Source organism: Mesocricetus auratus, unplaced genomic scaffold, assembly GCF_017639785.1.
Source record: "Mesocricetus auratus isolate SY011 unplaced genomic scaffold, BCM_Maur_2.0 Super-Scaffold_100010, whole genome shotgun sequence".
NCBI lineage: Eukaryota > Metazoa > Chordata > Mammalia > Rodentia > Cricetidae > Mesocricetus > Mesocricetus auratus.
This window is the reverse complement of record NW_024429194.1, coordinates 64,454,260-64,522,780: the sequence shown is the minus strand read 5'-3', so window position 1 is coordinate 64,522,780 and position 68,521 is coordinate 64,454,260. Positions and strand designations below refer to the sequence as shown.

Here is a 68,521-nt window from a genome sequence, read left to right as displayed (position 1 = left end):
GCAGAGGAACCGGATCTCAGAGGGAGGAAGGCATTCAGAGGGGGACCAGAGTCCCATGTGAATGAGAACGTTCCCACTAAGGTAGGGAAGAGGGGTGGGCTCTCAGAACATGGTTCGGGGGCACATGTAAGGGCCTTGGGTGTGGAAAAGGGCTTTGTTGGCACACATAAAAATGTCTGCTGAAGCCGGGCGGTGGTGGCGCACGCCTTTAATCCCAGCACTCGGGAGGCAGAGGCAGGTGGATCTCTGTGAGTTCGAGGCCAGGCTGGACTGACAGCCTCCAAAACAATACAGAGAAACCCTGTTTCGTAAAACCAAAAAAAAAAAAAAAAAAAAGTCTGTTGAAGCCGGGCGTTGGTGGCACATGTCTTTACTGCCAGCACTCAGGAGGCAGAGGTAGGTGGATCTCTGTGAGTTCGAGGCCAGCCTGGTCTACAGAGCGAGTTCCAGGACAGCCTCCAAAACAATACAGAGAAACCCTGTCTCAAAAAAAAAAAATCTGCTGAAGAAGCGACTTCACAATCCTTTAGGTTCCGCCAGAAAACCACACCAGAGAACTTAAGAGGGGTGACAGCAAGAGCAGAGGCGAGACCTAGGAGGTCCTTTCTGCTCACCAGACAAGGGGTGGAGCTGGAGAAATGAGGGACACACGGGATTCCCCAAGGTCAGCAGAGGCGGCAAGTTTTGTCTGGGGGACGGCTGCCTGGTTCTGCATCGATGGGCAGATGAAATGACTTTAAAGTGGAAATGATGTGCTGCTCGGGAGAGGCGACAGAGTTCTGGAACTGAGATGAGATGAGATGAGACACTTGCGAGTAGGACAGGGTGCAGCCCCCTGGTGGTGACCTTGGAACACTACACCTCTGGGCCCTGCTCACACAGCATCTCTCTCCTGTGGCCTCTCCAATATCAGGCGCCACACTCCAAGAATCTTGAGCCTTCCTTGTCCGCTAGTCTTTTATCGGAATCACTCTGATGTCCTCCTATCTGGTCCCCATTGCTTCTCCTTATGTCTCATAGCCTACAGGCTATCAAGGGAGGGACCCTCCTCCATTCACCTCTGCTTCCTGGGCCTGGCACTGAGCGGAGATCCAACAGTAGAGATCGGAGGCGGCCCTGTCCCTGTGGAGGGACAGAGAACAAACCCAGAACACTGAACACACTTGATTTTCACCAACATGGTTGGAGTCTGAGAGTTCCCACCCTTCACTGGGCAGGAGGAGCTACGCTTGCTGACCTGCCACTGAATTTCTACCCTAGGGAGACCTCGCCTTCGGCCAGTTTCCCTCCTGGAAGCCGGCGGTTCGAGAGAGAACATACACATTTATACAAAAAGTAAAAGTGAAACAAGTGTCGCCTTTGGTGAGCCCCTCTCCCAACAGCTCCTGGAGGGTCACATAGACTCACTCAAGATTCTTGGGTCCACATGGCAAGCCCATAGTGTGGCAGTCCCAGCTGTACAGCAAACACAGTACTGTCTGGAATTCTCCAGATTCCTCTTTTGTGGAAGGTCAGCTCGAACCCTGCTTTCTATGGTCAAACAAGCACCAGCTTGGTGGTTAGATTGCCACACATTTCACAGCACTTGTCAGCCCCTCCCCCACCGCCTCCCTTTACCCTTTTCTGGTCCAGGGGCTCTAGGTTGGACCAGTGCGTTTGCGTTTTTCAAATTACCCCAAAGCTGGGTAGCGCGGTGGGCACCTGTGGTTCCGGCTACTTGGGAGGCTGGCACAGGAGCGCCGAAGTCAGCTTGGACAACGTGGAAAGATCCCAGATAATGGGGGTGGGGAGGAGAAGGAGAAGGCAGCGCCGTTTATAGTCCCATCACTCCAGAGGCTGAGGCAGGAGGATCTCAAGTTTGGCCTGGGCTGCAGAATTGAGACCCTGTCTTAGAAAGCAACATAAAAACAAATAATACCAAGAAAAAAAAACATCAGCTATTATGTAAGGATGTATTGATAAGTGTTGAATGTAGATTACACTAGGCTTAAACCCATTCCCACCAACACCGTGAACTGCAAATTCTGACTGAGTAATGGGGTGCATCTGCTCTTGGGTGTGGGAGACCAGGGGACCTAAGGCTCCCACTGGCACAGAACCCCTCTATGCTGTTGGCCACCTCTCTCACAGACTGGATGCAGCTGTTGGAAGGCTAGGATGCCTTTGGAGACACTGGCATCTCCACCCAGTTGGATGCTTGGGGGTCACAACTAGCTGGATGCAGCCAGTGAGGAGGTGGACGCCAGGGCAGAAGCCCACAGCAGGTTGGGGCTCGTCTGTACATAAACAATTAAGCCTTGGGAGGAAGAACTCAGATTCGTCCTGGTGCCGGGAGTTTGTGCCCCAGCAGCTGCGAGCGAGACTTCAGGGCTGACATGCAAGTTCTGGACTTGGTTAAAATGGAGTGGAATAAGGAGGCGACACCCCAGTAGAGTCAGCTGAGCATCGCCCTCACCACCCTCGCCCATCCTTGGGCTGAGAGGCTGACGGCTGAATTGCAAAGGCAGGCTCTGTCCTGGAGGCGGAGCCGCCACGAGTATGGTGTGGGTGGACATGAGGACTCTGCCTTGTGTTTCACAGGGAGCTGGCAGGGAAGCAGGGGGCGAAGCCTAAGTGAGTAACCGCCGCCCGCCCTGCAGCAGCCGATCTCAATGCCTAAGAAGTCCAGAGATGTGACAACGGCCCTCTCCGCCTCTGCTGCGCCCTTCTTGTCCTTGCACAAGTCAGACCCTTCTTGCACAGCTGGGTCCTTCTTGCACACCCGGGCCCTCTTTGCCACGTCCACCCCACTCTATGCCTCCGTTGGCCTCCCGCCGCACACTCATCGCGTTCCCCCGAGGGGATAACCTCCCTCCCACTTCTAGCCCCAGCTTGGAGGCACCCATTTCTCACTGGCCCTGAGCGGTGGGCCGGGCGAGGGTTGTGGTCCCAGGCAGAGCGGCAGGGCGGCGTCGCCCTCTGCTGGCATACTTGGGCACTGCTCCCCCTCAACACCTGGCCCCCGGTTTCTGGGTTGGAGTTCCTTCTTTGACTTCTACTAGGTCTATTTTTTATTTTATTTTATTTTATTTTATTGAGATCTGGTTTCATCACCCCATCACAGAATATATCGACTTCAGTCTGTCTTCTTTTTAAATTGTATTATGTTTTATTTATTTATCTACCATGTGTGTCGAGGTCAGAGGATAACCTGTGGGAGTCGGTTCTCTCCTTTCACCATGTGAGTCTTGAGGATCAACCTGAGGTTGCCGCGCTTGCTGGCAAGTGCCCTTCCCACCCGAGTCATCTCGCCAGCCCTTGCAGCCCGTTTTCTAAGCGTAAAATAAGGTAAATGGGGTATTTGTATTAAATGCTGTGTCCTGCCTTTTTCTTTTACTCTCCAAAAGCCTGGGCTCTGAAGCCAGGCAAACAGACTGGAGTCCTTGTCCTGTGAAATCGCTTTCCCTGCCCACCCGTGAGTACCTTCTTCAGCGCAGGAGGGCACACCGCACAGGCTAAGGGCAAGTAACACAGCGCCATTCCAGGTCACCGTCCATGGTGGGATTGGTCTCCAGCAGGTTACCTGGCCCTGCAAGCCCACGTGGTGCTCTTCCTGGTGTGCCATCAAGGGAAGAAAGTGGGAGGTCACTGCCTCTTTGACCTGGCTGCCTTCCCAGCCCTGTGTCCTCATTGTTTTTCCAGCGCACCTGGCGTTTCCCCGACACAGCGCCTTCTGACTCTTCCTCTGTCCCCCTGGCCTTTCCCAGAGAGTGGCGTGTTTCTCATGTCACCTAGGCCCTGCTACTCCGTTGCCTCCCAGAAGCCAGGATATCCTCGGTCGTTGAACTCTCTGGCACTCTTTTGCTGTTCCCCAGACTCTTTTTTTTTTCTTCCCCTTCCTGTTTGGGTTGTTGCACTTTTTATTAAAAGGCATTCTGGCATATATATTTTTGTCTAGGTTCCTTTATTAGAATAGGACTGTATCTCTATGAAAGGCCCTGTTTTTTATTTATTTATTTTTAAGATTTATTTATTATGTATACAGTATTCCGTCTGCATGTATATCCACAGGCCAGAAGAGGGCACTAGACCTCATTACAGATGGCTGTGAGCCACCATGTGGTTGCTGGGAATTGAGCTGAGGACCCCTGGAAGAGCATGCAGTGCTCTTAACCTCTGAGCCATCTCTCCAGCCCCAAGGCCCTGGGGGTTTTTCTCCCCCTTTTTGAGACTGTCTGACTATGTAACTCTGATATGTAAACCATGTTGGTCTTGAACTCCCAAAGATCCTCCTGCATCTCGAGCTATAGATTATAGGCATATATCACCATGCTCAGTGCTTTGTCTGTGCACATGTTCCCGTGTGTACATGCCTGAGGGTGCACCTGCGTGTGTGTGTGTGTGTGTGTGTGTGTGTGTGTGTGTGTGTGTGTGTGTGTAGACCAGAGGTCAATGATGGGTCTCTTTCTCAATTACTTTCCCCATGCCCCATGCCCGGGATTTTTGAGAGCTTTGAGCTCTCTGGTCCCTAGGAGACGATCTGGCACCCAATAGGCCTTGGATAGTCTATGTCTATGAATAGACAGACCCACTTTCTCTCATCTAAGTCAACAGTGCCACTTATGGCCAGTAGAGGGCAGAATGACACAGCTCCTGAGAAGCCTCTAGCCTCTAGGAAGAGAGATAATTATAAAGCCTGTAGACTTCTCTCTCCCAACTCTGAATGCTCCCAGCACTGGAACCAGCAGGACCTCTCTTCCCTCCCCCTGCTAATCTGTCCTGGCAGCCTGGAGCTGGCATGCTCTGGCCATATTACCCAGAAGCAAGCTCTGGTGCCCGAGGTCAGAGTACTCTGCCCAGTGGCTTGGACACACCCCTTAGCAGCTGATTCCTCTAGACAGATCACACCCTGTCCCTGGCTCTGCAAACTGATAGCTCACAGGTTTTCTGTGAGGTTGGGACAGACATGTTTTGTAACTATAAACACTTGAGAAATGTAAGATACACACGCTTTCCCTGTTGCAAGGCTAATAAAGGTGGGTTTATGGAAGGGATTAAGGTAGTGCAGGAGAAAGAAGTTAAAAATAACAAGAGCCTTTCACCAAGCACTTATTAGGAGCCAAGGCTGAGGAAAGTGATCTGCAAATACTGTCTAATTATAGCCAACACTTACACAGTGCTGACCTCGGGCCAGGAGCTGTTTAAGTGCCTCGTGCATACAAACTGCTCAGATCCTCATGACTAAGGAGAATAGTGGTATCCCTGATCTGTTTCTACATAGGAAAGTAAGGCTTGCAATGCCTAAGTGACTGGTTGCAGACCACTCAGGCAAGCAGGGCTGAGGGGTGTCAAACCAGAGCAATTTGCTGGGATGTGCTCTTCTTTTTAAGATTTATTTGGTTTTTTTGTTTTGTTTTGGTTTGGTTTGGTTTGGTTTGGTTTTTCGAGACAGGGTTTCTCTGTATTGTTTTTGGAGGCTGTCCTGGAACTCCCTCTGTAGACCAGGCTGGCCTCGAACTCACAGAGATCCGCCTGCTTCTGCCTCCCGAGTGCTGGGATTAAAGGCGTGCGCCACCAACGCCCGGCTTTAAGATTTATTTGTTTATTATGTATATTGTTCTGCCTACTTGTGTGCTTGCACACCAGAAGAGGGCATCAGATCTCATTATAGATGGTTGTGAGCCATCATGTGGTTGCTGAGAATTGAACTCAGGACCTCTGGAAGAGCAGCCAGTGCTCTTAACCTCTGAGCCATCTCTCCAGCCCCGGACTGTGTTCTTAAGTGACAACCACACCTCAAAGAATATATCTTTCCACTTCAAGCAGTAAAGCGCATTGGAAACACACTGTGAAGAAGGAAGTCCAGAGTACCCATCTCCCACACCATACTCCAGAAGGTAACCCTCTCACACCCACAGAAGGAGCAGGGCTGTGGGAACTGGCACAGGGTTCTTCCAGAGGGCAAGGGCAGATTTGAGCAAGGCAGAGCTTGGGGGGTTTCGAGCTTCAATTCATGAAGAGGAGGATGGGCCATCTGAGCAGGCTGATTGGCTGTGTAGCTCTCCTCAGTGGTTCCTCTGGGTCCTCTGCTCCTCCCGCACCTTTAAGGTGCCACCCTGACTGGGGAAAATGAGGACGGTCCCAACCCTCACCTCATCTTCTAACTCCTAGCCTGTTATATAATCGGCTCTCTGTCCACACTTGGAAATAGTCATGGCTCAGCAGAATGGGCTGGAGGCATGAGGAATAGCCCCTCGCACCATCAGCTGACCATTAGCTGCTCCTGAAGTGACCTGAGTGCCTGTCATAGCTCAGGTTCCCCAGCACTCCCTGGGAGGTGGCCCTGCCTGGCCTACAGGAAACAGTCCTAAAGTGTCTCCACTGTGGGGACATTTATGGCATGAGTGCCTGGCAGATCGTCTTGCTTAGCCTGCACAGCTGTGGCTGTGGACAGCCACTCCTAGTCCACCTCAGCCTCCTGGAAGACTGACAGCCAGGTCTTCCCCACTTTGATGCCATCATCGGCACATCTGGGCACTCTGATTGATCTCCTGGGTCTTCTGCCAAGGCCTCTTGGGTAAAGAGGAAGGGGAGCCTGCGAATCTGGGTGAAGGGATCTCTATCCTAGTAGGGACAGAGGCTTTCGGCTGCAGAATCCCACAGCTGTTCCATCCCATTTACCATAGACCACTGTGTCACTGCTTAACTGACCGCCCCCTCCCTCCGACACGAGGAAGTACCCACACACTCTGATGCCCACTGGGAGAGGGCATAGCCAAACACACCCTCAGGGGATCAGCCACTAAGCTTTATCCTTTAGAGACCCATGGCTGGACTTTTAAAGACCACCCAGTCTTATTACGTTCAAGGTGAGTTGGATTTCATTCCCAACCAAAAAATCATGATTATGACCACCCATTTCCATATCGTTTAGTATATGCCCGTTATCCCAGTTACTCATGAAGCTAAGGCAGGGGGCATTGGAAATCTAAGGCTGGCCTGCAGAGAAAGTTCTATACCAGTTTCCAGAACCTGTATAGACTCCATTTCCAGATGGAAAATGAAGAGACTGCAGACAAAGCTTAGAGGTAGAGCACTTGCCTAGAATGTGCACAGTCCTGGATTTAATCCCCAAGGCCACAGAAAATAAATAAACAAATAAGGCTGGGGGTGTGGCTCCTCAGGGAGAGCGCAGGACTCTCTCCCAATCTCCTGCACCCACCCACTCCCAGACCTTGTCCCTGCTCAGTACTGTCCAGTGGTCTGTACCTTCCTTGAGAGTTTAGAGGTCCCTTGAGAGTTTCAGAGTACTGACACAGGCCCCACAGGTTCCCTAAGGGGAACCACCACCCTGCCTGCATGGGAAGGACGCGGAAGGACATGGTTCTCTGGCACTCTCCTGAGGGGCCTGTCAGCAGTAACCAGAGCTGGCTCCACGGCTGAGAGCAGTAGGAACACCATCTCTTGGCAACCCAGGACAGCACACAGATCCAGTTAATCACCTTTGCCAGCTGGTCAGTCTTCCCACAGCCTCCAGAGTGCCCCCTGCTGGTCAGTCTTCCCACAGCCTCCAGAGTGCCCCCTGCTGGTCAGTCTTCCCACAGCCTCCAGAGTGCCCCCTGCTGGTCAGAGTCATGAAGCATTTCCAACCCCTGCATACCTCTTCTGAAGGAGACACTCTTTCCCCCTTCTCTCTCTTTTTTCTGTTTCCTTAAAAAAACTCTGTGTGTGTGTGTTTACATGCATGTGTGCTGAACCTTGCATACCAATGTGCCACACTCATATCTCTCTTTTCTTTCAAATTATAACTTTTGTGTGTGTGTGGTGGGGGGGGTTGCCTGAGGTGGTGGCTAATTTTTCTATCAACTTGAAACAAGCAAGAGTCAGTTGGGAAGAAGGAACCTTAATTGAGAAAATACTCCCACCAGATTGCTTTATAGACAAGCCTGTGGCACATTTTCTTAATTAGTGACAAATGGGGGAGGGCATTGTTTTGTGGGAGATGTCACCCCTGTGGGGGAGGGGTAGTTCTGAGTGCCATAAGAAAGCAGGCTGAGTAAGCCATGAGGAGCAATCCAGTAAGCACCACTTTTCCGTGGCCTCCCCTTCAGCTCCTGCCTCTAGGTTCCGCCCCAAGCCTTTGGTCACAGTGTTTCCTCACAGCAACAGGAACCCTAACTAAGACAGCCTGGATGTGTGTGCATGCAACTCATAAGAGGCTGTCGAGCCGGGCGTTGGTGGCGCATGCCTTTAATCCCAGCACTCGGGAGGCAGAGGCAGGCGGATCTCTGTGAGTTCGAGACCAGCCTGGTCTACAAGAGCTAGTTCCAGGACAGCCTCCAAAGCCACAGAGAAACCCTGTCTCGAAAAAACCAAAAAAAAAAAAAAAAAAGGCTGTCGAATCCTTTGGGGTTGAATGTACACACGGTCATGAGCTGCCATGAAGGTGCTGGGAATTGAACCTGGGTCCTTTGGAAGAGCAGCCAGTGCTCTTAATGACTGAGCCTCCTCTCCACCCAGCCAGAGGTCTTGCTTTTATAACATGGTGACACTTATTGAGCAAGTATTACATTTTTTTCTTTTTGGCCCCAGCTCTGTAGTAAGACATGGAAGTTAGAAGTGACGGGCTCAGCTTCCTCTCTAGGAGGCAACAACAGCCACAGTTGCCTGTGAGGCCCCAGGGGCTGGTATGTGAACCCTGCCCTGTTACTTCCCAGGGTGTGGCCTCTTGGGGGCCACGGTTTCTTAAATACCAAAGCAGTGCTCACCTTACAGTGCCAGTGAAAGAGAGAAATCAAGGGAAGCTGTCAGCACAGCACCCAGCACAATCCCGCCCGGCCCAGCAGGATTTCCTCCCGGGGAGGTCTCTCACCACTCTCCTTTCTTGTCACCACGCTCCAGTCATTTGCTTATTCAGAGTCTTTAAGGAACAAGACTCTGTCCTACCTCTGGCTTTCCCATGTCCTGTTTCCTCTGGCTGGAACCAGACAAAGTCCCCTCTGTTTAAAAATTGCTTCAGGCTGTGACCTTAATCCCAGCACTTGGAAGGCAGAAGCAGGTGGCTCTCTGTGAGATCAAGGCCAACCAAGGCTACATAGAGAGATTCTGTCTCAGAAACAAACAAGCAACTGCTTCTGTAGAGAAACAGTTTTGTGTCCCTCTCTAAATAATAACTTCCAGTTAAATGTCTCCTTGACCTCCCATATTTTCTTTTTGTTATTATTGCCATAGCTAATTTTAATGTGCCAACCTGTGATGTGGGATGTCCTTCCGTATACTGCGAATATGTGTTGCTTTTGTTGGTTGATAAATAAAGCTGATTTGACCAATGGCCAGGCAAAATATAGCTAGGCGGGAAATCCAAACAGAGCTATGGAAAAAAAGAAGGAAGAGTCAGGGAGATGCAATGTAGCTACCGAAGGAATAATATGCCAGAACATTACCAGTAAATCACAGCCTCATGACCATACACAGATTAATAGAAATGGGTTCATTTATAAGAGAGAGCTAGCCAGTAATATGCTGAGCCATTGGCCAAACAATCATATTTAATATTAAGCCTCGGAGTATTTCTTCATAAGTGGATTTGGGGACCCAGAGGGCAGGAGAGAAACCAGTTCAGTGGGGTTGGGTGAAGCAGAAGAAAAAAGATCCAACTTCAAACCTGACCAGAGGCTAAGGCATGGCCAGATAACGAGTGAAACATTATTTCTGGGTGTGCAAGAGGATGTTTTTGGAAGTAACAGCATTTGAATGGTTAGACTGGGTCAAAATTGCCTTCAGGGGTCTGGTGAGATGACTCAGCCAGTGAGGGTACTTACCACACAAGTCTGGGACCTGAGTCCAATCCCTGGAATCAATGTAAAAAGATAGATGGGTAGCACACATCTGTAATCCCAGCACCCCACAGCTAGACGGCAGTTAGAAACAGGAGCAGTAGTATCCAGAAGCCTTCCGACCAGCTAGCCTGGAGTATGTTGCATAGTGGCCGTAGCAAGAGAGATCCTGTCTCAACATGTGATGGAGCGAGAACAGACTGATACTTAAAAGTTGTCCTCTGAGCTCCACACTTGTACTGTGACGTGCACACACCTGAACTCTCCCTCCTCGCCTCCCTCTTCCTCCCACACGCATCATATACATGTGCACGCTATAAACAATAAATAAAAGATTGAAAAAGATAGTATTCAGCAAACAGATATGAATTACTTGATCCACAGAGAGCCTGAACCGAACAGAAGTGTATAGGGGAACAGGAGTTCACTCACTCTCATCATGAGCTCAGGCATTCACGTTCCAGAGAGCCCCTGGTCCTCCACTCTCACTGGAATGGTCTCTGTTCTCCTGGCTTGCCTGGGCCTCCTGTGTGCAGACAGCAGATTTGGGCATTCTTGGTTCACCAATTTCCCAAGATATTTCTCTGTATCTCTGTAGTCAGAGATCCTTGCTATCCATTGGGGATATCCTAGGACTTCTCCAGGATGCCAGGATATGAGGAGTTCAAGTCCATATTCAAAACAGTGTTAACATTCGCATATATCACATACACATTCTTCCCTATAGTTATTAAGGTTTTAAGACAGTCTTACTGCATGGCCCAAGTTGGCCTCAAATTCAAGATCCTCTTTCCCTCGCCTCCTGAGTGCTGAGATTACAAAACACCACACCTTCTTTATACTTTAAATCTTTGTGTACTGATAATGTCTAGTGTAATAAGTGTTATGTGAATTATTGTAATACTCAATTATTTAGGGAATAGTGACGGGGGAGAACCTCTGTATAACAGGTGTAGTTTTAATCTTGTTTTCCCACCCCTGTGACTGTGAGGCTATGGATTATGTGCTGTGGCATCTGGTTTTCTGGAGAAGCCTGATGGATAAAATGACACTCATTGGTTACTTACAAAATTGTTGGACACCAGGCTCCTAAACTGAGCTCTGCCAACATCCTGGGTAGAAGAGTCTCTTTTGTTCTCTGTGGTGTCTTCTCACAGGGCTTTGACCTGAGCATTCCTGGAAGCCTGTTACACCTTTCTGTACCTCGTCATCTCTCATTTATTTCTTCTCCTTGCTCCCAAGTTGTGGTAATTTTTGCTGTTTTGCTTTAAAAAAAAAAACCTTAAAATCTACTTGTTTTATATGTGTAAGAGTTTTTTGCCTGCAAGCATGTGTGTGTGCCATGTGCATGCTTGGTGCCCGCTGAGGTTGAAAACAGCGTTGGATCTCGTGGACTGGATGGAATCCAGGAGAGTTGTGAGGACCCAAAACCCAGGTCCTCTTGAAGATCAGCCTGCGCTTTCGACGGCAGAGCCATTTCTCCAGCCCTTCTATTTGGCTTTTCTTCGAGGCAGGATTTCTTGTAAGCTCAGGCTGGCCAGCTTTCAAATGCTGATTATCACAGACGTGTGTGCTACTACGCCCAGCAATTAACTTCATTTTGCACCACGTTTTATATGGGCCTAACGGGAAAGGGCCTAAGAATTGAGGGCATTCACCTTTAATCACACTCCGCGCCTCTCGGGAGCGGCTGGAACAGATTTGGGATGCCAAGTCTCCAAACCAAACCCGCTGCAAATTTCCACACACCCATATCCACCCTCCTTATCCCCGGGCCAGGCCACCCCCACCCGGGCAATGACGTCTATTTGCATACACTGTAGCCAAAGGAAGCGTTGGCTCAACGACGATTTGCTATTGGCTAGGAAGGCGGCGCGGCAGCCAATGGCTGGCAGCGGTGTCTACTGCGCGGCTTGGGTGATGTAATGGAATCCTGGCTGGCCCGGCGGGCTCCCAGCGGACAGCGCGGTGACGTAGCGGCTTCCCCGGCCGCACCCGGCTCGCCCGGCCTGGTGCGGACAGCTGGGGCATGGCCTTACCCCGGCTCGGCGCTGCCACGGGGACTGCGGCGTTCTTTCCGGCGCGGTGTTCCGGTGGCGGATCCCGGGGAGGAGGGCCTCGGGCCAGTCCGGTCTCGGGCGAGGTGACAAATCTGGAACCTGACACCGGAGGATGACCGAGCTCTTGCTCCTCTGGTAGTGCAATTACAGACTTCACGCTGTCAGCTACGGAGCTCTGCAGCCTTTGTTTTTGTTGACAGGAGGGAGTTTGATTTTGAAACTCTAAGGTTACAGAGGATTTTGGTGTGTTTTTAATCAAGAGCCCGGGCTTTGATTTGTGGGAAATCTTGCGTTAACTTCCTCCATTTCCGGCCCGGTGACCTGGGCCACTTTCTCATGTTGGCCCAGATGATGCTCAGTGGAAACAACAACAAAGGGACAACAAATGTGGAAACACTTGATGAAGCGCTTGGAAGGAAGATGCTCTTTGGTCCTATCCCTATTCCAGCGCTGCTGCTGCTACTGCTGCTGCTTTTCTTATTATGGCTTTTTAATTTTTTTTTTTTCGAGACAGGGTTTCACTGTATAGCCCTGGCTGTCCTGTAACTGACTCTGTAGACCAGGCTGGCCTTTTACTCACAGAGATCTGCCTGCCAGTGGTCTTCTTGAACCCTGGGATAGCCCCTGGGAAACCCTCTCTAGGTGTCCCCATTTTTTATTTTATTTTATTTTGTCCTTGAGGGTATGCTTAAACCTAGGAAGAGGTTGGGGGCACCCCAGCCAAGTAGTTCTTGATCCTAAGGCTGAGGAAGGGCCCTGTAAAGGGAATTCCCCTTTTCAGTCCCGGGCAAATTCTGGGTGAGACCTAGGCAGGGGAATCCCTTTTGAGGCCAGCAGGTTAGTTAACCCCTCGCATCCTCTCCATCAGGCAGGGAGGAAGTGAGGTGCTGACTGCCCAGCTATGGGCAGCTAAATCCAGGCCACCAGATGTGGTAGATGGCCTTGTTCCTTGTGGCTGATCATGGCTTATTGTTTTTCTACCCTTGAGACCGTCATCCTGTCCCTGTCTCATACCTTGAAATTCGGGACAGCCTAACCTCCATGGGGTTGTTCTTTCTCCATTTCTAGGTCTGTCTTTTTCATGCCGTACCCCGCATTCTCTTCCTCCAGGGGTGGCCCTGGGATTGAAGCCTTACACACTCCTCCTCAGTGCCGTGTCATCTGGAGGTATCTTGATCTTCTCTGGCAGCTCCTGCCTATACTGTACAGTAGAATCAGCTCTTGGTTGCGGGCATTGCCTTCCTGTCTTAGGAACTCTCTAGAATGTAGGTCAGTACTGGTGAGGACTGTGCTCGTCCCTACCTGCTCCTGGAAGTCAAGCCATACAAACCAGTGAGGGGTCCACCTGCTCCTTGGCTCTCCGCCTGCAGCAGCAGCTGGGAAGTGGCAAAAAGATGATGACAAGATGAGGGACACCATGGTGACTAGACAGCACTCTCTGAGAACTAGAAAACCAGGCTGTGGCAGGCTGCGTGGCCACTGACTAGCTGAGGAGGGCAGGTAAGGGAACCACAGTGGGGCTGTTTGTGGGGTACCTGTTACAACACTAAGAGGTCACATTGCCCTATCTGTGCACCCCCTAGCCCTCAAATAAACACCAAATGTACAGAGCTAGGCCAGGTACTTTGCAAGGCTAGCTCCAAGGCAAGAATCCTAGACCTGGCTTTCCTTCAGTTCTCCCTGAATGGAAATGGTAGATCTGCCACTGTCTGCTACCCTCATGTCTGCTATCAAAGGCACTGTCTTCATGATGGTGCTATGGAGCAGGTATGTGACCATGCTTGTGCCTCCAAGGAGGAAACAGGAGTTCAGAGCAGGACAGTCACTCCTTCCAAGTCCCACATCTGGAGAAAGCTGGAAGCTGGTGGGCCAGAGAGTCCGACTCCTGGGGAAGAGCAAGGAGAGCTAAGTCTGAGTGCCTTTATGTTCAGAGGGTGCTCTCTGTGTCTAGGGGGATGCCCTCCGTGTCCAGGGGGAACCATTTGTGTCCAGAGGGTGCCCTCTGTGTCCAAGGTTCCTCCATAGCTGTTCTGATCTCTCAGTGACCTGTGTGTGGCCATCACGTGCCCCTTGGACCTCAACCTTCCTCTGCCATCTCAGCCAGTCTGTTCAAACTGTCCAAGAGTGTCAGCATTTCACATTTTGCTATCTGCTTTATTATAACAGAGTAGATAATTGAGGCAGGTTGGGGTAAGAGTATTTATAGTGAGACCTCTGTGGGCTGGAAGCCTCCATGGAAAAACTGCTAACAGCGTTTTTTTCCATTCCTGTCTAAATAAATGCATTTCTCCTACACTGGCAAATGTTTTAGAATGTATTTTCAAAAAGACTTGTGGAAAAACAAAAAGAGGGAGCAGGGGAGTGCCTTCTTTCCAAAGCCATTGGAAAGAAGCTGCTAGGGCAGGGGGAACCAGCCTGAGGCCCCCGGCTACTGTTGTGCCTTGGGTTCTTTGTCTACAAATGGATATACTGTTGAGTGTGGGGAAGAACAGAACTGATTTTGGGGTAAACCACAGATTCTAGGTTGGCTAGAAGTGGGAGAAAAGGGGGCTGTGGGGTTACCAGAGAGTAGGGCAGGTCCAGGAGGGAGTGATTGCTCTGGAGTTTGGGGGCCTCCCGAGGAAATCTCTGAGTGCAGAACGGACTCTTGACCGTGTGGTTCCTGGCTGGCAGCTAGTGGACCCGGCACAAAGCAGGACCCTTGAGGATGGATTCTCACTCCCAACGGGTTCCTCATCACCTCCCAGTCAAGCAGGGATGGGACAGAAACACAAAGCCATCCCTTAGCTACCCTTGGGCCGGCCTTTTTGGCCTGAGGCTTTGTTGTTAACAGTTTCCTCCAAGAGTAAAATATTTCACCTGATAGAGTCGGGGGAAACGACTAGAAATAGCTTCAGGTAGTCCCTGAAACTGACCAGTTTCAGTTGGCCCCCTCCCTGCCAGACTAAACAGTAAGAGCTGAGACTTTCTGTAGAGGAAGTGATGCTGAGTTCCCACGAAGAGTCTCAAACAAGCTGAGCTGCAAGCTAACTCTGCATTGAGGAAGATTAACCTATACAGGATAGGGATGTCATATGATATTTTATTAGGGAGAAATCACATGAGAAGCCGAGAACCTAAGGTCAGCGCTCCTCTGCTCTCCAAGACCCAACCGGAACCCCAAGAGAGTGAGTCCCCTTCCTTTCACTCTTTATCCCCCGCCCCGCCCCACAGCAACTTCTCAGTACCTGTGACCATGCCAAAATGGGCATGGTTAGCGCTACAGGTACCTAAGATCTCTCCCTACAACTCTGAAACCAGTCAGCTGTCTGGAAGAAACAGAAACCATCATTCAAGTCTGTTTGGAAAAGGTTTAGACCAACTGAGGCACCTGGAGAGAACAGTCTTCAGCCCCTTGAGCTGCCTGCAGGCTCTGCAGTGTCCACTCTCCAGATTCCCAGTTTTGTGAGCTGTCATCCATGCAGAGTAGGGTTTGGTGACACGGCTGTCTTATGCCCCTGTATGTAACCTCACATCCATATTCCTGTAAGTAACCACAATAAGACTCATTCATTCGCCAAGTTGGACTTTGGTGGTATCTGTTTTTGGTCTGCTTGGAATCTACCCGTGGTGCGTAGCCTTGTGTATTATGTCTCCCCAGGAAAAGTTTTGTCACACAATGTGATTGGCACCCAAACAGGGACATGACAGAAATGGAGATGAGTTGGATGCATGGTTCTGGCTATGGGTAGCAAGGCACATAGCTGAGGCTGAGAAGCCTGAGAGGGAGCGTTCACCAGGAAAATTCTAATAGAGTCCTGCTTTCCTCTGTGTTAGTGTGCCTTTGTGCTATGACAGAAGTTGCATGCTTCTCCCTCTGGATAGTGAGACATGCAACTAAGGCTGAGCCACAGGAGTGTCTGTGGGAGGAATTGCAGCGTGACAATCACCTGTGTGGAATGGGTGGTGTGCCTGCTTGATGAGCAGGGTCCACCATGTGAGGACGAGATAGAAGTGATTAAAGCAATAAAAGATGCCCGTCAAGTCCAACCTTTTACAGAAAACAAAGGAAAATCTGTGTGTAATCCAGCATGCAAGGCGTTACCCATGGCCCAATGCAAGAAACTAGTGTGATTAAGAAATACTCAACCCTTGGGCTGGAGAGGTGGCTCAGAGGTTAAGAGCACTGACTGCTCTTCCAGAAGTCCTGAGTTCAATTCCCAGCAACCACATGGTGGCTCACAGCCATCTACAATTCAATCTGGTGCCCTCTTCCGGCATGTATACATAACACTGTATATGTAATAAATAAATAAATCTTAAAAAAAAGAAATACTCAACCCTTGAGCTTCTGGAATTAGGCAAGACAAGCATGGAAGAGCCTGTCTCAAGCTGGCTTGAGAGGTTGTGGGGCATGGGAGTGGATGGGATCAGTGGAGGCAGGAAAACTGAGTGGTGTAACTTCCCATCCCTCCTTAAGGCCAAAGTTGTGTATGACCTGCCACAGTGTGAAGGAAAAGAGTCCCTGATGGACTGGCTTATCAGAGCCACTAGGAGTACTTGGTTATCTTGGTCTGAAGTCTCCACAAATATCAGGGGCTGGAGGACCATAGAGGAAGGGCAGACACTAGGAATAAGAGAAGTCATGTTGGAACCCCAGTTTCCTGGGCTAGATAGAACTGTGTTCACAGAGGAGGTAAAGAAAAGACTGACCCAGCAGGGACCTCGAGGCTAGTTTGGACCTTTAGTGGCTTTGCTGAGCCCTTTGGTGGGGCAAGATCTTTAGAAAGCAGAACAGGCTTTGGCAGACCGCAGTGACTTAGACTAACGTGTAAAGAGAGCTTGTAAAGTGAGAGAGGAGGTAGCAGAAGGGTAAAGTGGAGGGAAGGCCTGGCTGCACTACTCAGGAAGTGTGAGGTCTGTGTCAACCTGGAGTTCCTAAGGAGGAAGTTGGTGAAGCCAAATTGTGCGCTGAGGGACTTCTGGATGGCCGCAGAGCCTGAGAGCACCCTGTGATAGAACAATGCAGGTAAAGACGGTCAAGCCTGTCCCAGGGCTGAGTAGCGATCCCCCCACACTAAGGAGTGAACAAGCCTGTCCCAGGGCTAAGTAATGATCCCCCCACACTAAGGAGTGAACATTTCCCTCCAGCAAAACCTTATACTAGGGGTAGAGATTGTTTGCCCAGTCAGGAAGTTCCCCAACAGTCAGGTATGGTGGATGGAAAGTCACCAGCTACAGCTGCATCCACCATGCCAACCCAGGCAACTCTGTCCTAGGGAGCCAGCAGGCTCAGCTGGCAGAGCATGGGCTTGCTCCCCACTTGGCCCTGAGTAGGTATGAGAGAGTTAAGCCAGACCCAGTGAGTTTAGAGTTCAGGGAGGCTCCATGGAAGAGCTCCAGCATATGGACGTGTAAAGGCTTGGAGAGAATGATTAGGGATTACAGAGAGTTAATTAAGTTAGTGCCTCCTCTCCATGCTCCGTACCCAACCTTGATCTGTGGAGGAAGCAACCTATACAAATGGATGGAACCTTCCCGTGCTGTGTTAGACCTTGCTTCTGTTTGGCTTTTTTAGTCTCTTAGTTGTGAACCTCTGGGCTCACTTGACAGATGACAACAGACTTTCAGAGTGCATCGCCAAGGCTATCTTTGTAACTCCACACATAGGTAGTTTGGCAGGCATATCCCATCTATTTAGTTTGTTATGAGATGGGGGTGGGGTGGGGTGTTGCTTTGTCCCATCCATCCTCTGGCAGATGTTTTGTTATATAGATGATGAAATGCTAACCTCTGAGTGTTTTGCATATTTGGAAAAACATTGAAGAGACAATCCGGTATGATGGTACTTCTACCTACCTTACAACCCTGCTGGGGTTGGGTTAATTGAAATGAAAAAGAATCCAAAAAGACACTCCCAGAAGCCATGGGTTATTGAATGAAAACCCCAGTGCCAGGGGTGGGCTACCTTCATATGGGCTGTTGGCCAGGGAAACCCCTGAGGTCCCATGAACCATAAAGGCTAAAGTTGCTGCTTTTGGTTGTATGCCAGAACTAGATGGTAGAACCCTATTGATGAAGACACTGCATGTACATACCTTTGCTGTAGGACATGGAGAAATAAAGCCAGGACTGAACTGGGAACTCCCAGCATGTTGGCTGTCTTTCATAGTGCCAGAGGTGGCCATGCAGGCTGGCTGCTGGCGGGGAACTGTTACCAACATTACTGCTTGGCTATCCGTCCTGTATGACGAAATACTGACATCGCGGGCAGGACATGCCTGCTTGTGCCATAGTGGCTCAGCTATCATGAGCAAGACTAACCGCCTTCCAGCTGGATTTAAGGCCCTCTCCTGAAGACAGAGTTCACATCTGGTACAAAATTTAGGACAGAAACCTGTGGTTGGGGAGGTCTTGAGTCCCAGCAGGAAGCAACTTCCATGGTTTTACTAATAGATGGGATGTGCCTGTCAAACTGCCTGTGTGATCACTTGTTCTTAGCCTCACCTCATAACGATCGGAGAAGCTCTGACAAGTGACAGTTACTGTGGCATGGTGGCCTATTTTCTCAGCCATAGTAGACATCTGTAGTCACTCCCTCCAGACTCAGGAATCGTTGTAGAAGAGCCCCCCCCAAAGAACTGTAGGAAGGGATCGACTGTTGTGTAACAGCTTTCTCTGAGGCTGCAACATTCCATCCTACCGGAAATGACTCAAAACAGCTTCAGGAAGTCCCTGAAAAAGACCAGATTCACTAGGCGCCTCCCTGCCAGAGTAAACAATAAAAACTCAGAGGAAGTGAAGTTGAGCTCCCCCGAGGACTCTCAACTTAAGGCAAATTGTAACAAAGACAGAGACCAGAACAGCTGCTTGGAAGAGATTTAGACCAACTGAGGCACCTGGAAAAGGCACTCCAACCTGATAAGCTGCCTGCAGGCTGCCCAGTGTGCTCCAGGTTCCCAGCTTTGTGAGCTGCTATCCAGGCCAGGGTGGGCTTTGGTGATGCAGTTGTCTTTGGGTTACTTCTGTTGCTGTAATTTCCTCAAGTTAGTCTGTCTTGGGCCTCCTGTAAGCATTTCGGGCTGGATGGGGATGGAACAGGAGTGGGTCAGGTATTCTGGCACTCAGGAGTCACAGAATACTGAGTGTTACACAGCTCAGGTGGAAAGGTATCCTGGAGGAGCTCGGGAGCCAAGGACCACCACAGGTTGCAGTAAGCTTGGCAGCTTACAGCCTTGCCTCAGAGAAAGGCTTCTCTGGTGTATCAGCTCCGCTCCGGCAGGACAGGGTCTTCTAGCTGGGGATGGGTCTTCCAGCTGGGGATGTTCGCCTAGTGTAGCAGTTTTGCTAGGCAGGAGGTTTCTCGAGCAAAGTTGCTATAGTTCAGCTCTGCTCCTGGAGAGCGGAGAGCCGGGAGCAGAGTGTAACAACTCCGCTCTGCCAAGGAAGGTTTCCTGGGCAAGTGTTACAGCCATGCTCGCTCTGCTCTGCTCTGCCCAGGGTTGCCTCTGCTCTGCTCTGCTCTGCCCAGGGTTGCCTCTGCTTGCTCTGCTCTGCTCTGCCCAGGGTCGCCTCTGCTCTGTCGCCGCAAAAGAAGATCTTCACCCAAAACTCATCCAAAGGGGTTTATTGGAAGGCAGCTGGACCAGCCAAGCTGAACATACACAGGGTTTATATAGGGATTCTTGGGGGTTGGGGAAGTTTTTCCAGAGTAGGGATTGGTCCGATTTCAGTGCTGAGCTCAGATTGGCTAGAGCTCTGCTCCGGGATTGGTTACTTTTTTACACAGGATTAGGGTCAGATTTGGCTCTGGTTTCAGGGCCAAAGTGTGTTTCTTTCTCTCGTCCTTTTTAGCCTTTTGGCTCCAATTTTAGGGCCAGGATACATTTCTTTGGTTCTGGTTGCAGGGCCAAAGTGTGTTTCTTTGGCTCTGCTCAGGGTGTGTTTCTTTAACTGGTCCCTTTTCCCTACACCTCCCATCTGTGGTGAGTAGATCCGTGTGTTGCATCTTGTCAAACAACAGGCTTCCCGTGTAGCCTGTGGGAATGGGCAGCTGTTGTGGAGAGGGTCTTGCAAAGGACAGGTTGGTTCTCTCATTTTCAGAGGCCTAGGACCGCCCTGACCCCTCATCCCAGAGGTCTTGCTAAGATGACTGCTTAGCAGCGGCAGAGATAGAAGGCAGTCACACTGTGGATCACAAAGTCCACGGGCGAGCCTGGAAAACCAAAACCTGAGTGCCTACTGTGTGCAAGACTACTTACTCCACAGCTGCTTGTGTCTGGTGACTACAAAAGGTGTCCAAGGACTAGAGGCTCAGGTTAGGTGACTTGTCCTAGGCCACCCAGGCATATGGGAACAGCCAGATAAGTGAGTGTCCCTACCTCAGAAAGCAGTTTTTCGGGCTGGAGGGATGGCTCTGAGGTTAAGAGCCCTTGCTGTTTTTTCCGGAGGTCCTGAGTTCGATTCCCAGCAACCACATGGTGGCTCACAGCCATCTGTAATGATATCTGATGCCATCTTCTGACCTGCAGGAACATATGCTGCAGACAGAACACTGTATATATAATGAATAAGTAAATCTTTAAATTAAAGTAGTTTTTCAGGACACATTTCACCCATCAGAAGCCCTCTTTGTTAGCTGTTCTCTCCCTTGCGAGCCCTGTACCCTGCTACCTAGGTTCCTGGCCTCTGGGGTGTTTCACAGCCCCACGGGTTGAGAGACTCAAGTCACCTTGGGGTGCCCACAGGGTCAGAGGTAGGCTGGGGTCCTGACCTCCCAAGCAACCTAATTGCTGTGTGACTTTGGGTTGCAGCCAAGCCTTTCTGGGCCTCACTTTTTCCACCTGGTGCTCAGGGGAAGTCCCAGGCAGATGTATTCATGAGTTGGATGTCGGGGTGGTGTCCGGGAGGCCTGAGACGGCTCACCTGGAAACAGCAACCCCGCCCTGGCCCCAGGCGTGGAGCGTTATGTAACGGGGTGTGCGGCGGGAGAGCTTTGGGAGGCGGGGGACGCGGGGCGGGACGCTCGCGGCTATTCCGGGCGCCGCTATTTTTAGCCCATTGATGAGGCTGCGTCGGCCGCCGCCGCCGGGATTCCGGAGACGTCAATGGGCGCGCGTCACGGTCCCCGCCCGACCGCTCGCCGGGGGAGGAGTTGGGGGCGGGGGGCGCGGGCGCGGCCGGAACCGCGGGCGGGGGCTCCCGGCGCGGCGGGAGCAAGAGGCGGCGGCGGCCTGGCATGGGCGACCCTACGGGCCCGAGCGGGGTGCGAGCCCGGAAGGCGCGGGCGGAGACGCGAGCACAGCCCGCGGGGCCAGGTGAGGGCCCTGGGCGGCGGGGACCTGCGTCTGCCGAGCTGCGGGGTCAGCGCCGTCCTCTCCTGCCTGCCCCGGGTGCGTCTTGGGAGGGCGGCCCGCGCTGGACGCGGCCAGTCCCTAGGCATCCCTCCTCGTCCCGGTCTGCGGAAGCCAGAAGTCCAGGCAACCCGGCCGGAGAGGCCACGCCAAACTCCGGGAATCTATTCGGGCTTGGGGACAGCGGTGACTCCAGAGGGTGGTCTGCGTGGATACAAGGCTCAACCCCCTTACTTGGACACTGTCCCTCCTGCGTCCGGGGGACTAGAGGTGGTTTCAAGGAAATTTGTGACCTGGGTTTGGGGCTAGTGCAATGGCCACGCTTTGGTCGGCTGGTTCCCAAACGGTGCTGATGGACCCTGGACTCCAGAACTGGGGCATAACAACCAAGGGAAATGTTCTTATCAGTGACTTGGGTGAAGACTTGACAAGGAAGCCAGAATAACAGTGTACTGAATTTTGATGATGGTGTTTGCTGGGCAGAAAGATGGCTCACACCGATGAGGTGAATGTCTGTGAGAAGATGGTGAGCCCTTGGCTGTTGAGAGCTCAGGCCCTGGTGCTCACCTTAGCAGCCACAGAGCTTACCTGCTCCCTGGGAGTGGCTCAGACTGCTCCATGTAGTAGAGCCAGGTTTCAGATGCACAGGTCACAGTAGCCAGATAGAATGGATGGATGCCTGGCCATGACTCCCAGAGCTGAGGACCTGGGCTCTAACAACAACTTTGCCAGTTCCAAGCTGTATGAGCAGGAGCAAGTTTCTTAACCTCTTAAGGTCTGGTCTTTCTCAGTGCATAATAAAAACAGTCCCTTTCTTGTATTGCTGTGAGGCTGCATTGAGAAAATGCCAGTAAAGTTCTTAACTGTTGCTTTTATTCTGTGCCCATTGTCCAGTGTGGAGCTGTGTCCCAGCCCATAGGACTTCAGGTTGTGGAGCTGTGTCCAGGCCCGCAAGGGTTAAAACATCCATCAGTGCCTTGTTGGACGGGAAGATTTTAGTTAAGAAAACATTCAGATGCTTGGTAGGAAGGGCTAACAGCTTTCTGGTGGGTCCCTGGTGCTGGGGGAGGGCAGGCTAGCCCTAGAGGTAAGATCTTCCTATTGAAAATTGTGTTTCAAATAAATGGAAGGGACAGCTCTTTAGCTGGAATGTTCCCCTCACCCCTCTGGCCTTCCCCCCAGCTCAAGTGTAGACCTGTGTGGGTCATCCCTTGCTCCCCATCCCACGGCCCCAGCTCCTCTCCATCTCTGTTTCAAATCCAATGCTGTGGTGCTGGGCCTGCAGCATTGTTTTCTAGTAGGGAGACAGGTTAGCGTGGGGGTGTGGCGGCAGGTAGAGGTCTTTGAGAAGGTTAGGTGGAATGGAAACCTGATGTGTATGTGGAGGAAGCAGACAGACAGACAAATGTGGGGCAGTAACTTCCCACAGCCAACACCAAGGCTGTGGGTGGTGAAAGAAAACCCACGTGACTGGAGCTCGTGGGGGAGGGTAGCGTGAGGAGAGAGGGTAGCGTGAGGAGAGAGGGTAGCGATACTGAAGGTGGGGCTGATGTGCACCCCTTTTGGAGACCACCTTCCCCTCCTTTGAGCTGCCCCAGCCCTCGGTTGCCCTGTGCACAGGGCTTGTAACCGGTTCAATCCTGCATTTGTAGCCGGGCCCAGGGTGTTGGCTTGCCCCAGATCTAGAACTCAAGGGCTCCTGGGTCTTCCCCTGCTCTGGGCACACTGCCTCGCTCACAGCAGTCCAGGAACGCTCACTATGTGACCATTAGGAGGGAATTTTGATCTAGGGACAAGAGATGGGATAAGACATCTGTTCAACAGAGCTGTGAGTCAACTTCTAGGTACAAAGTGCCAGGCTCTGGTCCCTTTGCCAACAAGAGAGAGAAGAGCTCGGGGCTCAGTCACCTATGATGACAGGTGCTTTTGTTCTGTTTTTGGTGCTTGGGAGGGCAACAGCACAGCCCCTCTGGGAAGCAGGTTTGAAGCCTCTCAGACGTGTGAAGGATGCCAGTTGCTCATTGTTTTTCTTTGTTGGTGATTCTCTAGCTCTGTGCCTGCTAGGCAAGGGCTGTACCACAGCTGGCAGTTCTTTGAGAGAAAATCTGGTTGTCTCGGCCACAGGAGTGTCCCTTAGCTGGTGACCCCGGGCCAGAGGTCAGGAGCATGTGACCCACCCTTGGGCCTTCCCCATCTCGGTTCTTCCACCTACTGTTGTGGAAATATCTACTTCTCTTTTCCCAGCCTTCTGACCTGCAACAGTTGGGAGCTGTGAAAACTTTCTCTTGCTTTACCTTGCCCTCACCCTGGGCTCTAGAGGGGAGGATGAGGACCCAGAGTGGGAGAAGGGAGTGGGGAGGTGTGGCCAGGGGCAGTACCCAGTACTAGAAAGTCTAGGGTTGGATTGCACAGCTGCGTTCTACTCTGGAAGCAGAGACCAGGTGCCCAGAAGTGCCTAGGGTGGAGCCAGAGTCTGGAGTTAGCCATTTCCTTTCCTTTTATGCTTTTTCCTCTTCTCTCTTCTCCCAACGCCTTCTCTCCTTCCTCCTCCCCTGTTTCTACTTCTTGTTTCCTATACTGGGGGTTGAGCCTGGGACCTTGCCTTTGCCAAGCAATCCCTTTACCGTTATCTTAGTCCATTCTACTTTGAAACAGGGTCTCACCGAGTCCACCCAGAGTGGCCTTGAACTCCTCAAGTTGAGGCAGGCCCTGATGTTGTAATCCTCCTGTCTTAGCCTCATGACAAACTGGGGGTTACAGGCTCCATGAAGAGGCCCACCTCGGGGGACTGGCTTTTGTATGTGTTCATTTTAGACTTCCCAACGAGGATACATAGCAATATGTGTGCTTGGATCAGTTTTATGAGACAGGTTTCAACATGTAGGCTTGGCTGGCCTTGAACCAGAGATCTGTGGTGATACTTTGTTTGTAATCTAACAAATAAAGCTTGCCTGAAGATCAGATTGTAGAGCTAAGCTACAGGTTAGCCACACACCTAGTTAAGAGCTAAGCCACTAGTTAGAGGCCAGGCAGTGGTGGCCACTTCTTTAATCCCAGCACTTGGGAGACAGAGGCAGACGGATCTCTGTGAGTTCAAGCCATCCTCAGCTACATGAGAGTGAATTAGTCTAAAAGAGAGATGCTTTTGATCCCAGCACTTGGGATGACACGCCTTTAATCCCAGCACTAGAAAGAATATAAGACAGGAGCTCAGAGCAGTCTCAGGGCAGTCTGAGGACTCATGGAGACAGGATCGCCAAGTTCAGCCTGAGGCAGAGGAGAGGGCTAGTGCCTGGCCGCTTTGCTTCTTGTTACATTACAAAGTATCACCACAGAGCTCCCCTTCTGGTGCCTCCCAACTTGTCCTGCTATAAATCCTTTACACGTTAAGCCTAATTATAGCTGCCAGATAAGAAGTGGTCATTTTGTCACTGTGAAAGGAGAAGCAGGGAGAGACTGTGTCATTTGTTGAGGGTCTATGTGCTGGGGCCATGATTTGAACCTAGGTAGCCTGGTACCCCTCACCTCACTGCTAGAAGTTGACCTTCTTATTTAGGGACTGGGTTCCCATTAGGAATTTGTGAGAGTCTCCTTGCTTGGGTTAGGGTTCCTTGAGACCAGAGAGTCTTACCCTCTGTGGACCTCTGGGCTCTGGGGCCCGAGCTGGAGCCCTGTAAGGAGGAGAGTGGCTTTCCCTGTCCTTGCGGGGACCGTTTTCTCTCTGTCCCCCATCCCTGTGCTTCAGGGGCTTCAGGCAGGAGCATCGGGAAGCAGGGCTACAGGGCAGCAGAAGCAAGCCTTCTTAGCTCTGAAATACCCAGATGCAGCCCATCACTCCTGGCCACCTTCCCGCCCTTAAGGGCCCATTGCCCATTGTCTTGTCCCCCCGGGTGACCTGGGTCCTGCCCCCATCCTGACCCCTTGTTTCCCAGCCATGTTTTTCAGGAGCATGTCCCTAATGGCTATTTGCTCGTCACTCATGCGGATTCCCTCCATAGGCCACCATGGACAGAGGCCAGCCCCTGCCCCTCCCTGGTGACTTGGCTGCTCTGCTGGGCCCTGAAGGCTGAGGGGATGCTCTGAGTGTTGACAGAGTACTGTTGGCCCATCCAGAGTGGTAAGTACTGCTGCTGTCTTTGGTGCACCCCTGGGGCCCTTGAGCGGGTGGGGTAGGATGGGGGCAGGGCTGCCTGGAGAGGATGTGGTTTGGGGGGCTGGAGGGGGAAGCCCTGCCGAGGCGGCAGGCAAGCCAAGCCGAGGTTGCTAAGCATGGGAACATCTGATTTCTTCAGAGGTGGAGTATGCGGGGGTGGGGACGGGGAAGCCTTATGTTCTTAACAGCTTAGGCTGGGGGCTCTGGTCCTGGTCTCATGGGTGGGTGAGGGAGGGGGTAACAGCTGTTCTCAAGGCAGCCTGTGCATGGTTCCAGGAAGCTGACGGGTGGGGCGGGTAGCGTAGCAGGGAGCAAAGCAGGGGCATGTGGGTTTGGGGGTTGGCCTGTTTCCAGGGTGTAGGTACTGCATCAGGGAGGCACAAGTCCTGGACTGTGTCTGCCAAGCATGGGGACCACCTCTGTCACCATGGCATCAGTCATCCAGTATTCTAGAAAAGGAAAGTTCCAAACATGTGGCCATCCCCAAGGTGTCCTTTGCCATCTAATTTGCCCCTTCACTTTTGAGAGACTTACAGGGAAAGTGGCTTCTCATGGGCCTGTCAGGACGGAGACAGTGTGGAGTGAAACCGAGAATCCAAGTGTGTGGGGCTCCTGGTGGCATGGTGGGGACACCCTTCTTCAGATGGGTGATCTGTAGTGGAGGGGATGGGCTTTCCTGAGACCTGGGACGCTGGGGTGAGACTGAGGGAATCCAACATTTGATCACCATGCCTAGGGGAGCTGGGGTTCAATCTGGTGTCCTAGACATAGACCCTGGTACTCTCTCCATTCCTTGGGACATAGGGCCAACAATCCCTCCAGATTGGGAGACTCTAGAGCAGTGGTTCTCAACCTAGTGCTGTGACTCTTTAATACAGTTCATGTTATGGCGATCCCAACTATAAAGTTACTTTCATTGCTACTTCCTAACTATAATTTTACTACTGTTATGAATCATAATACAGACATCTGCATTTTTTTGATGGTCCTAAGTGACCCCGTGAAAGGCTGCCTGGCTCCAAAGGGGTTGAGAACTCCTGCTCTAGGTGATTGTGCTGCTCCTTGGCTCCCTCAGTATCCTCAGCCCTATTGCTTCATGCAGAGCTGGTGATTAGGGGGCGGGGTCTCATGGAGGTGCAGTAGAAAAGACAGGGTGTGCAGTCAGCCTGGGGGGAAGCAGCTTGGGAAAGGGCTCCCGGGAGCTGGGCTGAGTGCGCGCTTGGAAGCCAGCTTCTTGATGGTAGCACGCTCCATAACACCAGCTTGGGTTGGGGACAGGGAGAATTACTGTAAGTGGAAGGGGCAGGTGGCCCTGGTCAGCAGAGAGATCTGGGCTCGGGAAGCACGTGAGACAGGATGACAGCAGTGGCCAGGCGTCTCCATCCTTTTGGCCCATGTTTCTGCCTCCAGCCTGGACCTGACTTCCTGCACACCAGGTCTTCCCATTGGGGGCAGTATTCTTGTTTGCCCTGTTGTCTGGGTGATGTGACTGGATGGAACTCCCCTGTCAAATATATTGCCAATGGTACCCTGAGGGACTGCCAGCCAGAGCCCCGTGAGTGTTAGAGCTGCTAGTCTTGTGACGTGGGCACCTGTTTGCCAGGCCTGGGCACAGGCCCAGGGTCATGCTCACTCCGGGGCTCCCGTCAGCTGACTATTTTGGGCTCTTGCTGACCTGGGCCAAAGTCAGGCCCCAGCCAAGAGGCAGCTCTCCCAGTCCCCAGAGGCCAGCTCTGGTTTCTGCTATATAAACAGAAGAGGACACACTGGCTTGGGGACAGTTCCCATCCAGAGTCTGCTCTGCCAGTCTATGGCCTCAGCTGGGAAGTGCAGGCTGTCACAATTCCCCACTGGGTTTCTTGAGGTTGTGGAAAGAGCCCCACTAACCCTGGATTCTTCCTTCGTTGTCTGGGTTTGTGAGGACGAGAGCTGGTAAGTTTGGGGAGTAGGGACACTGAGGCACACACACACACATATACACTCCAACCAAAAACCTGGGCTGTTTGGATTTTTTTCCACTCTGCCCATCCTGCCAGATGTTTTCCATTGAGTCCTTTGGCTTTGAGGGGAGGGGAGAAGGGGAGAAGTGAGGATGTTACACAGTCCTGGAAATGGAGAATGAAACATGCCATGAATGACACTTGGTGATGGAAACCAGACTTGGGAACACTTCAAGGCTGACAGTAGGGTCATGGAGGACAGATTCGCCCTCTCCTTCCTCAGAGGCTGCCCACAGGTTGTCCATATGGCCTGGTGGAAGCATCCAGGTTACGGCTCAAACAGGAAGAATGGAGTGAGCGAGGTGTCTGTCGTGCTATCTCAAGGCTGCTCTCTGGGTAGGGACCCAGGCTCCCTGTCCTGTAGAAACTGGCAGCTGGGCTGAGGGGCAGATCTGCTAATCCCCTTCTTGCCTGTTCTCCTTGCTGTCTGTCCCAGATATTTTGAGTGCTGAGAGGCAGGCCTGTAGTGAAGCCAGCTCACCACAGACATGCTCCCTGGGACCTGGGCCAGAGGCAGCCTCTTACGTGGGAGCTCCCACACTCTCTCCTCCTCCTTGGTTCTTAAAAAAGTTTCCCCTTCTGGACGGGGTCTCTAACTGAATCCAGAGCCTGCCACTAAAAATACTTTTAACAATAGGAAAGTGTGGCGGCCTTCCGGCTGAGGCTCCTTATCAGGGAGGTTTTATTTTGAATTTGGCTTTGTGCTGGGGAGGTTGGGTGGGGAGGAGACCTTGGGTAGGGCTAAGGAAATTTGGTGGGTGTGGGATCCTGCACAGTGGTAGACCCTCCAGGTGGAGAACCGACCAGTAGAGGTGCACCCGAAGAGCTTGTGAGGAGGGAGAGATGAGGTAGCCTTTCCCCGAGGACTTTGACCTCTGTGCCTTCCTACACAGTCTGCCAGTTCATCTTGAGGTCTAACCTTATTCCTGTATACTGTGTATTAATTTCTTCAGCCTGGGAAGTAGATGGGGTAGAAAAATCACAGGACTGCAAGCATCTTCTGTGGCCATGCTGATTTCCTTCAGTAATCGGCTCCCCCACGCCCCCTCATACCCTGAGTCTTAATTGAGCCCTTGTTGCATTCCTCAGTGCTGGGTAGAGCTTCTTGCATCTCTCCTGTTTTCTCTCAGCCCCTCAGAGGGGAGGGGCTTACTGTCTAGTTCTGAGAGGGAGACCCAGGTCCCTGGCCTGTCCCTGTCTGTCCCCTGCTGCTCTCAGGTTTCGCCTGCAGGCTCCTGGCATCCAGGCCCAACTGCTCCGCTTGGGTGTTCAGCCTTTCCCTCCCCCAGTGAACTAAATGTCCCACCAGTGGAACTTACAGTGTCCACACAGGAAATGGTTTCGAAGGGGCCATGGGACCTGGCCAGGTTTCACTACGAGGAGATTTGCCGGCCTGGAGCTCCTTCCAGAGCTTGCCTGTATTGAGGGATGAGGTGTTTGCTTTATGGGCTAACCTGAGAACTCAACCTGGGAACGTGTGTGTGTGTGTGTGTGTGTGTGTGTGTGTGTGTGTGTGTGTCTGTCTGTCTGTCTGTCTGTCTGTCTGTCTGTCTGGCCACTGCAGGGCCTGGAGAAGGACCAGGAGATGAGAGTCAGAGACCTGGTCTAGATCCTTCACCTAGGTTCCAGAGCTGCCATGGGAACCCCCTGAGGCAGCAGGTAGCACCTCTCTGCCCACAACACAAATCCCCTGCCCACTTTGAGGGCAGGAAGCGGAAGTGGCCTGGTCAGGGCTGGCAGCATGGGGCTGAGCAGGGGAAGCTCCCGGGGCCACTTCTCAGTGGGAGGAAACAAGGCTTACTCCCTTGACCCACCCCATGGGAAGAGCATGGAGGTTGTGGGTGGGGACAGTCTTAGTAAAAGTGGGGGAGGTTCCTGCCCTCCACTCTACAGGGTGGGGCCCAGCCCAAGGGGCATCGTGGGAAAGGGCTGTGTGAGTCCACTTCCCCTATTCCCTGTTTACCCAACTCTGCTGGGGAATGATGGGGTGGACATTGCTAGCTCAGGCTACTCACTGTTGAAGAGTAAAGGCTGTAAAAGAAAAGGCCCTCTGCAGGGAGAATCCGTGCTCTCACCCTTGTGTGGCTCACACGTTGGTGGGGATGGGTCTGAGCTTGAGTCTATAATCCCTATCAGACCGGAGCGGACTTGGAAGCCAGCTTCTTTTCCCCCGATCTGGTATTTTTGAGACTGTTTGAATATGTGTACTAGGTTGCCCCTGGACTTTCAGTGATCCTCCTGCCTCAGTGCTAGGATTGCAGATGTGAGCCACCATGCTTTTCTAATGTCACGGTGCGACTCCTAACTCCTAGTGTTCTGAGTAGCCATTGATAGAACCAATATCTACTGAGAAACAGCTACTATGATTTCAGAAACATACACTTGAATGAACTTGAGCTCAGTCAAGTCCAGTCAAACCGTGCTTCTTAACCCTTCCTAACACAGTGGTCCTTTAATACAGTTCCTCATGTCATGGTGACTTCCCCAGCCATACAGTCATTTTTGTTGCTACTTCATATCTGTAATTTGGCCACTGTTGGGAATTATAATGTAAATATTTATGTTTTCCAATGGTCTTAGGCAATGCCTGGGAAAGCAACCCACAGGTTGAGAACCATTGTCATAGGGCAAAAGTTTGGGAATGGAGTCTGATGACCTCTCTTGAGCCAACACACTTGGGGCACAGTCATCTGCGTCAGGAACTGGCATGCTTCCAGCCCTACCACCGTCTCCCATGGAGTCACCTGTAACAGACCATGGTGGTAACTGCTTCTGTGGTGGATTTACAGGAATTGGGGTCAAGGCAGTATGGTCAGCGTGAACATGAAACAGGATTAGATCAGTTTCTGAAATGCAGGATGGGCAGGAAGAGGGCTGAATGGATGGATTCAGGTATGGTATCTTGGCCCAAAGGCTGGCCCTTGGTCAGCATCTTGTTTTGGGACTTACCTCTCTCCACCAGTGGGAAAAGGCTTATTGGGAGTTGGGTAGCCCAGGAGCTGATGTCAGAGAGGCCAGGCAAGCAGGATTCCAGGAGAGCGGAGAGGAAGAGTGTGCTGCTGGATGGACAGCACTTCAGAGATGGCAAGTACCAGGAATTAGCTGACGGACCCTGCCTAGGTTTGGATGGTGAGGTGCATTGGTAGCTTGGGCCCTGGTGTGGGCTTCCTGGACAGCACTGGCATTTGTCTGCAGGGTGTTACATCTTCTTCCTGCCCTCTGTGGGCTTCAGGCTCCCAGCACTACTCACTTCTCCAGTGAGCGGTTGACCCTGCTTTGAGCCCTGAAAGCAAGACTTGGTGCACTCCTGAGAGGTTTCTTTCTAGTCTGCCACTAGACTCCCAAAGCGTGCATCAGTTACGCACCTGCTTCCTCCCTGCAGAGCTCTAGGCTACTCTTCCTGATCCTCTCATCAGCTGGGATGCCTCCAAGTCCTTTTGGCCTTCCTTCTCTCTGTGCTAGACTGCATGTTCCACTCTGGTATCTGCATGGGTGGCCGCAGCTCTGTCCCCACGGAAGGACTCTTTCTCTTTATTGATGCTGCTTAGAACGCAGTGAGTTTAGACCTCCAGCATCACACTTCCACGTAGCAGCCGTGGTTCCTCATCCTCCTCTAGCGTTGAGGCAGCAAGAGGACAACTTCTACAATGTGGGGTGGCTCAAGGTTGGCCTGGGTGAGGGTGCAGTGTGGGGGTATCCATAGTGAGGTGGGGGTATCCATAGTGAGGTGGGGGTATCCATAGTGAGGTGGGGGTATCCATAGTGAGGTGGGGGTACCCATAGTGAGGTGGGGGTACCCATAGTGAGGTGGGGGTACCCATAGTGAGGTGGGGGTATCCATAGTGAGGTGGGGGTATCCATAGTGAGGTCCCTGGTGCTTACATGTCAGCTTCTCCAATAGGGTGGTGGTCTGTGCCACTTTGTGCAAAGGCAAAACGGTGGGGAGGGAGGAGGATGCTGGAACTCAAGATGGAGCTAGGCTGGGCCTCACCTCATCCTGGTGAAGGCAGTGAACCTGCTTTTGCTGGAGGAAAGAATCCTCCTGGCTTGTTATGCTGACATATTAGAAACCATTTTGGGAGTGGGGGAGGCCTCCAGGGCTGGGTGAAGAGTTAAGGTGGGGAGTCAGATGTGATACAACCGGGATAAGAGTGTATGTGCTTCTGAGCAGAAGTACCACTCCTCATGGAACCCCTGGGTCCTGTCTTCAAATGACAGGCTTCCACATTTAAACAAAAGACCCAAGGAGAGATGTGGAGGATGTGGAGGAACAGATGCAGGAGGGTTCCAGTCGACAGTATCCTATCCAGGTCATCTTCCCCTGGTGGCCTATAAGATCTTGGGAAGGTTCAGAGCTGTGGACTCAGTGACAGCAAGACTACATGTTGGCTTGGGGGTTCTGATAACTTCTGACTAGGTGGCTGAATGACACCAGAATTTTATGAAAGCTGCTCCATATGTAGGGGACAGTGAAGATTTAGAAAGAAGCGTTGGGGAGGTCTTTATTGGTGTGTGGGATGGACTCAAGGTTACAAATGCTTGGCAAAAACTCTACTGCAGATCTACACTCTGAGCTCTTTTTAAAAAGGGGCATGGTCAGTGTGGTCGTTGGGTATTCCCGGTGCTGCGTCAGTAGACTGGCTTTGGTTGTGACTGGCAGCAGAAATTGTGGGGCACGGGGCAGACAGATATTTCAAAGAGAATTACAGGTGGGGGAAGTGGTAGGATATACTCTAAACCCTTTGAGCTATTTTTCCAGATCACTTTCTCTCATCTTGCTAGCAAATGAAGGTTCCTCAAGCTTGAGCTGGGATGGGCACATGCGCAAGGAGACAGACAGCTGAACTAGATAGGCTCCAGGTGGCTGCAGCCTGGTCTACACTTGGGTAAGGCCCTGGATGACCCTTCACTGCAAGCAGTAACTCGTTAGAATTCTTTCGTCACTGCTGCTGGAGTGGGGAGGCAGGTGCTTCCTTATCAGGGACTGGGGCCAGGGACTTGGCAGGAGGGCATGAAAAGAGCCCCTTGGAGATGGCCCTGGGTTCTACCCCAGTGTGCCACCACCTAGCTGAGTGACCTTGAGCAAATGCCATTATGTCTCTGAGTCTATTTATAAAATGGGGAAGAGTTGGCATGAGTTTGGAGATTTCTCAGGCTCCACCCGGTTCTGAAATTCGGCAATTTCTCAACTAGGGTGCATCCATCCTGAGAGGGGTTAGGGAAGCCACTGGTGAGAAACCAATTCAGTCCAGAGCAGAGCCCGTTGGGCCTGCTTGAGCCTGGCAAAGCAATGCCCTTTGAGAAGAGACTCTGAAAGCCAGATCGTCCATCGCCAGGAGCAAGGCTAGGGTTCTAGCTGTCATCCTTGGGGCCAGAGTTCTTGGGCAAGAACTCTGTAAAGCGCACATTGCCATGGCTGAGGCAGGGGCACAGCCCACCTTCCCGTCTCCTGGGTGTGTCCCAGAGTTGCTTGCTTCAGCTCTGACCCACTCTGGCTGCCCAGAGTGGCGGAGAGTGAAACCCAGGTGGCCAGGGCAGGCTGGGAAAGGGGCAAAGGCGGAGCAGAAGCGTGGGCAGGAGGGAGCGGGCGCGGTAGGTATTGGGAGCAGCTGGAGGGGAGGAGATCCTGCTCCGGGGAAGCCCTGCGGGTGCAGCTCAACAACACCCCCTCCTCCCGGTCAGTTATTTCGGACCCCGGGACCCGATCCCGGGTCCAGCTTGGGGAGCCTAGCTGGTCTGGAAGCTGCTATATTTAGCCCGCGCGGCGGGCGAGAGGAAAACTATTTATAGATCAAACAATCCGCGCTCCCTGCGTCAATGGAACCCCGCGTGCGTCACGCGCGCAGACATTCCAGGCCCCCCTCTTCGCCCCGCCCCCTCGGGCTCCCCGTCTCTGCGCCTCCTCCTGGTCGCCTCCCGCCGGAACCGCGCCGCCCCCCGCGCCCTTGTATGGCCAAAGCTCGCCGGGCCGCGTGCGTCAGTGGCGCCCCCGCCCCTCCCCTTGCGTCACGGAGCGCTTAAGAGGAGGGTCGGGCTCGCCAGGGGAGCCCCAGTGCTGGAGGCTGTGAAAGTTGGGGAGTGTGCGAGAAGGACTGCGGAGCGCACGCGGGACCGGGCAGCCACTGGGTCGCTGGTCCCGGCCAAGGAGAACGACAGCCGGCCGGGTAGGTACCCCGCGGGAAGTGTGCATCTGTTTCTAGGGGTGGTGCATGAAAGAGATGGGTGTACGCGCGGGGGAAAGGATGTTTTCGGGTCCGCATGAGAGGAGGGGTGTGCAGAGTGCATCTGTGGTATTAAAGGGTAGCTCTTGGAGTGGAGTGAGCGCGGGGCTTGAGGTTTGGGGAGTGGATGAAGACTCTGCAAGGTGGTTGGTGCCAGTAGGTGGTGGAGGCTCGTCCAGCAGTTTTATTTTTTATTTATTTTTTAGTTTGGTTTTACGAGACAGGGTTTCTCTGTATTGTTTTGGAGGCTGTCGGTCCAGCCTAGCCTCGAACTCACAGAGATCCACCTGCGCGCCATCACCGCCCGGCTCAGCAGTTTTTTTTTGGTTTGTTTGTTTTGTGTTTTGTTTTTTGCTTGTTTGTTTTTTCCCCCAGGGCGCCCAAACAGGCACACTGTACTCTTGAGTTTGGGTGCTGATTGTGGGGTGGCGGGTGTCTGAGCATGTTGCAGGGAGAAAGTATACAGTAGAGCTTCCGAGCTGCTGAGATCCGTCCATTCCATGAAGGACTGAATTTCTACGGGTCTCCTTCTCAGGCTATATCAGCCTCTTTCCCAGTTGTTTACCTAACACTTTATAGGCTGCAGTTAAAATTTCAGATTCCCCTGCTGAACTTTCTGTCTGAACGGTGCAGGAAGACCCAGGGCTTGTTGAAGGAAATGGCTAGCTAGATTGGCGGGGTGATTGTGGTGTTGGACTAAGTTGGCACGGTCAGGGTATCTAGAAGCAAAGGATTGTTTTAGCTATACCCAGACACAGTCTCAGAGAGGGGCACGTGGGGACTGGGTTGCTGTAGTCTTAGTGTGGGACTCACTAGGGAATTACCCTCCTGTCAATCCAGACAGGCTTGCAGATCACCCCAGTGGTCCCTATTGAATCTGCTAAATAGGGTGCAGCCTGAGACGTGTTCACCTAACAACAGGTGCACACCACTGGGTTGCCAGGACCTGCCCCAAGCCGGATTCTCCAACTCCCTCCTTCTACCCCGCCTCTTCCTCCTCCCCCGCTCCTTGGGACTAACCCCCCCCCAACACCCCAGGAGACTAGATGCAGGTCTGTATCTTGTGTTGCTGACTATCTGCCTGAAGCAGGGTAGATTGGTGGGGGTTGATCCGGATGTAGGATGTCCAAGTGGAGAAACAGGATTTGAATGAGGCTGGAACAAATGCCCAGTTCTGACTGGCTGCCACCTTTCTTCCTCCACCCCCAACCCATCCCTGCCTAGGCAGAAGTGGCCATGTTGATTTCTCACAGGTGCTGTATGCCTGAGGGACCTGCCACTGTGCAGGCAGGGCTGGAACTTGGTGGTGGTGGGGCACTGTTGTTTGGGAGGCTGCATGTCAGGCCAGGGGTGGAGCTGTTCTGTCCAGGCACCTAGGGGTGGGGTGGGGTGGGGTGGGGAGAAATACTGGGACTAGAGGGTTTCAAGGGCCTTCTGGCAAGCAAGTGGTGACAGTCTTTGCCCCATTACTACCCCATCCTCTGCTCCAGTTTGAGTTTCTATGTGGCTTGCCTTCTCTCCTAGAAAGGCTATACTTTACAGACCCCAGACTTGGAGGTTGAGTTTCTATGTGGCTTGCCTTCTCTCCTAGAAAGGCTGTACTTTACAGACCCCAGACTTGGAGGTTGGAAGGGACACTAGGTCCTGAAGCTTCCTCTGCAGGATTTCTGACCAAATACAAACGTAGGGGTCTCACTGGAATGGCACTATCTCTGATGTTTCAGGTGCTCCAGTGTGTGTGTGTGTGTGTGTGTGTGTCTGACTGTCTGTCTGTCTGTGTAGCTTTGCCAAGTCCCTGGATGATACAAGAAACAGACATCTGCTTTAACAGAGGGGCATGGGCAGGGGCAGCTTGTCTTCATGCAGCTACCAGTAGGCTCCTTGTACTTTGTATCCTGCTGGACTGGGTTAGCTGAGAAAACCCTTTTGGGAACAGTCCTTTATTTTGTGTGTTCAGAGGCTCCTCTCTGGGTCTTCCCGCTCAATCCCTCACCTCCCTCCAATATACAGAATTTAAGACTTTATTCTTAGCTATTTTTAACTCTGTGTGTGTGTGTGTGTGTGTGTGTGTGTGTGTGTGTGTGTGTGTGCGTGCGCATGAGTTCTACAAGGCTACAGGCATCAGATGTCCTGGAGCTGGAGTTAGAGATGGTTGTGAGGCACCTGATGTGTATTGGGAACTGAATTTAGGACATCTGGAAGGTGGCACATGTTCTTAACCACTGAGCCATCTCTCCAGCCCCCGGTGTATGTGGTATTTAAACGTCTGTAGCCATACTACCCAATAATTCCCTAACTTCTGGAAACATTCCAGAACGTACAGAGTGGGTGCACAGTCCCAGACAGAAGGCCTGGGCGCCTGTGGGATCAGCACACGGCACTGAAGTGGGCTGGCATCTGAGGCTGCTTTGCTCCTAAGGCCACTGTGGTAGACAGTTGTACCGTGACCCTCAGCTTCTCCTCCATTTCCAGGATGTCTGTCTCCACTGACATTGCGGGGCGGGGGCGGGGGGGGGGGGAGTGAGAAAGGGGTATGCAGAGCCTGGCGTGTGCCTGGGAATGTATTCCCAGGAAGTGCCTGGGTGAAAAATCAGCAGATCTGCTCCTGGGGGCTGGGCCGAAGCTCTGTGGGTTGCCTCTCCCAGCTCCTACCCATGAACAGGAGGCTGGGGCTTGGAGGAACACAGCTTCCCCCTGTTCCTGCAGGGAAGTGCTGGCTAGATGCCTTCCCTAGGGTTCCCAGGCCCACTGGGGTGTGGCTGGCCTTCTGACTGAGCCCTCTTGGACTGGGTCTCTGCCCATGAGCTTTGTGCATGTAGACTGCGATAGTACTTGGGCTGGGGGAGCAGGACTCCTGGGTTCTGTGGTCCCACCACCTGCCTCATTTCTGGACCTGCCACCTGGCTGCCCTGGGTCTTACTGACTCCTCCCCTTCCTTCCCTTGGGTTTCCTCCCTTTCCAGAGATGCCCTGTATCCAAGCCCAATATGGAACACCAGCAGCAAGTCCAGGACCGCGTGACCACCTGACAAGTGACCTCCTGGCTCTTGAGTTCAGCAAGCCTACCATGGACCTGGCCAGCCCGGAGGCGGCCCCCACTGCGCCCACTACCCTGCCCAGCTTCAGCACCTTCATGGACGGGTACACCGGAGAGTTTGACACCTTCCTGTACCAGCTGCCGGGGACAACCCAGCCGTGCTCCTCAGCTTCTTCTTCAGCCTCCTCCACGTCGTCTTCCTCATCTTCCGCCACCTCTCCCGCCTCCGCTGCCTTCAAGTTTGAGGACTTCCAGGTGTACGGCTGTTACCCTGGCACCCTGAGTGGCCCATTAGACGAGACCCTGTCCTCCAGCGGCTCTGATTACTACGGCAGTCCCTGCTCAGCCCCCTCACCGTCTACACCCAGCTTCCAGCCACCCCAGCTCTCTCCCTGGGATGGCTCATTTGGTCACTTCTCCCCCAGTCAGACTTACGAAGGCCTTCGGGCATGGACAGAACAGTTGCCCAAGGCTTCTGGGCCTCCCCCACCTCCCACCTTCTTCTCCTTCAGTCCCCCAACCGGTCCTAGCCCCAGCCTGGCCCAGAGTTCCCTGAAGTTGTTCCCGCCACCAGTCACCCACCAGGTTGGGAAGGGAGAGAGCTATTCCATGCCAGCAGCTTTCCCTGGCCTGGCACCCACTTCTCCGAACCTTGACACTTCTGGGATTCTGGATGCACCTGTGGCCTCCACCAAGGCCCGGAGTGGGTCTTCAAGTGGCAGTGAGGGTCGCTGTGCCGTGTGTGGAGACAACGCTTCCTGTCAGCACTATGGGGTCCGCACCTGTGAGGGCTGCAAGGGTTTCTTCAAGGTACTTTGCCACCTTTGGAAGTGGGGATGGGGTGGGCGGTCACTTTGGGGTCTGCAGTGATCTCCACCGCTGACTCTGCCCTGCACGAAGGGGGGCAGTGTCACCATTCTCCCAGACATTCACCAGTGTCAGACCCGGGACCGTTCATTCACAAGGCACTCCCTAGGGCTGCAGAAGGCTGGGGAGGGGTGCAGGAGCAGACATTCTAGGGGGCAGCCTCTGGTCTCCCCTGCTCCCGTCCTCACCCTGGTGGCAAGGGGGCCGCAGGCACTTGTGTTCCTGGCACGGGATGAAAGGATTCGGGCAGAGGGTTTGGTTCTTGCAGGCTGGGGGTGGACTTGGGAACAGGCTGTGTGTTTGTCCCAGTGCTGGGTGCCTGCTTGGCTTCCCTTCCCCATCCCCCACCCCCACAGCTCTCTTTCTTGCCCCGGGAAAGGGCAGGTGGACACAGGCAGACACCTGTTCGGGACAGGTGTCTGGACACTTTGGGAGTCTCTAGCCCCTAGTCTTGGGTTCTGGGATCTTTCTTTGGGGGCAGAACCCTCCCCCAGTGTGTCCCAGACTTCTCTCCCCCCTCTGGCCCTCGATTTCTCCCTCCCCTGCACACAAATGTTAGGAAAACAACTATGGACAGAGGGTTCTTTTGTCTGCCTCGGCTGCCTGGGCTCCCCCCCCCATGCTCTGACAGCCTGTTCCGTGTTGCCCCCCCTCCAGCGCACAGTGCAGAAAAGTGCCAAGTACATCTGCCTGGCAAACAAGGACTGCCCTGTGGACAAGAGGCGGCGGAACCGCTGCCAGTTCTGTCGCTTCCAGAAGTGCCTGGCTGTGGGCATGGTGAAGGAAGGTGGGTGGTAGGATGGGGCCCTCGGCATAGGGGAACTGATAGGGTGCGGCAGCCGGGGTCATCGGGCATCTGCAGCTAATCATGGTTCCCACCTCTAGACTCCGGCCCCTAAAAGCAGATGCGGGTTCTGCCTGCCTTGCTGGCAAGGGTGGGGTGGGACGGGTCTGGGTTCCCCCTCTTTTACTTCTCAGCAGTGGTGTGTACAGTGTGGGCTGAAGACCCCTTCTCCAGGTTCCTTTATTTCCTTCCTCAATCCTGCCTGTTGCTCTGCAGTTGTCCGGACAGACAGCCTCAAGGGCCGGCGGGGCCGGCTGCCTTCAAAACCCAAGCAGCCCCCGGATGCCTCTCCTACCAGTCTCCTCACTTCTCTCATCCGGGCGCATTTGGATTCCGGGCCTAGCACTGCCAAGTTGGATTATTCCAAGGTGAGGTCCTGCCCACCTGCCCTGCCCCTGGGAACATATGCAATACCTTTGTACATGTTAGGGCAACATCAGAAAACGGGGAGCCCCGTCAGCACTGACTGGCTAGAGAAACGCACTGGGGTGGGTGTGGGATGGGGCAGCCAATGACAAACAGATGCCATGGCCTTGGGTTTTCCTGTGGGGATTGACAAGCACATGGGCCTAATCCAGGGCTTCTATGCATTCCTGAATTTGGCACGGTTGTGTGCTTGTGCATGGTGTAGTGGCATCTTGCAATGCTTACCTCTGTTGTGGTCCCTTTCAGTTCCAGGAGCTGGTGCTGCCCCGCTTTGGGAAGGAAGATGCCGGTGATGTGCAGCAATTTTATGACTTGCTCACGGGTTCCCTGGACGTTATCCGGAAGTGGGCAGAGAAGATCCCTGGCTTTGCTGAGCTTTCTCCAGGAGACCAAGACCTGCTGCTGGAGTCTTCTTTCCTGGAGCTCTTCATTCTCCGCCTGGCCTACCGGTGAGCTGTCACCCGCCTGACATCCTCGCCCCAGTCCTTCTGCCCCATCTTGTCCACACCCGAGTCCTGACTGTCATCTGCCTCCTCCAGATCTAAGCCGGGTGAAGGGAAGCTCGTCTTTTGCTCAGGCCTGGTGCTACACCGGCTACAGTGTGCCCGAGGCTTTGGTGACTGGATTGACAGCATACTAGCCTTCTCACGGTCCCTGCATAGCTTGGCTGTTGATGTCCCTGCCTTTGCCTGCCTGTCTGCTCTGGTCCTTATAACCGGTGAGTGGCAAGCACCAGACTGGGCCTGAGGGTTGCAGAGCCATTGCGCAGGTGGCATCCAGCACTTTGGGGCCCCTAGAGTGCCTGCAGCATTTGGGATGTCAGGACCAGGAAAGGACTCAGTTGTGTCTGCCTCGTCACATCAGCCCTTGAATGACCCGGACTCTGAAATATGTACATGCTGGGTATCTGGTGTAGGGTTTCAGTTGGTTTTGAAACTTCCCTGTGAATCTCACACTTCACAAGAAAGTGCACATGTGAATTTTTCACACAACACGCTTGGATAGCCAGGACTGTGGTTCAGAAGGTAGCCCCCCCCCTCTGTAAGAGGCAGCTACTCTTCCAGCCACAATGGGTGTTAGTATGTATGTCACAGGGGACAAACTTTGGTGATAACTGTAGAGGTTTCTGGTCTCTTTTGCTTCTACCCATTTTCCACTTAAATGTCTTAGGCAACCCATCTAAATAGAACAAAATTGAAGGGGTAGTGAGGTCTACACTCAGCTCTCCCTGGTGGCAGCCCTAAGTCACTCCTGTGAGACTCCAGGCTTTCTTAGAACTGTGTGGAACCTGTACCTCAGAAACCCTGAATTAGGGTTTTATTTCATTTGTCTGAACATAGGCTAAGTCATTCAAGCAGTCTGGGCCTCATCCTCTCCCTTGAGATGTTGAAAACAATGGTTTCAAATGCCAGCCAGTCTGGGAAATGGGTTCCTGTGGGTCATGCTAGAGGAATTGGGGGAGCTTATGGGGAGAGGGGGTTCACCGAGTGGCTTACTCTGTACTCTCTGCTACAGACCGACATGGGCTACAGGAGCCTCGGCGGGTGGAGGAGCTGCAGAATCGAATTGCCAGCTGCCTGAAGGAGCACATGGCTACTGTGGCGGGAGAGCCACAGCCAGCCAGCTGCCTGTCACGCCTGCTGGGCAAATTGCCTGAGCTTCGGACCCTCTGCACCCAAGGCCTGCAGCGTATCCTCTACCTCAAGCTGGAGGACTTGGTGACCCCTCCACCTGTTGTGGACAAGATCTTTATGGACACGTTGTCTTTCTGATCCCTACCCTGAACACGTGTACACACATGTGTGTGCTATTATGTCACCCATGTGCCTTTAAGCCCACAGCCCACGGACCCCCAGAGCACCCCAGCCTGGTTTTGAGCTAAGACTGACTGGCTTCTTCACTCCAGGAGATGGACAGGGAGCTCAGGACCTGGGGGGAGGGTGTGCATTCACGGGGGTGACCCCACTGTTTGTCTTATCCTTGTAGCTCAGTCCTGGCCTTCGTGTTTTTTTGTAAATAAAACATTTTTAACACATACCATCCTGCTGTAAATAAGCGGAAGTTGCTGTAAATACAGAAAGGAAGAGGTTGAAGTGGGGGTTGGGAGGAAGGGTTGGGGCCCCCACCAGCCTGGTCCAGCCTTTCAGCCTCCAATTTGAGATCTCCTCTATCTTCCTTCCACATGTACATAACTGTCACTCAATGTGAATGGCAGGTTCTGATTTATATTTGTGTGTTTTTCCTGGATTTATAGGATGTGACTTTTCTGATTAATATATTTAATATATTGAATAAAAAATAGACATGTAGCTGAAATTGAGTCTTTCTCTGACGTCACTGCACAATCTGCTATAGTTACATAAGCCATGGCAATAGTGTCGCTGGTACGCCTCAGTTACTCACTTGTAGGTGGCAGGTTATGATGAAGCCTGCTTTATGTCATTAAGCGAAGCATGGGGACTAGCCTTCCTCTCTTACGCAAACACTCAGCAGCACAGATGGTATAGACTTGCTGTGTAGCTCAGTTGGCTTCAAGCTGTCTAACCTCCTACTTCACTTCCTGAGTGTTGGGATTATAGATGTGCACTTTATACCTGCATCTGGAGCTAGTTCCTAACGTGGGAGGTCTCTGGTAACTGCTGCCTCATGGGCCCAGTGGATGGCGACTGTCCCAGGGATTAGAGTAGCAGGCATAGATCTAGCCTCAGGTTTCAGATCTGTCTCTTAGGGTTCTGACCCTGGGGTAAAGGATAATTGATGATTTGGGCTTGGGGGTAAGTGTTAAGACAGGTTCCCCTGTGTAGCCCTGGCCATCCTGGAACTCTCTGTAGACTAGGCTGACTTTGAACTCACAGAGATCTGCCTGCCTCTGCCTCCTGAGTGCTGGGATTAAAGGAATGTATTACTACTACCTAGCTAAAGTATTTTTAAAATATATATATTGGTTGAAAAGAGAAAAAAACAAAACAAAACATGCTTTTAGCCAGATGGTGGTGGGGCATGCCTTTAATCCCAGCACTCGAGAGGTAGAGGCAGGCAGATCTCTGTGAGTTCAAAGCCAGGCTGGTCTACAGAGTGAGTTCCAGGACAGCCTCCAAAACAATACAGAGAAACCCTGTCTTGAAAAAACAAAAAAAAGTCAGCCTGATTTATAGAATGAGTTCCAGGACAGCCAGGGCTACACAGAGAAACCCTATCTTGAAAAACAAAAACAAAAAATTGCTGTTTGTGTTAACACACATGAGCATGCATGTGAGTGTGTGTATGCATGTGCCATAGCATGTGTGTGGAGGTCAGGAAACAGCTTGTAGGAGTTGGGTCTCTTCTTCTACCACGTGAGTCCCAGCTTGGGGAAAGTGCTCTATTTTTTTTTTTAATATTCTTTTAAACTCATTTTATGAGCATTGGTGTTTTGCTTGCTTTATGTCCTTGTGAAGGTATCAGGTCCCCTGAAACTGAGGCTACAGCCAGCTGTGAGCTGCCACGTAGGTGCTGGGAATTGACCTCACATCCTCTGGAAGAGCAGCCAGTGCTCTTAACCACTGACCCATCTTCCCAGCCCCTGCAGTAGTACTTTTATCTCCTAAGCCATCTCACCAGACCTTGTTAATTTGGGGTGATGGAGTGGAAGGGGTGATGCTGGGGGCCTCACATACACTCAGCAAACACTCTTATCACTAAGCTGTACCCCCGGGCCTCTGATTTTTTTGATTTGTACCTTTGTAAAAACAGGAGGAACAGACCTCTCCTCATAGCATTTTCAGGGTTGGAGGAGTGTTTTGATGTGCGTTTGTGAGTCTAGGAACTGTGGCAGCTGGTGCTAATGTATATTCTGTTTAATCTCCATCCTTTGTGTTATCTCTGCCAATCCCAGAGGCAGGGTCCACGCAGCTGGCAGCGCTTGGATTCTTGGTAGGAAGATTGTTCTTAAGTAACTACCTGTGCCTGTGTCCTACAAAAATGTTCTCTGGTCTCTGCTCATCAGCGTCTTAATTAGCTGGCCAGAAGCAGGTTCCAGCCCTGGAGCTGTATCTCAGTGAAGGAATGTTTATCCCAGATGTGTAAGGTCCTGGGTTTGAAACCTAGAACTGGAGGAGAGGTGGAGAAGATGACTAGAGAACCATGAATCTAAACTGACAGCAACCTAAGGCTTGTGGCAGGCCAGCAAGAGTCAGGGCCTGGCCGCCTTCACTGTGCTTAGCATCGATTCATTTCCAGAATTTCACAGGAGCCCTGAAAGCAGGGGCCTCACAGCACAGCTGTTCCTAACCACCCTTGGCCCAAGTCACAGGGTAACATCTCCATGGCTTCTTGGTCTGCTCTACAGTCAGGAAGAAGTGAGAGCCCCTCCCAGGCTGTGACTCCACTCGACTCTCTAAGGATCTCTACCTGTGCACCATTAACTTGAAATCTGGGAATACATTTCAGCCTCATGCCTGAGAAAGGTCCATGGCAAGCCCATGCCTAGCATGTTGATTCTCCCTTGGTGCTGCAGACGCCCAAGCACGTACGTGGGACACTAGTCCCCAGCGAGCTCCAACAGCAGCCCTAGCACCTGTCTACTCCTCTTTGCTTTTAAGAAAGCCATTTCCTAGTCAGGTGGTGGCACACACGCCTTTAATCCCAGCACTCGGGAGGCAGAGAGGGGCAGGCCTCTGTGAGTTCGAGGCCGGGCTGGTCCGACAGCCTCCAAAACAATACAGAGAAACCCTGTCTCGTAAAACCAAAATATAAAAATAAAAATAAAAAGCCACTCATCCTCCATTTGCTCATTTTTCTCCATCTCTTCAATGATGCTGGTTGGGAGCGCAGTAGCTGATGGCCAGACTGGTTCTCTCCCATTGTCCTTGTTACCGACAAATGTAAAGACAGGGCAGCCCCTGAGAAAGGCAAAAGAATTGATACTTCCATGCTACGTGTGCTGGGGCAAAGGAGAATCTTGGTCCTTACAGGACTTTAAGCTAGCCTGTTGAGAGCTGCGGTCTATTTTGTCCTCAACCAGCCGGATCCTTCTCACTGGAAGGAGGTGGAGGCAGATGGGGAGGATTGAGACTTCTGCCTCCACTACCTTACAGTTAGGAGCCACCATGACCTGCTTTTCTGTCTGTCTGGTTGAGACAGTTTCACAGTATAGCTCAGGCTGACCTTGAACTCACAGCAATTCTCCTGCCTCATCGTCCTGAGTGCTGGGATTATAGGCCAGCACTCATTAACCACTGTATTTTACTGAAGAGGGTGATCTTCCAAGAAAGGAAATGATTTCCCCAGAGCTTGTAAGTGGCTGTGCTGGGTGTGTGCAGTTTCTTGACCACTAGGCTGCCCAGCCCAGGCTTTGCAAATAAGAGTTCTCCAGTGACAGCAATTCCTTTCCAGGACTCTGGCACTTGGGGCACAGGGTGGGGGCTGATCTGCTACTCCTGCCCTGCCCCACCCGAAGGCTGGAGCCTGGAGGCAGGCCCTTTCGTTCCACCAGCAACTGGAAGAACTGGCCTCCGAGTCTTGCTAGGGGCTGGGAGGGCGAACAAGGGGGCATTGAGCCCATTGGGGCCTCACAATGGCGGCTCTGTCCCTGCTGGTCGGGGGCTGGGCCCGTTTCCGATGGGGACAATAGTCAAAAGGCAGTGACGCTGGCAGGGCCTGGAATCCCGGGCGGGATTTTCCAAGGCCTCAAAGCCTGCTGTTTGTCCTCATGGGAGACCCAGGAAGCCTGCCTCCTTACTGCCCCCCACCCACGCTGGGCCTGGTGCCCAGAGGCCTGGGTCCCCACCCTAGCCCTGAGGTGACTGTGTCTTGGGAAGGGTGGGTTCTGAGGTGGGCACAACAGCACCTCATTTCTCTTTAAATCTGGGGTGGATGAGGGTCGCCTCACATCTGCTCTCTGGCCACCTGGTCTCCATTGTGGAGGGAGGTGGCGGAGGTCAGCCTCGAGGAGATGAGGAACTGCTGAAAGTCACTATGCCGCTGTTGGGCTGTACCGTGTACAGGGTCCACTCTTACCCAGCATACTGTGCTTCATGGCCCAGTGCTGGAGAGGGAAGCATGAAAGGGCCTGTGAGGTGGGAGGCCACTTTGTGGTCCTGGGCAGTGAGCAGGCAAATGAGGCATGTCAGTGCCGTTCCCTGGCCAAGGAATGGTTCTGGATGGCCTCATATGAGAGTCGAGCCAAGCAGGTCGTTAGCTTCAAGATCTGGGTGAGCCTGGTCCCCTCCCAGCAAGTTTCTGACTTTAGAGACACCAGGACCAATTGGTCTCCTCAAAGTGTAGCAACGATAGGTGAACTTCTCCCTACTTGGTTCTCAGTTATGTCCAGGCTTGTTCCTACCACCCCATAGCTCAGATAGCAGCTTTTTCCCTTCAGAGGAACCTGTGTTCAGCCTCAGACTGCCTCTAGCTCCACGCTAGACATAGGCTCTCGGACTTCTGCCAATGCCCTTCCATATCCCCAAGTTTGAGGTTCTGTCTGGTGAGGGCCTTGGAGGGCCAGCAGGAGATAGAAACTTCAGAGCCAGGTGAAGGAAAATGCCTCTTTGCTGCTCCTTCTGAGGGCGGGAGGCCCGTTCCAGGCTCCCCAGCTGGACTTGAGGCTGGTCCTGCATTCCAGGGGCTCCAGAGCCCTTGGCCTTGACCTCCGCCTTGTACTGCCTCCTCTAGGCTCTTGTGGCTCATCTTCCTCAGCACTCAGGCTCCCCTCTTGTCCCGCTGGGCCCTGAACCTGGCAGGCCGGGGGGGGGGCACTTGAGGTCTCTTCAAGGTCTGACCCAGACACTGGCAATTCTCTAGCCTCCACTCAGGACCATAAATCAGGCTCTCTGTGGCTGTGGGTGGCAGCTGGGGGGGCCTGTCTGGTTGGTACATGCTGTGTTAGCAAGGAGCGGTGCCCAGCCACTAGCCAGGCAGACTTGGTGCTGACTGGCCCTGCTTACCCAGCTTGGGGCCCCTACCCAGGAGACCAGCCTTGGGGTAACCAAGCAGGAGAGTGAATCCTTTCCCAGGGTGTCAGGGAAAGATAAATAGTCCCTATCTAGCTTGAAACCAGGACCAGAGAAACAGTCCCCAGGGAGAGATACAGACCGCGACCCTAGTCAGAGTGATGCCAGGGTGATCGAATAGACTCCTTCCCCAGGAATGACAGATACGCACAAACTCTCAAAGAGACAAACGCATAGCTTTTTATGGAGGACTCTCTCACCTGAGGGACAGACACACGGAAATAAAGCCCCACTCACAACCACAACCATACACAGGCCTTTGCCGGGAATGAACACACAGCCCTTGAAACACAAGAAGAGCAGACCCCTGAAAGTTCTGAGGTCCAGGCAGAGGACATGAGCATCCAGCCCGAGGAGGCTGGCAAGTTGGGGCCCGGAGTCTGATTTGTCACAATCTTTGCCAGTTTCTCTAGTGTCTCTTCTACTTTCTCCTCTGCTCAGCCACTTCCTCAGCCGCAGAGGCCGGAGGTGGAAGAATGCTTGCTTTTGATCCCAGGGGACCCCTGTCAGAAAGGGACATCTGGACTTCTTTGCTCCCTCATGGCCTGGATAGAGGGTCAGCAGACAGGGTTCTGGCTATCCAGCCAGGCTGGCCACCGTCAGGAGCCCCCAGCCTGACGTCAGTCCAACTCATTGTTGTTGCTGGGGCTTGAGTCACGCCCTGTGACGCCACTGGGGTCAGCTCTGCAGCAGCTGGAGTGGCCTTCGGGGCCAGCTTCAGGGCTTAGCTCTCCCCCTGGGTACACCCCAGGATGAGGTGGGGCCATCTGAGGCCACATTCATCAGGCAACGCCAGCTGCCTGCTTCCAAGGACTCGGGTTGGTCTTCAAGGTCCCTCCCTGGGCCTTTGCTGGATCCATGGCTGATAGCACCCTGGTCATGGCCTGCTGCCTGACTGCTGAGACACTGCACTCTCGCTGAGAAGTCTGCTGCCTCTGTCCCTGCCGGTGCTGCCCCAGAGCTCCACTCTCAACCTTCAGTGAGCCCTCCCCGCCAGCCTCTTCCCCTTCTCCCGAAAACCCCGAAGCTCCACAGCTTCCCGGCACCCTCCCCGTCCTGCCCATCTGCTCAAGTTGCTGTCCTATGTTCTCTGAAGTGGTCCGGCTTTTCTTACGGTCTCACGGTGTCTAGTCACTTCCCACCTTTCTGAGAATGGGACTTGCTACTTCTCTTAACACTGGGAGATTTCTTGTCCATTTTGTTTTGAGATGGTCTTTCTTGTGGGATCCAGGCTGGCCTCATACTAACTCTGTAGCCCAGGCTGGACTTGAATGTCTGATCCTTTTGCCTCAGGCTCCCAAGGGCTGGGATTACAGGCCTGTCTTACCAGGCCTGGTTCCCTCTCCTCTGAGGCCACCAGCTTCTTAGGATAACAGCAGTAGTCACCCTCCTCACTGTTTCTGGCCCCACAGAACCTGCCGTCATTTCTTACAGACTATTTCTTTTTCTTTTAATGTTTTGCTTTGTTTTGTTTTTTTTGAGACAGGGTTTCTCTGTGTAGCTTTGGAGCCTGTCCTGGAACTCACTCTGTAGACTAGGCTGGCCTGGAACTCACAAAGATCTGCCTGCCTCTGCCTTTTGAGTGCTGGGATTAAAGGCTTTTCTTTTAACTTTAAAGACTTATTTATTTCATTTTATGTGTATGAGTGTTTTGTTTACATGTATGTCTTGTACCATCTGCATGTCAGAAGAGAGTACCAGATCCCCCTGAACTGTATCTGTCATGTGGGTTCTGGGAATCAAATCCAAGTCCTCTGCAGGAACAAGTGTTTTTAGCCATTAAATCATCTCTCTAGGTCTCAGACCATTTCTTGAGGCTTCTTGGCCATGGTGTGTCTTCTTGCTCATCTTTGTTGTAAGCCTTGGAACTCCCAGGAGCTAGAATTTGTTAATTTGTATTACATGGGTCTGATGCTAGACAAATGCTCACTGAGCTATATTCCCAGAACTCTTTTTATTATATTTTTAAATATTTATTTTCAGCACATAATTGTTTTTGCCTGCATATATGTATGTATGTGTGTGTACCATGCGCATGCCTGGTACCTAGTGTCCTGGGAGGCCGGAAGAGGGCACTGGATCCTGTAGACTTGCAGTTGTAAACTTTCATGTGGATGCTGAGAATTGGACCCAGGTCCTCTGAAAGAGCCGCAGGTCAGCTAGGCGGTGGTGGCTCACGCCTTTAATCACAGCACTCGGTAGGCAGAGGCAGGCAGATCTCTGTGAGTTTGAAGTCAGCCTGGTCTACAGAGTGAGTTCTAGGACAGCCTCCAAAACAATACAGAGAAACTCTGTCTCGAAAAACCAAAACCAAACCAAACCAAACCAAACCAAAAAAAAAAAAAAAAAAAAAAAAAAAGAGCCACAAGTGCTCTTAACCATCAAGCCATCTCCCCAGCCTTTGAGACAAGTCTCTCTAGTTCACCAGGCTTGAACTCACTCTATATCCCAGGTGGATTTGACCAGCTGGAATTACAGTCATGAGCTACCAGGCCTGACTAAACCATTGTATCTTGATCATAGCGGTCAAGGTGTAGGACTGGAGAATTCATGCCACATATAACTATTCTTTTAGGCTAAGACTGGGATATTCAGACAAGGATGGAACTCAAGGTTTGGGTGCTCTGAAAGAAGTCAGGAAGGTCTGAGGAGGCAAGGCTTGGCCAGCATGGGAAACCAAGAGGTGAAAGGACCCAGCCTCAATGACAGGCGGCAGAGGTTCAGCAGGGAGGTGGCTCGTGGAGCAGGGAGAAGAGTGAGGAATACAGGCGGGCTACAGGCCTGTCATTTCAGGTCCGGGTGTCAAGGGCCACAAGCCAGCCTTGGAATGAGGCTCTCTCAAAATCACCAATGCACTGTGCGTTGGTGGCGCACGCCTTTAATCCCAGCACTTGGAAAGCAGAGTCAGGCGGATCTCTGTGAGTTCGAGGTCAGCCTGGTCTACAGAGCTAGTTCCAGGACAGCCTCCAAAACAATATAGAGAAAACCTGTCTTGAAAAACCCAAAAAAAAAAATCACCAATGCAACAGCAACAACAAAAACAACAACAGCAACAAAGTGATCAAAAACATCAGTTGAGAGAGGAAAAAGCAGCTATAGACTGCAAGAACACAGCCGCACACATGGCGGGGGGAGGTGATAGATGTGAGGGATGGATGCTTATTTTTTATTTTATTGTATTCTATTTTTTCAAGACATGGTTTCTCTGTAGCTTTGGAGTCTGCTCTGGAACTCGCTCTGTAGACCAGGTTTGCCTCAAACTCACAGAGATCCACCTGCCTCTGCCTCCCGAGTGCTGGGATTAAAGGCGTGCGCCACCACCCCTGGAGGGATGGATGTTTATTACAGGGAATAGTTTACACTATTACAGAGAGGGCTCAAAAGCGGATGGCAGCAATGGGAAAGCCGGGAGAGCAGACGGTTTGGTTTGAGTCTTAATGCTGCAGTCTGGGGACTCGGAGACTCAAGAAAGGGCTGATGTCCCAGTAAAGAATGCTCCTTGCAGGAGAGTGAGGCTTTGTTTTATACCTGATCAGATGATGCCCACCACCCTGGGAAGGTCCATCTACTTTATTTAGTCTATCACTCTCAAGCGTCACTCTCAACAGAAACACCTTCACTGCCCATCTGACAAATGTCTGATTGTGTTCCGGTCAGGTTGAAGTTGACATATACAATGAACCGTCACAGTAAACCACTGGACACCGCTGAGCCCCAGTTTCATGATCTGTAAACTGGGACTGGTGAGGGGAGCTTTTCCTCACTCCAAAGGTACAGTTGTAGATTAGTCAGCACTGCAGTCAGTGCCTTTGAAGTGCTGGCATGAGCGTTACCAAGGTTGAATGATGTCCTCAGGGAGGCGCTTGAGACAGAAGTTGGGATCAAGTTCTGGCTTAGTGATAGAGAATTCATCTTGGAAATACAAGGCCTTAGGTTCAATTCTCGACACACACACACACACACACACACACACACACACACACACCTGGTTCTAACCCTCAGGAGCCTATTGATCGATCCTGATTTATTAATAGAATAATCCTTGATGCATTTTAGATTCCAAATTCCGCAGTATCCTGTGGCTTAAAACTGACAATGTGGAAAGTTGACAAAGATACTATAAATCAAGGTGCCACTAGACAGGTGCTGTACACTGACACATTCCTCCCTAGTTGGTATTAGAGAATGGTAGTGTGTATGGAGGGTTCTGCTGAAGCTGGACAGGTGATCGTCTGTATGGTAAAAACACCAGTTTGAACCGGGTCTGCTATTTAGTCAATGATATAAGTAAGTGACTTAAATTCTCTTATAGTCAATTTCTCATCCACCTTGTAGGATAGCTAGATACAAGACATTCACTTGCGTTGGGAGATGAAATGTATTTGGAAACCCATCTTCAGCCTCACGTTAAACAACTCGGGAGTGCCCCCTGTTGGAAGTTGAGGACACGAACTCTCTCTAGGAGCCAACAGCAACTGACCAAACCCTGTAGGCTCTGGTTTACCAACCAACCACGAAGACAACTAAACACGCTCTGAGAAATTATACAGCAGGAAAACTTAATTTGCATTCACAGAACACCTTATAGATCACAAAGATCTCTCTTGTGATCCCACACGGAAGTTCCCCGTTTGTGAACAAATTCAGAAAGGATGGGTGATGTCGGAGAAGCAACCGCATAATTGTTAAAAGACAAGACTGTCATCTGGAGATTAAGTTCCTTTTTCGAAATCTTCCTATGGGTCAAAGCTCAGTGAGCCTGACGGTTACGCACTTTGGGGCAGCACAAATTCGGCCACCCATCGGCATCGTGCTGCAGCACACCGGCGTGCGCTTATCTCCAGGGAGCCCCTCAGATATTAAGGGATCTTGGGATCTCTGTTATCTTAGGGCTGTCACCGCCGCCGGGGACCACGCCTTGGTCGCAGGGGAGAGCTCTCCGCCGATGACTCAGTTCGGCCACTAGAGGCAGCGGAGAGTCACCCGTCCCTTCTTTCCCCCTTGTCTCGATGGCGGAAGTGGGTTTTCCCAGCCCAAACAACGTCGTCGCTGGTAGGAGTAAATGGACTCGTCCAAAGGAGGGGGTTATTCTTCTCGCCGAGTCATATGGCCCGAAGGGAAATCAAGAAAAAACCTAGCACTTAAGTTATGGAGCATCATGAGAGAGTTTACGGCTCTTGCCAGCTTCCCGACGCTGTGCCTGCAGCGGTGTAGGGCTGGGTCGAGCTGAGCCGGGCCAGCATCCACCATAGGCACGGATGGTTCCTTCCAGTTCCGCCCTCCGACTGAGGAAAACTTCCGGCCTGCGAGCCGCTCTGGAGGAGGAGGCGCCGGCTGGAGCGACCTGTGTTGGCTGTCCTGTTCGCTCGGGACAGGTGTCCGAACCCCAGTCTTCGTCGTCTGCGCTGCTGCCCCGAGACAGCGCGAGTTGGCGGGCGGCGACCCTGACGCTCGGTCCGAATTCTGGTACGGATCCAAGTAGCCTGTTTTTGCTTTTAGTCTGTCCCCGAACACACGGCGTTCGCGTGAGGGTTGGAGCGGCCCTGTGGGAGGAGCGTCGGAAGAAGGGGGACCCGAAGCTCAGTGACACCTGCTGTAGTCCGTACACGCAGGGTAGGGGATTGGCGTGTCCTTGGTCAGCAGGACTTCAGCGTCATCTTAAGGGGAACCAGAGGGAAATGTAGTTCCCTTGTAAGCTCACTGGAGTTAGGAGGGGTGGTTCCTGGAGTAATGCTGAAAACGAGGGAAGTTGCTGGTTGGAGGGAGGAATGGAAGAAAGGGCTGGACCAGAACTGGGAATCTGTAGGTGGAGAATTGCATGATGGAGGTAAACAAGAGAAACATAACGAGTAAGAGAGCCGTCGCATCCTTGAGCCAAGAGAAAAGAACCCTTGGAGGAACCGGGATTCTGGATCAGGATGCATTGAGCGGTTAATAGTGACGAATAGGATATAGTTCCTTTCTTATGGGAAGTATCTATCGGGACAGGCAGAAAACTCCCGATGGTACAGTTATGCCTGAGCTGAGCTGATGGCCAGGTGAGAGGGGGAGCCCGCCTGATGGCAGATCGGTCCACACACTATTGCCTTGTGTCCAGAGGACAGTTCTACTGTTTAAGAGCAGGAGACAAAGCCCAGCACTTGGGAAGTTGAGGCAGAAGATTGCCATGACTTGGAGGCAAGCCTGGATCAGACGAAGGCCTGTCTCAAAAATAAAAAAAAAGCCGGGTGGTGGTGGCGCACGCCTTTAATCCCAACACTCGGGGGGGGGGGCAGAGGCAGGCGGATCTCTGTGAGTTCGAGGCCGGGCTGGTCTGACAGCCTCCAAAACAATACAGAGAAACCCTGTCTCGTAAAACCAAAAAACAAAAAAACCAAAAAAAACAAAAAACAAAAACCCAACCAAACAAACAAAAGCAAAAAAAAAAAAAAAACCCACAAAAATACCTGATAAAACACACTAACAAAGCAGATAGCAAAACTAAAGCCAGTGGATTGAAACGTGAGGCATAGATTCCTTTGGTAGAAGGGATAATTTAACTATTGCCCTCCAGAAGAATCTAAAGATGAGATGGCCTGTGTGCAAGGTGGAGAAAAGTCACCAAGAAACTGGCAAGCAGAGTACACATCTTAGAAAGGTAACTGCTTGCATTCCCTGTGGGCTCAGTATGTTTGTTTCCCGAGTATTTTTTACACGTATGAGTTTTGCCTGTCTGGATAACTGCACGGTGTCTGTGCAGTGCGCACAGAGGTGGTTGTTGGAGCCTCTAGAACTGGAGAGGCCGATGGTTGTGAGCCACCCTGTGGGTGCTGGGAATTGAACCCAGGTCCTTTGGAAGGGCAGACAGTGCTCTTAACCCCTGAACCATCTTTCCAGCTTCTGCCTTCTAGGTTCTTTTCCCGACCCCAACCCCAGTGTCTCGTTGGGTGGTTGCCAGTTAATAACAGTATAATAATGAATGTCAGCAGCTAAATGCTTAGGGAATGTGTGCTACTCGCCAGGCCCAGTTTTAGGTGATATACACGTTTAATTCTTTCAGTCTAGGTGCTGTTGCTTTGTTATTACTAGCTCCCGTTCTTATGGGTACCGTTAGGGCACCTTTCACATGCCAGACAAGAGCTCTACACTGAACTAGATCCCCAGTCTTGCCTTTCTGTTGTCTTATACTTGGGGATAAGTGTTAAGCGGCTTGCGAGGCTGTTAGGGCACAGCTGTGGAATCTAATCCTGGAAGCCTGGCATTTGAGTCATTGTTTTCAGCCAGTAGGATTGTTTTACATGTGTTATCTTAAATCTTTGCTGAATCTGTTTATAGGTGGAAAACTGAGGTTCAGAGAGGCTGAATGATTTGATTAGGGTCTGAGAGTGTTAGCTTCTCTGTTTCTGTTACAGAATACTTAGAGATTGCCAGGTGGTGGTGGCGCACACCTTTAGTCCTAGCATCGTGAGGCAGAGGCAGGCAGATCTCTGAGTTCCAGAACAGCCTGGGACTACAGAGAGAAACCCTGTCTCAGGGGGAAAACAAAACTAAACAAAACCAAGCAAACAGATCCAAAACATCGCACACAGAAAGGTGTAGGAGAGCCAGGCTCACCCTGTAGTCCCACCCACCCAGGAGGTGGAGGCAGGAAGGCCATTGGGGTCCAGGAGTTACAGGCCAGTTTGGGAAACAGACCTTGTTTGTCTATCTGTGTGTGTGTGTGTGTGTGTGTGTGTGTGTGTGTGTGTGTGTGTGTGTGTGTGATGCTTTTAAAGACAGGGTCTCTCTGTTCTGACCCAGAACTCACTGTGTAGTCTAGGCTCTTAATTGAATTCACAGAGATCCACATACCTCTACCTCATAAGTGCTGGATTAAAGGTGTGTGCCCCCCTACTCCTAGCTCAGACCTTGTCTCTTAAAATATAAAAATGAAGTAGAAGTGTCACTCTTGGTATTGAACCCCAGGACTATTGGACATGAGCATTCTCATTCTCCATATTTCACCACCCCATTTCTAGTTCTACTTCTGACTCATCTTGCTGCCCAACCTTTCTTTATTAAATATATTTTACATTCGAGTCTTGATGGCTCTGGAGATATGTAGATTTGGAGGTGGACATTATTTGCAGTCCAAAGCCCAGACTTTAGAGCTTGTCAGAGTGATTTGTGACCCCAAAGGTGTAAAGAGCTGACTTTCTGATGTAGAGATACGATGTTGACACAAGGGTTCAGTGACTTTGTTGTCCTTGGGCCAGAGTCCAGATGTTTTAACCTGGCCTTTAAGGTCCCAGAAAATTGACTTGTGCTTTTTTCTCTGTGCCTGTTCTTGCCATCATACTGTTCCCCTTGCTGGCTTGCTGCACCTACAGCTTAGGGCAGAGCCCCTGTTCATGCCGGCTCTGCCTGCCTGAGAGCACAGTGGCTCAGGGCTGCGATGCTGAACTGAGTGCCACAAATGGAATGCACGTCTCACCTCACCTGGTAGTTGGACTGGGGACTTTGAGTCTGACCCTTGTTGATTCCGATGGTCTGTGGGTTTTTCATAAAGTGGGCCAGTAGAAGCAGGGTGAGCCAAGTTGAGCAGGAAGCGGACAGGACCTTCTAGATGATCTGCCCTGGTTCTTGCAGGCTGCGCCCTAGGTGGGGTGAAGCTTCCTGTCTTTCGCCTTTGCTCCCGTGCTGGCTGCAGGATGAACTGTCGGTCAGAAGTGCTGGAAGTGTCTGTGGAGGGGCGGCAGGTGGAGGAGGCCATGCTGGCTGTGCTGCACACAGTGCTCCTACACCGCAGCACGGGCAAGTTTCACTACAAGAAAGAGGGGACTTACTCCATCGGCACCGTGGGCATCCAGGATGTTGACTGTGACTTCATTGACTTCACATATGTGCGTGTCTCCTCTGAGGAGCTCGACCGGGCCTTGCGCAAGGTTGTTGGGGAATTCAAGGTAGGTGAGTGGCCCAGCCAATGGCAGGTGGACCTTGAATGTGTACCCTCCACCGTGACTGTGTGACAGACCAGCTTGCGCTTCCAGAGAGCCGGAGTCACTGTTCAATGCTCAAAAGAGCAGATGTGTTGAGAGGTCCTTTGGGGAGGTGAGATGTGTGTGTCTGGGAGGGTGCTGGGAAGGGCGAACTGAGCTACTTCAGCCCCTCAGCTTAAGCAGTGAAGTCCCTGGGAAGTGGTCACTGCTCCTGTGGTCTTGACCTCCCTGGCTCCACAGCTGATTGTGACGGTTCTCTCTTCTGTTTGGGCCTTTCCCCTCTGGTGTGAAACTCTTAAGAGGGAGAAAAGCTTTGCCAAGTGACTTCTCTCTGAGTGTGAAGTCCCTTTGGGCATTGTGACCTGTGCTTGTGTACACTTGTGTAGGCAGGGAGAAAGGGGTAAAGGACACACCAGGCTGTTCATGTTGGTTACCCCACTCCGGTGATGAAATGACACTGGATTTTTAATGTTTTTTTTTTTTTTTTTTTTTTTGGTTTTTCGAGACAGGGTTTCTCTGTATTGTTTTGGAGGCTGTCCTGAAACTCGCTTTGTAGACCAGGATGGCCTCAAACTCATAGAGATCCGCCTGCCTCTGCCTCCTGAGTGCTGGGATTAAAGGTGTGCGCCACCAATGCCTGGCGGCTTTTGCCTTTAATCCCAGGCAGATCTATTGAAATTTTGAGGCCAGCCTGGTCTACATAGTAAGTTCCAGTAAAGCTAGAGCTACCCAGTGAGACCCTGCCTAAAAAGGGGGGTGAGTGTGAGGGAATTAGGCACTAGAGCCAGCCTTCCTCTTCAAGGCTGACCTTGGGCAGATGACACCACAGAAAATGAACTTAGAGCGACAGTGGGACCTGCCTTGTGGGCTTCTGTACACGAGGATGTGATGATTAAGGTGTGCCTAGTGTTTGAATAGAGTCTGGTTCTGTTACAGAATTGCTAGCCATGTCACTACCAGTGACTGTATCCACCAGAGAGGCATCTGTGCTTTCCTTTGCTCAGGGGCCCAGCCCAGCCTGGAGCAGTAGCCCACAGGACAGCAGAGGTAGTTTCCCGGATGTTTGGTTCCATTACTTCTCAGAAGAGAACAAGTGAAGCTGCCAGATCCTAACTCCATCCCTTGACTTCCTCTTTTCTAAACTGGTCCCTAAGGATTTACTGTTTGTTCCTCCTGCTTTTTAAAAAGAGACTAAAAAAGCAAGTAGGGTTTATCTGGGGTGGAGATGTTGGAGGGTTTCAGAAGAGATTGTATTTTATATGTTTGTCTGTGTAAGCATGTGCCACATGTGTGTTGGTGTAAGTATGCACACATGTGCAGGTTCCTGTGGGAGCCACAGGAGGCTGTCAGATTCCCTAAAGCTGGAATTAGATGTGGCTGTGGGCTGCCTGATGGATTGTTGGAGCTACAAGGGTCCTCTGCAAGTACGCTTAACCAGTGAGCCATTCTACAGCTCCTGGAAAATGATCTGAAGGTTGTGGGGGCCTGGGAGTGGGGTGGTAGAAAGAGGAGGCCCTCAATGTGATGTTGAAGTGATAGGTGTTGGCATCAGACAATTTGGAGTCAAACTTTGGTATAGGTCTTCACAAGATCATTTTGACAAATGATTTTTTTTAAATTTCTATATGCATATGTGTGTGTGGACACATGAACATGGAGGCCAAGTGACAGCCTAGATGTCATCCTTTGAGACGGTCTCTCACTGACCCGAAGCTCACAGATTAGGCTGGACTGACTGGCGATCGGGCTGGGGCATCCTCGTGCCCCTGCCTCCCCAGTGCTGGAGCTATAAGTGTCCACACCATGTCCAGTGTCTTTATGTGGCTCTGGGGATCAGACTCAGGCTTGTGAGCAAGCTCTTCCCTCCTGAGCCATCGCTTTTCCATGTGCTGTTTCTTCTCTGAGCCTCATTTTTACCTCAGTAAAATGAAGGTAATCTACCTCCCTTCTGCAATTGTTACAGAAGCCAGTGAAGTTGAAAGTCCTAGACTCAGAATAGGAGCCTCTAGACCTGGTAGCACCCTTGAGCTGCCCATTCCCCTGCTTTTACCTCCATGCTGGGATTATAGGCACCCTGTTTTGGTTACTTTTCTATCTATTGTGATAAAACATCACGGCCAAGGCAACAGTTAAAGTGGGTTATTTGGGGCTTAAAGTTTCAGAGGGTTAAAATCCATGATCATCATGGTGGGAGCATGACAACAGGCAGGCCTGGCTCGGAAGCAGTAGCTGCAAACTTACACCTTGATCCACAAGCACAAGGCAGAGATGGGGCTTTTGAAACCTCAAAACCTGCCCCTAGTGGCACACCTCTTCCAACAAGACCACACTTCCTAGTCCTTCCCAACAGTTCTACCAACTGGGGACCAAATGGGAGCATTTATACGCTTGGTTCAAACCACCATATTTAACTCCCTGGCTCCATAGGCTTTTGACCATATCATACTTCAAGATGTGTTTAGTTAAACTTCAGGAGTCTCTATGGTGTTTCACAGTCTCAACATTATTTTTTATTTTTGTTTATCAGTGTAGAGTTTCTTGTGTAACCCTTGATAACAGTTTATGATTTTACAGTTTAGCAGAGAGGCTTCAGGCCAGCATCTTCAAGGTTATATAAATGTCTGAGGCATGAGAGCAGGCTTTGCCCTATTTTCTAGAAACCAAGGAAGGCCACAGGCATTCCCATGCTCTTTCTCACATTTGCTGACATTCCAGATTCCCTTCTCGAGAAATACAATGCTGGATGTTTCCATGGCCACGTCACAAATTCCTTATATCCTCACATAACCCTAATGCAAACCCAACAGTTCCCCAACTGGGGATCAAGTATTTAAATATACAAAAAATAGCCTGTGGGGGTCTTCTCATTCAACCCACAACACGGCCCCTGCCTATAACACAACAACTGTTATGTATGAGTATACACGTGTGTGCATATGCGTCTGCACCTCTGCCCACATTTGATACAGTGCCACTTCTTAAAGCTGGAGCCGGGCGGTGGTGGCGCACGCCCTTAGTCCCAGCAGTTGGGAGGCAGAGGCAGGCGGATCTCTGAGTTCGAGGCCGATCTGGTGTACTGAGCCAGTTCCAGGACAGCCTCCAAAGCCACAGAGAAACCCTGTCTCAAAAAGAAAAAGAAAAGAAAAGAAAAAACTGGAGCTGGGCAAGGAGAAGGGTGTTAATTTGCTTGAACCCATTTAGGTATTTTATGTCACCTCACACAAGTCGTTTGCCTTCCATGGGTTCCATTCCTGCCAGGTTTAGAAGGTAGGGTAGGTAGAAGTGAAAATGAATGCCCCGGGGTGGAAATCAGGCTGCATGGGATAAGACCCTTCCAAGGCCAAGACTTGCTCATCTGTTGTGTCTTCCCCAGGATGCACTGCGAAACTCAGGTGGTGATGGGCTAGGCCAGATGTCCTTGGAATTCTATCAGAAGAAAAAGTCTCGCTGGCCTTTTTCGGACGAGTGCATCCCTTGGGAGGTGTGGACGGTCAAGGTGCACGTGGTAGCCCTGGCCACAGAGCAGGAGCGGCAGATCTGCCGGGAGAAGGTGGGTGAGAAGCTCTGTGAGAAGATCATCAACATCGTGGAGGTGATGAGCCGGCACGAGTACCTGCCCAAGATGCCCACGCAGTCAGAGGTGGACAATGTGTTTGACACAGGCTTGCGGGACGTGCAGCCCTACCTCTACAAGATCTCCTTTCAGATCACTGATGCCCTGGGCACCTCGGTTACCACCACCATGCGCAGGCTCATCAAAGACACCCTTGCCCTGTAGGCCTTGCTGGAGCCTGGGTGACTCCACGATGGTTCTGGGAGTCTGATGCAGGGGTCTTGGGGCTCTGGAACCTGCTCTGGACCCTTGATGAGACTTGAAGAGAAGCTCCTGGTGACATTGCTTTGTGGTTTCGGCCTCTGGTGACCCTGCCACCTTTGCAGTGGTTCTGTTCTGGTTGCAGCCTCTCCACACCTCCGCTGGCAGGGTTCTCTTTCTACACTGTGCAGAACTACCATGAGGGTGGCAAATAAAGTTGAGATGTGAGCTTGGCTCAGCTGTCTTGGCCTGTGTCCTGCCCTGAAACACGAACACTTCCTGACATTCTCATGAGGACACATGTATGTTGAAGGCATTATTACAAACTGAGAGGAGTGAATTGATGCAGTTAAAGACAGGTTAAAACTGATGGAGCTTGTGCTCTGTTAGACATTCACATATATAGGTGTTACCCAACCAGATGTGACCGTGACTTGGCCCATGAATGGGGCAATGGGGTATTTTGTCATTAGAAAGCATACACAAGATCACTTAACATGGCGTGTCTACAGGAAGGCCGGTGGCCTGCCCAGACTGGCCTGCCTCACTGTTGGGGCAGTGCTCGGGAACGCACTCCTTTTACACGGGTGTACCCTGTCTTAATGTTGGGGCAGTGCTCGGGAACGTACTCCTCTTACACAGGTGTACCCCATCTCTGCTGCTGCACCTCTTCACTCTGTATTTTACGATGCTGTTGGCTACCCCTGGGGAGATCCAAGCGCAACTGAGTGAGCTGCCCCTAGGGAGGAACACTGAAGTTGCCTGGGGCCCTGGCCACGGTCCTGGAGCAGGGAGCTAGGATGACCAGATAATGGCAGGATTTTCCAGGCCACGTGTACGTTGCCCCTGGCTGTTTTCCTGAAAGACTGGTGTTCTCAGTCTCTGGGCACTCTGGAGGATGGACGTGTCCGAGAGGCTTGGAACTAGAGCAGGTATCTTTCCAAGCTTCCCTGGCTGCCACGGTCATGGTGTTCCCTGTTTTCTTCTGAGGTGTTGACTAGAGGTGACCTTTTGGGTGATGTTTGAGACAGGGTCTCTACATAGCTGAGACATTCCTGGCTCATTCTATATTCCTGGCTGGCCTCAGAGATTCACCAGTCTCTGGGATTAAAGTCATAACCAGGATTTTTGTTTTGTTTTTTTTTCTTTGTTTTTGTTTTTGGAGATCTTGGCTGTCCTAGATCTTCTTACTCTGTAGACCAGGCTGGCTGGCCTTGAACTCAGAGATCTGCTGTGTCTGCCTCTCAAGTGCTGGGAATAAAAGCATGTGCACCACTGCCAGACTTAGTTGTTTATTTTGAGACAGAGATAGTCCCAGCTGGCCTCAAACTCATCATGCAGTCTGACCTTGAATTTTTTATGTTCTATATACAAATGCTGAGATTGCAGGTGGATGCTGCCCCACCCAGTTCTACGCCATGCTGGGATTTAAAACTCAGAGTTTTCCATTGGGCAAGTTGCTAGGCAAGCACTCCACCAACTGAACTATATCCCAAGCCTCTCCACTTTATTTTTGAAAAGGGAATTTAAGGGGTTGGAGAGATGGCTCAGCCATTAAGAGCACTGACTGCTCTTCCAGAGGTCCTGAGTTCAATTCCCAGCACCCATGTGGTAGTTCACAACCATCTATAGTGAGATCTGGTGCCTTCTTGCATGCAGGCATACATGCAGACAGAGTACTCTTACCAAAAAAGAAAGAAAAAGTCAGAAAGAAAAGGGAACTTAAAATTTTTTCATAGACTTTCCAGGAGACCTGAGGAGACTTCTCTGCATCCGGATTGCTGACCCTGGCTAGGTCATGGATATATACCTGTTAGTGGCCTCTCTTCTAAGACAGCAATGTCCCATCTTTCTGGAGATGGGGACAGTGGGCTGTATCTATGCTCTTTTTTAAATTATCTTTTGAAATAGTATAATTACATCATCCCCCTCCCTCCAAACTCTCCCACGGACCCCTCCTTGCTCGCTGCCTATGTTCTTCTTGGCCAAGAGGACAGGAGAAAGAGTGGAGGTGGGCCCTGCCATCTGGGTTCTTTGTTCTACCCGTTCTCTTTGCCCTGGGCTCTGGAGGAATCCCATGTGTTCTACTTGCCTGTCCCTTTGGGCTGCCCATTTGACTGCTCAGAGTGGTCAGTGCCTCAACCAGCACCTGGAGGGGGTGTATGTCTAAGAATCCCAAAAGCTGAAAAGCCCTGAGACGAAGGGAAGCCTTGGGGACAGGCCTCCTGGGTTTACTTGGAAATTTCAAATTATGGGCATGGGATTGGAAAGCAGATAGGCTAGGCCTAAGCATCCGGCCTGCCAGAGAAGGACCTCCAGGCTTCTCTGGAGGAGCCTGTCTAGGAGGGACGTAAGCACTCACTCATTCTGCACAGAGTTGGGCAGAGTGGGGCGGTAGAGCCCTGGGAGGCCCGCCCCTTGAATACATCTCACAGGGCCTCAGCTGTCAGGATAGTGTGCACATCTGGGAGGCTGGTGGGAGCATGAACGCCTCACAGGGGGGAGCTTTGGCCAAGGCTGCCTGGCTGGACTGCTGTAACCAGTCTGGGTTGCCGTTCAGGCCGCCCGAGGGGACACGAAGGGTGCAGGCGGTAGTGCTGGGTGTGCTGTCGCTGTTGGTGCTCTGCGGGATCCTGTTCCTGGGTGGTGGACTCCTCCTCCGAGCTCAGGGCCTGGTAGCACCACTGGCTCGGGAAAGGCGGGCATCCCATGAGGCTGAGCCTGGTGCCTGTGGAGGGAATGACTCCTAGGTGTCAGCCTGCCTTGGAAAGTTCAGCTGCTTCTGTGCCTTCCAGAGCCTATTTCTGTGGAGCCCAGGGGAAGGTCCATCCCACAAGCTCTTGTCTCCTGCACAGGTGAGAGCCTTGAGGCACAGGGAGAGGAGGGGTGGGGCTGGGTGGGGTGGACAGTGATGGCCTCTTCTCTCACCAAGCCAGACAGCTGCAAGTCCAGGGTGGGGCTGGAGGTTCCCTGTGCCTCTGATCATCTCTCCGTCCCTGCCTGTCCCCTAGGCACAGACAGCCTTTGTGTTCCCATGTCCATAAAGAAGGAGGGTGGAGGGGCCTGGTGATGGGAGCTTTTTCTGGTACCTATGTTTCCCCACCTCTGCATCTGCCCAGTCCAACTTGTAGTGTGCATGCTGGATTCAGCTGAACCCTTTGTACTAGAACCTTGGCTTTCAGCTTGCCGCTCTCTCTTCCATGAAGCCTTTGTCCATGCACGGGAGTGGGCAGGCTGGGGCGAGCCAAGGTGAAGGCAGAGGAAGGGAGGGGAGGTTCTTCACTCCCACTGGAGGTATCCCTGGTCTTGGGGAAACCTTGCAGGTAGAGAGGTGTGCCGAGGCCCCCTCCCCTCACTCCTGCTCATGGTGGCTCAGGGCCAGGAGTTTTGTGTGCTGTGTGTTGGGGGTTGCGATGGCAAGGTTCGTGGCGGGAGCAGACGGGGAAGGGAAGCAGAAGTGGGTCCTGGCGGGAGCAGACACTGTGGGAAGCATAAGTGGGGCTGATGATTCCCAGCTGTGGGGGCTGTGTCTGGGTCTCCTGTCTCCATCCCTCTAAGGACAGGAACCATCTGGAGAGAAGGGCCTGGGTGGCCCAAAGGACAAAGTAATCCCAGTCCAAGGCCACCTCAGACTGAGCCATGAAATGGGGGTGGGGAGGTGAGGTAGGAGGGTGGGTTCACTGTCTCATCAATATTCAGCTGTGTGTGGGGACTCCTGGGGGCTTCTGTAGAGGCTGTTTCTTGGTGACTCACCCCTCCTGCTTTCAAGTAGCTGCCAGTAAGGCATTGGTGCAGGGTGCCTGTGAAGATGGCTTGGTGAGGGGCCGCGGGTGTGGGCAGCTGCAGTTAACCAGTTGTGAAGCCGATGATGTGTGATCCTTGCTTAGCAGCTAAGGGTTTGGCACCAGTTCTTGGACAGCTGTGCCACACTAGCCTTGAGAGTGGCAGATTTCTCACATTCAAGATGCCTTCCCCACTGCCTTGGAGAGAGGATAGTCCAGGGCAGTGTGTGTGTGTGTGTGTGTGTGTGTGTGTGTGTGTGTGTGTGTGTGTGTGTGCGTGCTCGCTCCTAGAATCAGGGAAGTGAGCAGGGCCTAGGAACTGTCCCCACTCACTTAACTGCTCTTGAGCCCTGGGGATCTTCTCTTGTACCAGATTCCTCTAAGCCTGATAGACTCTGCTGTCTTCCACCATGTACTTTACTTCTCTCTCCTCAGTGGAATGGAGGGTCTTTAAATTCCCACAAACCCCTTCACTGACAAACAGGGAAGCTCAGAGAACTTTGAGAAGGTAAAACTCAAAGAGACAAGCACATGACATACTCAGGAGAGTGGCAGAGCCAGAATGGACCATGAGGCTCCAGGTTCCAAGCTGTCTCCCTCTGCTTCTCCACTGCTCTGTGAGATACTGGTAGGAGACATGGCCTCCCTTCCTGTCACAAGGGAGCCATTTCAGGCACATGGGCAGCCTTCAGCTTCAGTCAAGGATCTGAACCCTAAGCCTCATTGTCACTGATCCATCTTGTCCCTACTTCATCAATGGCCTTGCCAGATACCCTTTTGTTCCTAGAACAGTCCTCAGATGCCAAGAGGCAGCCACTTACCAGCTGGGTGCAGCCTTCCTGGCTTGAACCTGGGGAATGGGGGAGGGGCTCAGGATTGTTGGAGTAAACATGGATGGGAAGGATCCAAGCCATCCGCTCAAGTCCCTATGGTGTTAAGGATGTGTGGAGATTGGCAGCAGGAAAGGCTGTGTCTCCAGCATCTTCTTGTCTGCTCACACCCAGGACGGAGACAGAGCTGGGAGGGGGGGGGGGGTAGGCCAAAGCTTTCTTCACCCGACTTCCTGCCTTTGATGTCCCTTGGGCTCAGTTGTTGGAATGGGTACAGCATGTTCAGAAATTCCCTACAGATCTCTGGTCAAGGCGGTTAGTCTGGGGGGGGGGGTGGCAGAGAGGGGATGCTGCAGTCAACTCCTTTCAGGGTAGAAAGAGGTGGGGGCTAGGGGCGGGTCTGAGGGACAGAGAGGTGGCACCTTGGCCCCCAGTGCACTCTGTTAGCCTCAGCCTGTGCCACACAGGCTGCCCTACCCTATCATCTGAGTTCATCGTGTACAGGGCCCCGTCTGATCTCCTCAGCTGACTGCACGCTCCCTCCAGTCAAGATAGGGCACCGTGTCTTACAGATGCTGGAGCAAGCTGTGCCCTTCGGAATGCTCTCCCTCCACCTGCTGCCGCACCGGGAAACCCCTGCCACCCGCCCTTACTCCATCTGTGCTGCAGATGATGGGCTGAAGATACCTGGACTGTGGTGCCTCCCTACTCTAGGATCCTAGCACTCAATGCTGCCTCTGGAGCTGCTCTCTGATACCTGGGGCGGGTCCAGGAGACCCACGCTCCAGGAACAAGCGAGTCTGCTTGCTGACTGCTGTGTGCCCTGGACACTGACATGGCTTTACACCCCAACTGCTTGGACATTAGTGTGTCCTCTGCACACCAGACCCCTGTGGATACAAGAGTGCAGCTCCTGTCCTGCCTGATGCCAGACAGGAGTGTCCTACAACCCAGCAACCTATTGTAACCTATTGCTGCTGAGAACTGCTGGTTAGTATCTCCCATTTGAGAGCGTGTCAACAGCCATCAGTAATGCACTATCACTTTCCTTGGCTTGCTATTAAATTGTCCAGAAATGCAGTTCTGAGTGTCTGGTCTGTTTCCAGCACTTGACCCACCCCCCTCCTGACCCAAAACTCACTGAGTGCTCTAGGATGAACTTGAACTCACAGTAATTCTCCTACCTCTGCCTATCAGGGATTATAGATGGGGCCACCACAGCTGGTTTAGAAGCATGGTTTTCTTTTCTTTTTTTAAAAATTTAAATTAGAAACAAGCTTGCTTCACATGTCAATCCCAGTTCCCTCCCCCTCCCCTCCTCCCCCCCCAACCCCTCACCCCTTCTCCCCTCCACTACTCAGGGAGGGTGAGGCCTTCCATGGGGAAATCTTCGAAGTCTGCCATAGCATCCCAGGTAGAGAGCCTTCTTCGTGTGTCCAGGTTGAGAGAGCATCCCTCCATGTGCAATGGGCTCCCAAAGTCCATTTGTGCTCTAGGGCTAAATACTGATGTACTATCCAAGGCAGAAGCAAGGTTTTGTGAGGGTGGGTGTGACGTGGGCTGCGAGTGACTCTAGTGCCCGCACATGGCTGCCTTCTGACCCCCAGTGGTCAGTGTGGTCAAGAGTTTGGCTTTATTCAACCCCTGACTAGAGCTGGGGCAGGGCACCTCTGCTCTGAGAGTGGATTTTTGTAAATGTACACTCTCAGTGCCAGTCAGCAAACCTTCCTGAATGACAGTCCCTTCACCTATGAAATAGAAGTGACAATGTCAGTGTGAGGACCTAGTGGGTAATGTGTTTGTTTTGTATACTATATATTGTTCATTTTTGTGTACTGCAGTTATCAAGGGACACTGTTCCCCCCAGCCCCGCCTCTATTATTTTTCTATTGTGGTGATAAAAACATCAGGACCAAGGCAACTAATGGCAGAAAGAGTTTATTTTAGACTTACGGTTTCAGAAGGTTATGGTTCATAATGGCTGGAAGAGGTAGCTAGTATGATGGCTGGAACTGGAAGCCGAGAGTGGATAGCTCACATCTTAAGCCACAGACAGGAAGCACAGAGCACACTGGGAATGCTGTTTAAAGGTTGTTAAACTCTCAGAGCCTGCCCCTCACATGCCTGCTCCAACAAGGTCACACCTCCTAAATCTCCCAAACTGTGCCTCCATAATCTAAGGCTGTGGGGAACTTCTCATTCAAACCACTACACCGACCGTTTCCACAGGAAGGAGAGAGGGGAGTGTGGTGGTTTGAATGAGACTGGCCCATAAGCTCACATGTTTGATGCTTGGTCCCGAGTTGATGGAACTTTTTGGGAAGGATTAGGAGGTGTGGCCTTGTTGGAGGAGGCGTGGCCTTGTTGGAGGAGGCGTGGCCTTGTTGGAGGAGGCGTGGCCTTGTTGGAGGAGGCGTGGCCTTGTTGGAGGAGGTGAGTCACTAAGGATGCACATTGAGATTTCTAAAGATTTGAGCCATCCCCGGTTAGGTCTGTCTCTGCCTGGTGGTTGTGCCTCAAGATGAAAGCTCTCAGCTTCCTTTGTCAGCAGCCTTCACCTGGTCTTGGAGAGAACAGAGCAGCCCAGCGGTGGGGCTGGGGGGGGTATCTAAGGGGAGTGAGACGGAGGGGCAGGGGAAGTCAGGTGGCTGGACCTTAGTGGGCCGGACCACGTTGGAGGGTGTAACAGATGGGAATGAAAAGGCAGCAAGGACATGATGGCTAAAAACCAGCCCAAGTGACAGTAGCTGGAGCCTGGAATGCAGGCTTTGTCAGCAGCTGCATGGGGAGGGAGGTGGCCTGATGTCCCTCGCTGAGGTGATGGGTCATTCAGTCAGGGCTTCTCAGGTCTGAAATCACAGAAAACAAGCGGCTTGGTTTAGAGAACACAGTTTGCTGACCGCTTAAGAGGCAAGCCTGAGGGCTGGTCTGGACTCAAGCCCAGTTGACTCAGGACCCAAACCAAGAGAGCAGTGCTGCCTTTCTCCTCCCTAGCCTCTCCTGTCCCTCAGTCTGCTTCGGTCAGCCCCAGGTCAGCTTTGGGCAATGCCATGCTGCCTGGGTGTTCACGCTGTAATGCATGTACTGACCGTGGCTGAGATGGCGCTTGACTTCTGCAGTACCTACAGACCGAGGAAAGGACGTGGCTCATGCTGTCTTCTTCCACAGGACAAAAGGAAATTCTCACAGATAAGGTATGAATGCACAGTGTGTGGCCTCCTGGCTTCAAGTCTATCAGGACAAAGGGAATCATATCCAAGTGATACTAGCCAAGTCCTGGGTCTGTTGTGAACCAACCTGAATCACTGTTATCCTGTTTCCTGAGAGTATAGAATGTTCCAGACCTTGGTCACATGATCTGATTGATTTGTGGCTGAGAGATACCATGAACTACAGGATCCAAAGCAAGGGCATGTCTCCTCACCAAGCCTGGGCCTGTTTAATTCTGGGGCAAATGGAGGCTCTTGGCTGCTGCAGAGGGCCATAGGTCGAGGGGTCTGTTCTCAGCTCAGCACCAAGACACTTCAGGGTCAGTTAGCTCCGGGGTTGGAGCTTAGCAGAGAGTTCTGGGTCATAATGTTGCTAGAGCCACACATGAAGCTTGGATGGGTTCAGGCTGAGGCAACAGGGCAGGAGAGGAGAGCCACAGCCGGGGGTTGGTGATGGGCTAGTCTGGGTGTTGAAGAGTGAACTTTGGAAACTAGGGGCTTGGCCAGGAGTATCCATATCCCCAGCAGGTCTGGGTGCTGGGAGGAAGTTAGAGGGAGGCAGTTTGGAAGGTTCCAGTCCATCTGAGCTGTTACTACAGTCTCAAGTAAAGGAGACTGTACTCAGAAGTTATTTGTTTATTAGACAAGTTCTCATATAGCTTGCTGGCTTGTTTGCTTTGACTGGCTAGGACTCTGCAGGTTTCCCCAGTGAAGGTGAGGTATAATTATATCATTAGACCCAAGATAAATGATAAATGCAATTTTATTGGGGAACAATTACACAGAAAAATACAAGGAACCACTGGAGCATTTCCCTCTTCTTTCTATCGGATTCACCGGACCATCAGAAAGAGTGGACCAAGGAAAGCCAGGCCTCAAGCTCCTCTCTTTCCGCTTGTGTCCACCGGAACACACCAAAGGGGTGTGGCCACTGTTACAGGTCCACAGACCAGCCGCCACACCCAAGTGCTGGAATAAGGCACATATCACTATGCCATGTTAGCTGCTTCTTCTTCTTCTTCTTCTTCTTCTTCTTCTTCTTCTTCTTCTTCTTCTTCTTCTTCTTCTTCTTCTTCTTCTTCTTCTTCGTCTTCGTCTTCGTCTTCGTCTTCTCCTTCTCCTTCTCCTTCTCCTCCTCCTCCTTCTCCTTCTCCTCCTTCTCCTTCTCCTTCTCCTTCTTCTCCTCTTCCTCCTCCTTCTCCTTTTCCCTTCTCCTCCTCTTCCTCCTCCTTCTCCTTCTTCCTTCTTCTCCTCCTCCTCTTCCTCGAGGCAGGGTTTCTCTGTATTGTTTTAGAGGCTGTCCTGGAACTCACTCTGTAGACCAGGCTGACCTCAAACTCACAGAGATCCTCCTGCCTCTGCCTCCCGAGTGCGGGGATTAAAGGCACACACCACCACTGCCCGACTTCTTTTTCTTTTTTTGGAGACAGATTTTCTCTGTGTAGCACTGACTGTCCTAGAACTAACTCTGTAGACCAGGCTGGCCTCAAACTCACAGAGATCCTCCTGCTTCTGCCTCCTGAGTGCTGGGATTAAAGGTGTGCGCTATCATTCCAGCAAAGTTTTTCAAGAATTACATCTTGAGGCTGGACAGTGGTGTACTCCTTTAATCCCCAAACTCAGGAGGCAGAGGTAGGAGGATCTCTGTGAGTTCGAGGTCAGCTTGGTCTACAAAGTTACACAGAAAAACCCTGTCTCAAAAAACGAACACACAAACAAAAAGAATTACATTTTGATTTTTATTACATCCAGGTGTGTGTGTGTGTGTGTGTGTGTGTGTGTGTGTCTGTGTCTGTGTCTGTGTGCGTGTCACAGCACATATGTGGAAGTTAGAGGGACAACTCTGAGAAGTCAGTTCCCTTTTTCCACAGTGTCAGTCCTGGGTATTGAACTCAGGTCATCAGTCTTGGTGGCAGGACACCTCTTTGTGTTGTGTGAATGCTCTGCCATGCACCTGTCTCTCCTAGGCTAAACTAAACATATTCCTCCCGTGTTCCCCATGCAGCTGCTGTACATGGGCCCTGTGGGATAGTTGGGTCACACCCTGTGTCTGTCCTTCTTCTGTCTGACAGCTATGAGCTCATTCAGAACCCCTCCCTCTCTTGAGAGCCCCTGGTCACCTTGTCCTTTCAGGTGCTCACGTAAACATTTTTTAATTACATTTATTTAGTGTGTGTATGCACGCC

The 68,521-nt window shown here is 51.9% G+C and overlaps 3 protein-coding genes and 1 long non-coding RNA gene across 9 annotated transcripts in view; all 4 read left to right on the top strand.

Annotated features, from left to right (window-relative positions):
- The window catches only part of LOC121142865, a 4,831-nt gene extending 907 nt beyond the window's left edge, over positions 1–3,924 (top strand). For 2 of the 4 annotated variants that reach the window (XR_005879977.1, XR_005879975.1), the window contains 2 exons: positions 1,261–3,327; positions 3,682–3,924. This is a non-coding gene — a long non-coding RNA (uncharacterized LOC121142865). The remainder of the gene's footprint in view (positions 1–1,260; positions 3,328–3,681) is intronic. The other 2 variants (XR_005879978.1, XR_005879976.1) reach the window with 2 other exon arrangements.
- Positions 3,925–21,079: 17,155 nt separating this feature from the next.
- Positions 21,080–41,070, top strand: Nr4a1 (nuclear receptor subfamily 4 group A member 1). 3 transcript variants are annotated; one of them, XM_005067267.4, is made up of 8 exons: positions 21,080–21,171; positions 25,206–25,324; positions 36,544–37,427; positions 38,142–38,271; positions 38,545–38,696; positions 39,001–39,203; positions 39,294–39,472; positions 40,270–41,070. In XM_005067267.4, the coding sequence occupies exons 3-8, from the start codon at positions 36,546–36,548 to the stop codon at positions 40,524–40,526; spliced, it is 1,803 nt and encodes a 600-aa protein (XP_005067324.1). In that variant the 5' UTR covers positions 21,080–21,171; positions 25,206–25,324; positions 36,544–36,545; the 3' UTR covers positions 40,527–41,070. The 3 variants fall into 3 exon arrangements, with proteins under 3 accessions (XP_005067324.1, XP_021081233.1, XP_005067323.1); XM_021225574.2 differs by lacking the exons at positions 21,080–21,171; positions 25,206–25,324 and adding an exon at positions 27,146–27,292; XM_005067266.4 differs by lacking the exons at positions 21,080–21,171; positions 25,206–25,324 and adding an exon at positions 33,368–33,524.
- A 9,963-nt stretch (positions 41,071–51,033) lies between these two features.
- Atg101 (autophagy related 101) lies at positions 51,034–58,747 on the top strand. Its single transcript, XM_013111011.3, has 3 exons — positions 51,034–51,209; positions 54,351–54,664; positions 58,074–58,747. The coding sequence occupies exons 2-3, from the start codon at positions 54,413–54,415 to the stop codon at positions 58,476–58,478; spliced, it is 657 nt and encodes a 218-aa protein (XP_012966465.1). The 5' UTR covers positions 51,034–51,209; positions 54,351–54,412; the 3' UTR covers positions 58,479–58,747.
- A 2,190-nt stretch (positions 58,748–60,937) lies between these two features.
- Smim41 (small integral membrane protein 41) lies at positions 60,938–64,206 on the top strand. Its single transcript, XM_040753777.1, has 2 exons — positions 60,938–61,369; positions 63,699–64,206. The coding sequence occupies exon 1, from the start codon at positions 60,998–61,000 to the stop codon at positions 61,262–61,264; it is 267 nt and encodes an 88-aa protein (XP_040609711.1). The 5' UTR covers positions 60,938–60,997; the 3' UTR covers positions 61,265–61,369; positions 63,699–64,206.
- Positions 64,207–68,521: the final 4,315 nt, after the last annotated feature.

Excerpts from the sequence above, each read along its gene's own strand:
- Nr4a1 (XM_005067267.4), top strand. The coding sequence starts at position 36,546 with ATGCCCTGTATCCAAGCCCAATATGGAACACCAGCAGCAAGTCCAGGA. Across the intron at positions 37,428-38,141 it reads GCTGCAAGGGTTTCTTCAAG|CGCACAGTGCAGAAAAGTGC; the intron begins GTACTTTGCCAC and ends CCCCCCCTCCAG. Across the intron at positions 39,204-39,293 it reads ATTCTCCGCCTGGCCTACCG|ATCTAAGCCGGGTGAAGGGA; the intron begins GTGAGCTGTCAC and ends TGCCTCCTCCAG.
- Atg101 (XM_013111011.3), top strand. The coding sequence starts at position 54,413 with ATGAACTGTCGGTCAGAAGTGCTGGAAGTGTCTGTGGAGGGGCGGCAG. Across the intron at positions 54,665-58,073 it reads AGGTTGTTGGGGAATTCAAG|GATGCACTGCGAAACTCAGG; the intron begins GTAGGTGAGTGG and ends TGTCTTCCCCAG.
- Smim41 (XM_040753777.1), top strand. The coding sequence starts at position 60,998 with ATGAACGCCTCACAGGGGGGAGCTTTGGCCAAGGCTGCCTGGCTGGAC.